The sequence below is a fragment of the Hibiscus syriacus genome, unplaced genomic scaffold, assembly GCF_006381635.1.
Source record: "Hibiscus syriacus cultivar Baekdansim isolate YM2019G1 unplaced genomic scaffold, ASM638163v2 tig00110858_pilon, whole genome shotgun sequence".
Lineage (NCBI taxonomy): Eukaryota > Viridiplantae > Streptophyta > Magnoliopsida > Malvales > Malvaceae > Hibiscus > Hibiscus syriacus.
In genome coordinates, this window is record NW_024062890.1 from 1,805,984 (window position 1) to 1,878,072 (window position 72,089).

Sequence of the window (72,089 nt, forward strand, 5' to 3'; positions counted from 1 at the left end):
ATGAGTCAGAGATATTACATTGACTTTTAAAACACAACTCTTAACCAATAATAGCAAAATATTTGAAATTATATTAAGAAAATACGATAATATACATATTGTAATATAAGTTTACCAAAATATTCAGAGCATACACAACTTAACCCTTTAATTACATGCCAACTGCCATTTACATAACAAAATGACCTACTGATTAAGTTGCTTCTGATCTGGTGGTTGCAGGAGTAATGCTGTCAAGCTGCTTCACCTGTCTCGTCTATTTTCTCGGATCCTACGTGTGAAACACTCACACGCTAAGTCATCGACTTAGTGAGGCAATGTAATAATAATAACAAGGCAATGTAATGAAAATGTCATAATCATATGAAATGAGATGAAAGCATGTACTTAATCAATGTAGTCTACATCATCAATATCCATACCTGTAAGCATATTACTTTAATATTCATGAATTTGTATTAATAAGTTTATTGGCCCATGATATCATATTGAGAACCTAAGGTATCTGAGTAATGTGAGGTTGTGCACTATGTTGTCACCACAGCTCGTATAAATGCACCGAAGTGCCGCGTAGAATTGCACCGTAGTGCCATATAATAATGTCCATAAGGACCACATAGAATTCCTTAAGAATCATATACATATGCTAGGGATCACATATGTGTCTCACCAGACTTCACACATGTTCCAAAGAATATATATATATCCCGAAGGACCGCGTAGAATATTGTCCCGAAGGACCGCGTAGAATATTGTCCCGAAGGACCACGTAGACCCTCTACCCTTGGCATGCCAACTATACCTATAGTTCTCATCTACATAACATGGGCTTTTACATTTCACGTAGTCTATATCGCGTAGACATGTAAATTCTTACCTTTTCACATAGCTCATAACTTTTCCTGCATATTCATGTCATATAATGCATTTTATATGAATTCATGTCATGTCTCATAATACAGAATATGATCATGTACCAAGATATAAAATCTAGACTTATCACAAGTCTAGAATTGAGTATATTTCTATAATTATGCTATGCATATGCACTCACCTATATTTCTTTGTCTTTTCCTCGATCGATCCTACTTGTAGATTGTTCCCGACATAAACATAATTTTCAAGATGATTATCAGATGTCTATGTCTTGAAATTAATCTTTAATAGCCTACCAATTTAAGGAATTAATAGTTTAGTCTTTCTCTTTTTTTTATATGGGGGAATCGGTTCCCCCCTAGGGGGTATCGATTCCCCTCTAGCATTCTGGAAATTCATATACGTTGAGGGGGTATCGATTCCCCTTGAATGGGTACCGATTCCCCTAGCCCAGAAATCCTATTTTGAGCTCGAAAATCATCTCATTTCAGCTCAAACATTCATATTTCACTCCCTTTAATACTCTTAGCTTTCATACACTTACTTAAACTAATTATTATCCATTCAATACCTCTAAAACTAAAAAAAACTAATCATCCATATAGAATTTAAGAATCTTACTCAAATTCCAACTTGTTCTAATTTTAATTCTATTACTTCATACTTCTTAATTAACTTATTGACAAGTCAAAAATCTTATTCAAACTTCAAAAAACTCATCCATATCAAAATTTCATCTAAAAACTCATTTTCCAAATCTATCTCTAAAACACTTATCTTGTTGTCTTAATGTCATATAAGCTTTCCTTTAGCTTATATAACCTCCAAACTTCAATTTCCAAGCTAAAAATCAAAGAAACTACCAAGGTTCAGATTCTTACCTTGAACTTGGTCTTCACGTTTGGAAGAAGAGAAGAGTGAAGAAGATAAGAAAGAAGGAAGAAGAGATGAGAGAAATCTGGAACCTTTGTTTCCTACTCAAGCCCCACGTGGGTTATAATATAACCCCATAAAATTTTTAATTATTATTTTTCCTTGCAAATGACCATTTTGTCCTTAAATTCATTTCATATTTACTAACAATTATTTTTAAACTATATAATTATTCTACTTTAATCACCAAATTCTGAATTTTTACAATTTAGTCACTAACCCGTTACTTAGGATGTTACAGCTAAACTTATTTTAAACATTAAGTAAAGGTAGGTTAGTCAAACCTAATTCTATCATAAGTGTCCAAAATCTCTCTTTATCTAAAGGTTTTGTAAATATATCCGCTAATTGGTGCAAAGTATCAACATATTCTAGAACTATATCTTCTTTAGCGACATAATCTCTAATGAAATGATGTCTAATTTCAATGTGCTTAGTTCTAGAGTGTTGGATGAGATTTTTAGTGAGACAAATAACACTATTATTGTCACACGGTATGGTACCTACTTTAATTCTATAATCAAAAAGTTGTTGTTTCATCCATAAAACTTGTGCACACCAACTACTGGCTGAAATGTATTCCGCTTCAGTGGTAGATAATGCAACATAATTTTGTTTCTTTGAAAACCAACAAATCAACATATTTCCTAGGAAATGGCAAGTATCGAATGTACTTTTCCTATATTTTGCATCCTCCATAATCCACATCAGAGAAGGCATGCAAGCTAAAGCTAGAGTCTCTAGGACACCAAAGTCCTAAACTAGGAGTATCCTTAAGGTATCTAAAGATTCTCTTAACATCTAGTAAATGAGATTCCTTAGGGCATGATTGAAATCTAGCACATAAGCAAACACTAAACATAATGTCGGTCTACTTGCGGTTAGATAGAATAAAGAGCCAATCATTGACCTATACAATTTAACATCCACACATTTACCTCCTTCATCTTTGTCAAGCTTTGTTGATGAGCTCATTAGAGTGGCATAAGGTTTCCCATTTTCCAGTCCAAACTTCTTGAACATATCCTTGACGTACTTACCTTGATAGATGAAGATGTCATCTTTTATTTTCTTGATTTGGAGTCACAAAAAAATGAGAGCTCCCCCATCATACTCATCTCAAATTCACTATGCATTAACTTAGAAAATTCTTGGCAAAGAACATCATCAGTAGAACCAAATATTATATCATCAACATAAATTTGAACTACTAATAAATCTTTACCTTTATGCTTTAAAAACAGCGTAGTGTCAACCTTCCCTTTTGAAAAACCTTTTTCAATTAAAAAGTTTGATAATATTTCATACCAAGCTCTAGGAGTTTGTTTTAAACCATAAAGCGCTTTTGTCAATTTAAAAACATGATCTGGAAATTTTGAATCTTCAAAACCTGGAGGTTGTTCCACATACACTTCTTCTTTTATAAAACCATTTAAAATGCACTTTAACATTCATTTTATATAATTTAAATTCATTAAAACATGCAAATGCTAATAATATTCTAATTGTTTCCATCCTAGTTACGAGAGCGTATATTTCATCATAGTCTATGACTTCTTCTTGAGTATACCCTTGAGCAACAAGTCTAGCATTGTTTCTCACTATATTATCACTTTCATCAAGCTTATTTCTAAATACCCATCTAGTACCTACAGTAGATTTATTACTAGGCCTTTCAACTAATGTTCATACTCTACTTCTCTCAAATTGATTTAACTCTTCTTGCATAGCCATAATCCAATGTTCATCATTTAATGCTTCTTTAATATTCTTAGGCTCTATGCATGAAATAAATGCAACATAATTACATATATTTCTAAGAGAAGAAGGAGTTGTTACTAATTTGGATGGATCACCTATTATTTCACCATCATTGACATAGTTGTATTTCCTTGGGTAAGAGTCTTCCCTTTCATCAATGGATGGATTTTCGAGATGATCTTGAGATTCCTCATCTTTTGTTTCTTCCTTTGATGATGGTTCTCCAACGTCATGTCTAATGTCATTTGTGTTTATAATAACTACATCATCATTCACACAATAATTCTTCCTTGGAAGGGGATTATCATCGAAAACAACATGTATAGACTCTTCTACAAATAAAGTTCTTTTATTAAATACTCGATAAGCTTTAGAATTTAAGGAATAACCCAGAAAAATTCCTTCATCACTTTTAGCATCAAATTTGCCAAGATTTTCTTTACCGTTGTTTAAAACAAAACATTTACATCCAAAAGGATGAAAATAACTAATGTTAGACTTTTTATTTTTGAAAAGTTCATATGAAGTTTTTTTTTAAAATTGGCCTAATCATTACTCGATTAATAACATAACATAACAAGCTACATTTGTGGCTTCTGCCCAAAAGTATTTTGGCAAATTATTTTCACAAAGCATGATTCTAGCCATTTCTTCTAAAGTTCGATTTTTCCTCTCAACAACTCCATTTTGTTGAGGAGTTCTAGGTGCAGAAAAATTATGGCTAATACCATTAGAATTACAAAACTCAGAAAATCCAAGATTTTCAAATTCAGTTCTGTGATCACTCCTAACACTAGTTATAGAGTAACCTTTTTCGTTTTGGATTACTTTTGAAAACATGATGAATTTTTCTAATTCTCCATCTTTAGTATTTAAGAATAGAACCCAAGTTATCTAGAATAATCATCTACTAAGAAAAATGCATATTGTTTCTACCCAAGCTAGTAGTTCTAGTTGGCCCAAAAAGATCTAAATGGATCAATTATAATACTATACTAGTTGATACATCATTGATAGATTTAAAAGAAGCTCTTTGACTTTAGCACATGCATCACATATTTATCTTTATCAAATTTTAGCTTTGGCAACCCTCTTACTAAATCTCCTTGAATTAGTCGTTGTAAAACACTCATGCTAGTATGTCCTCGTCTCCTATGTCATAACCAACTATCATGCTCATCCTTAGCAACTAGACATAAATTAGTTATATTAATAGAATCTATATGCACCATATAATTGTTTCCTATTCTATGACCAACAAGCATAATCCGATTAGAAGCAATGTTAATGACCTTACAACCATTACTTTTAAACAAGACATTGTATCCTTTATCGCATAATTGACTAATACTCAATAGATTATGCTTTAATTCATTCACATACAAAACATTTTTAATTTGTATGGAAGAGGTATTACCTATAGTACATATACCTTCAATGTGACCTTTTGAATTATCACCAAAAGTCATTTCTCCTCCATTTTTGTTGTTAAGTTTAATGAACCGGATCTTGTCTCCGGTCATATGTCTTTAGCATCCACTATCAAGGTACCATGAGTTTGAACTTGTTTCTCGTGCCTTGTAGCAATGCTTATTTCCCTACAAACATAGATTAATTTTTTATTTTTGGTACCCAATTTCTTTTGGGTCCATATTCATTAGTTTCCAAAATTATAGTCCCCTTAGGTATCCATTTATGTATGATATCTTTATCTTTAGTAGTAATGAGTTCTTTAGGAACCCATATACTTCTAACGCTTTTTCTATGAGAGGTTCTTCGGGGACCTCTATGATTGTTGTTTTTAAAACTTTTTCTAACAAAATTGAATTTTGAATTTTCTACATTTTCAAAACGTTTTGTTCCAACTTTATCAAAAGAAGTTTTAAGATCATCAATTTTCTTTTGATGATCGTCATTTACCCTTGAAAGTAAATTATGCAAATCAATATTTTTATTTTCAAATTCATCTAATTTGATTTGCAGTTCTTTGATCTTACTTTCAAGATCATTGTTGGTCTTGGATATGAGATTATTTTCATTTTTCAATTTTGAAATATCATTTTTGTATTTTAAAAATAATTTCTCATAATCCGAAGCCAACCCAGTATATTCCTCTACTAACTCATCAAAAGAATAATCTTCAAAATTAGATGAGTTAAAGATTACCTGAGAGTTTTCCCCGATAGTCATCAAGCAAAAATTTGCTACTTTTTGTTCCTCTTCATCGGAACCTTCATCATCGCTCCGTGTAGCCATATGAGCCTTGTGCTTCTTTTTAGATTAACCATTTTTCTTTAATTGTGGGCAATCGTATTTGACATGCCCTAGCTTTTTGCATTTGTAGCAAATAATAGGATCTTTCTCATTCGGTTCATTTTTTAGGCCTTCATTTCGTTTGAATTTTCTTCCTCGGTTGGGCCTCATTAATTTTCTAAACCGTTTGGCAAATAATGCCATTTACTCGTCATCGTCATCTTCATCCGAATCACTTTCATCTTTTGTAGATTTGAGAGCAACTCCTACATTCTTCTTTTTCTCTTTCTCCTTTGGTGTCTCGTCAATCTTCTCAAGGTCTACCTCATCTTGAAGCATCATTTCATGTGTGAGGAGGGAACCAATCAACTCATCAAGGGTTAAGGACTACATTCTTAGCCTCAATGATTGTCGTCTTCTTTGATTGCCAAGCTTTCAGAAGAGAGTAAACTAACTTCCTTACAAGCTTCTCGTTTGGTATGATCTCTCCATATGATTTGAGACCATTGACAATCGTTGAAAATCTATCCGTCATAACTTAGATATCTTCATCGGGTTTCATCCTGAAATTTTCATAGCTATAAGTTAGAAGACTAATTTTAGATTCTTTTACCTCGTTTGTGCCTTCATGAGTGACTTGTAATTTATTCCATATTTCTTTGGCGGTTGTACATGATGAAACTCTTTCATATTCATCCGGTCCAAGAGCACAAAAATATGATATGGATAGCTTTTGAGTTGAGCTGGAATATTCTTGTCTCTCCTTCACTCCACAATCTTGGATGAGTGGAAGGTTTGATGTATCCGTCTTCTATGACATTTCATGCTCCCATGTCACTTGCTTGAATGAAGTACATCATTCTATTCTTCCAATAAGCGTAATTAGCTCCATTGAAGAAAGGAGGCTTGTTGACGGGCATTGAATCGAGACCGGAGTCGAAGTTTGAAGTAGAGGCCATTGATGACTTGATTATCGATGTAACTCTTTCCGGATCTACTCAAGAGGCGATTAAACCTTCAAATGAGTCAATATCTAGTATCAATTATTGAGTTAATTGATCGATGAATCGGCCAAGAGGGGGTGAATTGGCAATAAAAATTTCGGTGGAAGCTTTTGCAGAAAATGAAAAATACTTGCACAGCGATTTAAAGTGGTTCGACTTTCTCAACCAAAGTCTACGTCCACTACCTTAGCTATCCACACTAAGGATTTTCCACAAATTCACTAATTTGTCTTTTTTTTAGGACAAAGAGTAACCTTGTAACTCCCTCAAGAATTATACCCCAAATTCTTGAGAACACTCTCTCCCAAAGAGAGATATACAAATTTTGCAAACTTACAGAAATTTATCACAAGGCAAAGTGTTTGAACAATTCTAGAACAAGAAAATTACACTCAAAGATGATTACAAATGAGCACAAATTGTGTTCTTGAAAGCAAAGATGAATATTGAAGGAAAATTGGCTTGAATTGTAAAAACTTGGTATTTGATGCTTTCTCTCTTGTTTCTCAATGATCTCTTATTGATTAATGGCTTTGGAGCTTGTTTAAATACACCTTGGCATGATTCTAGCCGTTGGGAACCATTTGGGTAATGTTGGAACCGTTGTAGTGTGAAAATCCACTAAAAATTGTCTGCTGGGAGCGTATGGTATCGGTACCATTCCATAGGGTATCGATAACAGCTGTGTAAAATTCAAATATTTCGACCGTTAAATGACTGGGGTATCGGTACCATCTGGGGGGTATCAGTACCATCTGGTGGGTACCGGTACCATCCGAGCATTCTGTTTTTCTTGTAGCCAAATTTGCCATGGGGGTGTTGGTACCATCCAGGGGGTACTGGTACTATCCAAGCATTCTGGTTTTTCCGTGAATCCCTTCAATTAAAAATAATTTTTGGCTCGATTAAGGATCGAAATACTTTATAATATTTGTTAAAAATATTTTTGAGATTAAAACATAATTTTACACTTTAAGTAAGGATTGAAATTAAACTTTGAAAAACTTGGAGTTATATTCGAATAATTGAATCAAATATACGTTGAAAATGATTTGTAAAATCTTAAAATTTATTTATACTTAATTTGTTATATCGAAACATCAAAATGTTTTCAACATCAAGCATTTCTTGCTTGGAGCAACCTTTCTAAGAAGCATCTTCTTCATTTTGGTGACGGATAGTTGCCTCTTTCTGTCACATGAATACAATCACACATCCCTACTTTACAGTAAGTTCCAAAAGAAAACATTATCCTTAAGCTCAACAAACAATTCATTAGAATATGATTACCCACCATTTTGTGCAATGACAGCCAGTGACGAAACTCAACATTATTTTACAAGGGGCATTTAAATTTCTTTTGAGCAAACCAAGAATATTAATAACGTCCATCACATTTTTCTTGAGAAAATAGATAATTAGATTAATATATTTGATATAGACATGCAGTCAAGTCAAATTTAATCTTGTTTATTAACTGTATATTCTTACATTGACTTACATAACTCGGGATCACATTCTATAAACAAAGATTATTGTTTTCAACCTTAACAACCGGAGACATAGGAAGAGAAAGTGTATGCGCGTGTACGTGCGTGCGTATATGTGTAACTTTTTTTAAAGATTAAAATTCATGAACCCATCTAATAAATATATATATATATATATTTAAAATAAAATCATAAATATTTATTGAATTAAAAAATATTTTCAAAAATTTTATCTTTCAACCGAGATAAATCATTTTATAATTTTACTGAGGTCATCAACTCAAAGATGAACAACCAAAGAGGAAAAAATACATAATTTTTTGTATTTTGAAATAAAAATGACACAAAGGAAATTATTTTATATTACAAATATCGAGATTCGAACCTACACAAGATAAGATAATATGAATATCATTGACTATTCAATTAATTAATATATCTCTAAGACAATCAAATTTAATACTTTATTATACACCTCTCTTGAGGGGCCACGGCCCATTAGTCTTAAAAGAGTTCCGCACCGCAGTATCGCACCCACAATTGGAGGGGTGGAGTCAATAATGAACGAATCGACACTGATGCTCTGCAGCTATTCAACAATGGGAAGAAAACGGTGCAAAAGTTAATATCCTACCATGACTCTGGTTAGACTTTCTCTTTCTTTCTTTCCTTTCCTTTATTGGTTTGTAGCCATTTCCATACAATGCCATGATCCTTGTTTAATATTTTTCAATATGATCCGATTATTATCCTACGATGGTTAGTTTCTCAATTTTTATAAAATAAGAAGGTTAGATTGCGGGTATGTTAGATCCTATTGGAAGCCTATTTGGTTAATTACATTTCATGAAAAATGTCGAATAACACCTGTAATGGGTTAAACAGGGGATATTACCTCATCTCACATCAATGAAGCTTTCGGTGAAAATATTTGGTTCCAAAATAAAATGTTGGGGTTAAAGTGTTTTTTTTAAAAGGAGTCAAAATGATATTATTATCAAACGTTATGAGTATTTTGTTGTATTATGTCCACTAACTAACGTTAATTTTTATTCAACTAATGATTTTCATAAAGTAAATCATTTTGACCTAAAATGAAATATTAAATATTAAAATATTTAAAAATGGGTCAAAGTGATTATTCGGACAAACATTAAGTGTGAATTTTGATATTATATCTTTCTAAAACGTGTGATGATGAAAACAAATTATGAGATAATACTTTAACAAAATTTTAATTTAAAATTTAAGTATTTTAGATATGATATTTTGAATTGAAATATATATTTAAATGATATATATTTTTTAATATTACAGTGTATGATATATATTAATTTAAAATATGATAAAAATATAAGAATAGTTTTTTTAAAAAATAAATTTGTAATGAGTGTACTTATATCACGAAAATATCTAAAATTTGAAATATATTTTATCTAATAAATTGACATATTAAAATTTTAAATAATTTATTAATTATATATTTATATCTTTGATAGAAATTATAAAAAAATATCACAAGATAACAAATGAATGTTGAAAATATAATTTTATTTCTAAAAAAAAATTTAAATGTAAAATTATTTTTTTATATAATAATTGGTACCATATCTATTAATCAACTAATCTAGATCGGGTATTACAGAGGCAATGACAATCCACCCAACCTAGTTTGTTCCATTCTCAAAACATTATGATTTAAGCTCCTAACCTTACTTAAGGGATCCAGTGCTTTATATCACTAGATCATCTGGTTATTGATTATAAAATTAAATTTTTTATATCAATTAAAAATATTTTTAATTATATATTTTTTAAAAGAGTATCTATTTAATACTGTCATTTAAATTAATTGTTGATATTTAATTTATTGATTAATTAATTGAATTTTGTAAAGATATATTACGACAAAGTTCTTCTAACTTAGTTTAAAATTATTTATTAATTAGGGTAAAGTATAATAATGGTCATTGAACTTTTCTAAAGCTTTCATTTAGGTCCCCAAAATTTAAAATTTGTAATACAATCCTCTAACATTTAGTCCATTTCAATATGATCCCCGACCGTTACACTGCTGTTAGTTCGTTTACAATATGGTCACTAAACTTTTCAGGTACTTGCATTTAGGTCCCCCAACTTTTAAAACTTGCAACACATTCCTCAATTTCATTCTAAACCCTAAATTCTAAAATACTTTAATTTAGGGTTTAAAATATAATTAAATTATTTTGGAATTTGGGATTTAGAATGTAATTGAAGTGTTTTGGAATTTTGAACATGAATTTGCTATTTGACAGTGTTTACTTCAATATAAATTTGAGGTTTATTGCATGCACATCCAACAATTATCGCACTTTGAACATGAAAAGTGCATCTATCACATTTATTGTATAAATCGTTGAAGTAAAAGTAACAAGGCCAATTTGTCTTGTTCGTAGCTGTCGCACTTTGGTATGACAATCCAATAGGTTTGGATGAAATTTGAGCATGCACATCCAACAACTGTGAAAATAGTAAAGAGTTTTAGTTCATAGGACTACAACATACTTCCAAGCAATAACTAAAATAAACCAAGAATATCAATTAATAACTCATTCAAAATGAGGACTTAATAAATAAAGGGAAAAATGTTCGGTCATAGTCACTCCAAAAGCTAAGGCGTTAAATGGGTTGTTTAAGATAAACATTGGATACCAAATACAACATTACCAGTTGCAAATGCATTATTGGCCTACCCTTTTAACATATGATTGCTTCTAATGCTCCATGTTTAATGTTCCTCAATAGCCAAACATGATGAGAATCTAAAGCAGATAGCGGAACTAAAATCACAGGACCCCATAATTCTTGTAAATTCATGGCATGTCAGTAATAAAAGACATTGTAAAACATAGAGGACACTACAACAAACATATATATGCCAGAAATGAAGGTGCAAATGTGCAATGACTAGGCAACATATCAAGTAGCTGTTCTAAATATACTACCCTGTCATGATGTCTTTCGAGTTGTGTGCATTCAGAATTGTCTTATAAAACTATAATTCAATACAGATTCAATTGTAAAATTTCCAAAACATGTAAAAAATTCAATTTGTTCACGATATATCAGTCACATAATCAACATGAACTTATTAAAAATCCAATTTGTTCACGATATATTAGTCTCTCGGATTGAGCCTGGCAATTTCACTATGTCGATACTCACAATCAATTCTCTGATTTAAAGAAAAACCGAACAACAAGATCAAAAAAAATTAGCCTAGGAACCTCTTTCACTTATATTCTGATGGACTAAATTTCATAATGAGTACTAAAAGTTTTGATTAAGAAGAATGAAAGAAAATTAGATGGTTTTAGTTCAAAACTAACACTGAATATCCAGATCCTTGACATGCAGTTCCAGAAACATAAAAATTTCAACAAAAAATACACAATGCGAGCTAAAAATAGGAAAGTGCGAAAGAGGAAAAGCTTACTTCTGGATAGCCCAAAAGAAAAAATAAATACCTTCTTGCAAGTGAGGGGAGATGCTAAGAAATAAACGCAATCGGTGTTGCATTCCAGCAATTCTTCCTCTATTTTTTCTTTGTAAATAAAAAGCTGAAAGACAGAGTATTACTTGGGTTTACAATTTTACATGGCGGAAAATTGAAGAACAAAAACCAAACGAGAGTGCATGTGAACGAAAGAGACTGAGAGGTGAATTTGTTGTTTGGGATTTCATTATATTTGATCATCTGTTTGAAAATCTTTAACCGCAAGGATTAAACGAAGAAATTATTATATGCCATTTATACAAAATAATTATAGCTTTGTGGGTGACTTTTAACAAAGATACTTAGTTCATCTTAGTAGTATTTGTCAACCCTACATTTCTAACCACATTTTTTTCTCACAAGCATTTCATCGAACATCTATGCTTCACCTGAGATGATCTGTATCTAACATTACACCTTGAATCGATGATGGTCCCGATAGTCCCTTGGTCGGGTCTTCTCTCAATGGACCCTTATTCAAGTCAACATCTCCAAATAATTCAAAGTTAGATTAGAATTTCTCATGCATCCCCGGCTGAAAAGTTACGCATGAAATGAGAAGAGAGAAGCAAAAAAGGAAATTTGAGATCAAAAAGGAATTTAGGGTTTAGAATGAAATTGATTACTATGTTGCAAGTTTTAAAAGTCAGGGGATCTAAATGCAAGCGCCTGAAAAGTTTAGTGACCATATTGTAAACGTACTAACGATAGTGTAACGGTCGGACCATATTGCAAACGGATAAAGTTGAAGGACTGTATTGCAAGTTTAAAAGTTAAGAGACCTATATGAAAACTTTAGAAATGTTCAGTGATCATTACTATACTTTACCCTATTAATTAAAAAGTGTTTTTAAGTCTTAAAATACTTTTCAAGGCAACAATAAAAATGAGAAGTAGATAAACGTCAACGTAAACGTCAACGTAAACGTCAACCGAAGAATTTCCTCCTTTCCCTTTTATAAACTAATCCTTCTCCATTGAAGCTTTGTTCTCCATTGCCATTTTGAAGTTCACTAATCTTATCATTCTTCATTCAACCTCCCTCGTTTAATTTCCCTCACTCTTCTTCTTCTTCTTTGACTTTTTTTTTAATACTCAGCTGAATGCATCATCAATCCATAGCCTTAAAACCCCTCCAATTCCCTTTCCCGCCCCACCTTCACCCTCCTGACACTATCCCTTATCGCCGCCGTTTTCCCATCATTTCCTTTCCCCTCCATCAAAACACCACCACTTACTCTCCCTGTTCTGCCGCCAGCTTCCGGAGTTTCCATATCCCAGTTTCCAATCACCCCCCTCGCTCTCTCCCATCCTCTAACGCCATCAAACACGCCGCCGTCAAAACCGTCGATGTCGCAACTCTCGGCAACCTCTGTGTTGATATTGTCCTCAATGTTCCCAAATTGCCCCCGTCATCTCCAGGCCCACGCGAAGCCTTCATGGAACAGTTGTCATCTTCTCCTCCCGATAAGGTAAAAAAAGGAACTCTTTTCAAAATGGAATTTTTTCCAATTCATCAAGTTACTTTTATGGAGAAATTACTAATTTTTAATCTATGGGTTTTTCGAGTTCTAGCGATATTGGGAAGCGGGTGGAAACTGTAATACGGCTATAGCAGCTGCGAGGTTGGGACTCAATTGTCTTTCAATAGGTTATGTCGGTAATGACATTTATGGAAAGTTTCTTCTAGATGTGCTTCGTGATGAAGGAATTGGTATGGTTGTAATGAGTGAAGAAACTGATTTTGTCAATAGTCCTGGTCGTTCTTATGAAACTCTCTTATGTTGGGTGCTTGTTGATCCTTTACAAAAACATGATTTTTGCAGGTAAATAGAAGCATGTCTTTTCTCTGTTTAGCTACATAGGTCGTCAATTTTGTTTGAGAAAAGGGTTGCTGAATTTTTTTCTGTTTCTTTCCTTTTCATTAGTCCAGTAGATTTTTGTGAGGAACCTGCTTTTAGCTGGATGAGTACACTTTCTGAAGAAGTAAAGAGGGGTATTAAGCAGTCGAGGATCCTTTTTTGTAATGGTTATGCTTTTGACGAGCTTTCCCCTGCTTTGATATCCTCAGCTGTGGATTGTGCAATTGAAGCTGGTACATCAGTGTTTTTTGATCCCGGGCCGTGTGGGAAGAGTCTTTTAGGTGGAACTGTGGAAGAGCAAAATGCAGTTAGGCATTTGTTGAGGATGAGTGATGTCCTTCTTCTAACATCTGATGAGGTTTGTTGCATTGCTTTTCATAGAATCAATGAACACTTCATTCCATTTTTCCTTCTCTTTTCGAATTGTGCTTCTGTATCAATGCCAGACGCCATTCTATCACATTTTGATGTCATTGTAATTATTTTGATATCCCATGTCGTCCTTCAATATGACTTGCATTGCTACAATTTTATTTTTGTTGTATAGGAGGCACCTCCTTCAATCTGAACCTCTTAGGCCTCCATGCTATTATACGTGTTTTAATTCACGCCTCAATCAATTCAACTCTCTTCTAATCGCTGGGAATGATTAGTCCATTTGTGATCAGTTCCTTAGATGAACCATTAGTTGTGGAATTTGTATCATCTGTCTGAGACAAAAGTATTGAGTTCTTGCTCTCTGCCTCTCTCTCTCTCTATATATGTGTGTGTGTGTATGTTATATATTGTTGATATGTAGTGATATTGTAAACATTGTTTGGCCTTCTATAGCATTTGATGTTTTCCTAATTTCCTATCTCCTAGATCTACCAGCTGTTTACCTAATTACCTATACTTGCATTTAATGAATTTCAGGCCGAATCATTGACTGGCATAGTGAACCCCATACTAGCAGGGGAAGAATTGCTAAGTAAAGGAGTCCGCACCAAATGGGTGGTAGTGAAGATGGGTCCTAAGGGTTCAATTCTGATAACTCAGACAAGTATTTCTTGTGCATCAGCATTTAAGGTGAGTTATAGTCTTAGCTCCATTGTCTATTCAAAAGCATAACGGGTTACTGCACATTATAACTCATGGATACTGTAAGGTATAACTTACAAAAGTTTTAGATACGTATGGAATATCTGTAGTTTTTTCTCAGTAATCTAGACCATGCAATTTTAACATGCCTATTTGTTCTCGAAATATGATGTCGGCTGTCTGGAAGTTTTCATACTATGTTATGTGAAGAAGTTAGAGGTTCTATCTGACTATTCTTTTGAATTTGGTCAATCTAACTTTTCTAGATTATTTCGAAAATTTGATCAGGTGAAAGTCATGGACACCGTTGGCTGTGGAGATAGTTTTGTTGCAGCAATTGCATTTGGTTTTATACATAATTTTCCTTTGGTTACAACATTAGGATTTGCGAATGCTGTGGGTGCTGCTACTGCCATGGGTTGTGGCGCCGGTAGGAATGTAGCAACATTGAAGCAAGTTGTAGAACTCATGGAAGCACATGACCTGAACGAGGATGATGGTTTTTGGAAGGAGCTACTTGGTGAACATTTGGAATCAGAAGAGGTTACTTTTCTGACAAAAATGGTTTTAAATGGAGGCAATGGCAGAATGAATCGTGTTGCATTCCGAAAGGCGGTTTCTGAATTGCTGCCCAAGCTAAAATCTTGTCAATTGGAGGGAACACTGTCACATTGATTGACTTGCAACAGGCGTTCAGCAATGGTGCAAAAAGTACATAGCAAGTCCATATATGAATTCAACAGGCATTTTAGTAGTTACTAGATCTTCAGTGAGTTTATGAACACTTTTTTTGGCGACAGTCGGTCATACTTTGATAGATTCGTGCAGTGGCTGAAAGAAGCTTTTGCATAGCTATATAAAATTAAAAAGATGTTCACTTTGTTTATGTATTTTTATAATTATTTGTTTTGATTTTGTAACTTGAAAGATAGCGTCCCCCAATATGTATCAGAATATCAGTTGTCTCATGCTTTCATGTGATTGTTGTGCAATCTTTAACAAATCTTTAAAAAGAAAAGGATTTTGCAGTATTAGAATCTTTAAAACTTGTGATTTTGCAAATAATCCCATTTCTTCTGATATACCAATAATAATTTCCCTTAACCGTATATGTATTAGTTAGAATTAGAGATGTAGAAGTCAGACAATATTCACAAATTTATCCTAGAATTCAATAAACCAATAAAGGGATGTGGGCCTCCTGGACTGAGGAACAAATTCACTCAACATGATCAAGTGCAAACTGGGACTACAGAACTTACGATCCTAAAGAAATCTGGTGCAACCTCAATAACCATAATCAGTGCCATAGACTGAACCGTAGTCTATGACAGTTACACGGCAGACATGACCACTGGCATCGAACGATGCATATAGAGGAGCATGTACAGGATAAGGACTATACTCCTCACTGATTGATCCGCCTGGTGGGCTCTGCATTGCACTGGCAGCTTCAGCAATAAAGTTCTGAGTCATTCAAGAAAAGAGAGATGCGTAAGATGCATGAATATATCGGTTATCACAACTGAATGTTTTGTAGTCAAATAAAAAATTTCAATGTCCATTGTTAATATTCTAGGGAAAAGTTGAAAAGAGAAAAAAACTTGTGAAGGAATGCAAGTCAACAGTAGAGTTAGTCAAACGAGTACCTGTATCAACTGCTCAGCAGCTTGTACTTCAGAGGAAGAACCAGAAATTTCAAGTCATATCCCCAGGCACGTCTCTTGTTTCGTGTATAGCTATAGCAGCCCCACTGACACGGCGCATATAACTTATATTTGCACCAGATGTCCCAATTCCAGCATTTGCATATGATAAAGGAATTTGCTATCCAGTATACATGATAAGCACAAGTCAGTAATAAAATTCTAGAATTTCTATCATTTGACTACTACATTACGTAAATAAGTAAAAAGAAATATAGGCAACAAATAACTATTAATGTGGAGAGAAAAGCAGCTAAGACTAAGGATTCATATATCAGCAACTTCTGTTAAACAGCATTGAAAGCAAAAAGGTTAAGGGCATTTTCACAAGTTAGCTAATATTTAAGATATTTTTACATCCACAGCAGCAATGAATTGGTGCAAACTTCTATCCGGCCATTTTCAAGGGGCATTGAAAGACACAAGTTGTGTTTGCACTATTAAAAGTTTATAACGTTTAAGCATTTGTAACTTAAAATCATTTCCAATAATGCTAAAGCAAGAGCTTTAGCCCAACAATTGATACAAGTTTCCCACAACTTAAGAAGGATAGACGGTTAAACATGAAGACAGAAGACTGCACCTTTGTCATTACTGACTGTTTGGCCAGCACATTTGATGAATGACCTTCCATAGAAGCATGCTTTCCATATACTAGTGGGCCCTGATAAGAATTCTCGAAATGCAAAAGCAGATCATGAGGTTCATAACCATCGTCAAATGGAGATTCAATTTCCATATATTGTGGCTTAGAACCAACATGAGCTCCATTATCAGCATGTGTTAGAAAACCATGCAGATGGTGCTGGGATTGGAGCATGGCCATATTCTGATTGGCTCTCACATTTTGCATCTGCATCTAACAAGAAGCAGAACTTTAATTAATAATACACACTGTTGATAGCCGTAAATATTGTGCAATTTTATTTCCATGAATCATACATCCATGTATAATAAGTTGAATAACAACTATTCAGAGTAGATTGTTCAACTGGTGCAAGCACAAAGAACTCACATGTAATGCTATATCTCTGAACAAAAAATGGACAAACTGAGGTCATCCACAGCCAAATTTAAGAAAGCTCACGCAGGCACCAATATCTGCAAGGCTGGCTTGCCCAAGCGGGCTTTCCTAAGGGGTTTGCAATGACTAATTTGGGCAATGCTAAAGGCAATACCAACTATTCGAGCCAAAGTATTCTTCATGAGAATAAATTACAGACCCTAGTTCCAAAAACGTGTTGTAAACTTATAATGTCATATAACTTAAGCCCTAGACAAGGATGATATTTGACATTAGAACCTCCAAGACAAATAGGTGGCAGGAACTGGTCAACTAAAGCATCAGGAGCAAAAGGCTTACTTCCACTTCAAATACCCCAAAATGCTGTGGTGAACCAAGAATTTCCGGCGATGGCTTTCAATTAGCTCAACTGCAGCATGTACACATGTGGGCTCACCCACTATCTCCACAACATATCATCTTTCAAAGAAAAAACTGGCAAATGTTCTGTTGGAAATTATTCAACAGCATAAGAGTAGTAACATCCAAGCAGGTATCTAAGCATCTAACATCCTAGAAATCAACATAATTTTCATAAGTACCTCCTCCAAGAACTCAAATAATGCAATTAGAAGCATCTTGAATAGACTTTATAATACAGCCCTGTCTGCCAATCGAGCTTCCTGCCTGAGTATCTGCCACTAGAAGCCGTGTGATAACTCTGACACTTGCATCTGCCGTAGTATGATCATAATTACTGTCTAGACCAAGAATACGTCTATGAATCCTCAACAAGGCATCCATGGATGAAGGAATAGGGGCATCAGGCTCTTCTTTAGCAGAAACCATGACCTTATGCGAACAAAAAGAGTAAACCATTAAGTTACAAATTGACATTCATCCACTAAGTAGAGATAATCCATGGACCTTTAAATTAGAAAACAAAGACTTTATATTGGCAATATTGATTAATCTTCAAAGTCAATCCTTCACAAACAAAATTAAACTAATAACATTGAGAGCTTTAAAATTAAAATAAGCCTATTTTTGTCAATAATAATATAACTGCAACAATTTTTTTTCCTACTGGTTATTGGAATTCAAATCAATAAAATAAGGAAACCAGCATAATCATTGCAACTTATATAGGTGGATGAAAACATGTACAATCCTATCATTCAACTTACAGAAAAGAGCCAAGTAAGAAGAGTATGTCTTAGCAATGAAAGAATGATTGCGGAATCATGGGAAATCAAATAACGAATTCAAACCTACTAAATGTAGAATGTAATCAATAATAGCGAGAAGGAATGCCACATGCAAACGAACTCAATTCAAAGCATTATAAAAGGTTATTTTCATATTTTTATAATAAGTTTCTATCTTATACGTGTAAAATATAACTGAGCCCATCAACATGTTTGTAAGTTAATTTTTTTTGCGTAATTGACATAAATCTCCAAAGCATTAATTACAAATTTACAATTACTAAGTTCTTGACTAAGAACCCTGCTACTAAACAAAACCCTCTGCACAAGCAAACAAAATAGAAAAGGATAAGCATTTTTAAATGCAATTCAAAAGGCGAAAAGGATTGGCACATATTCACAACACCAACCTTTAGCTAACATATTGTAGATGTCAGTCTGTAGAATATAAAATAAATTGAATAGCTTTGACAATTTAGGGGTTTTTCTTCTTGCAAAGAATTTGAAACTGCCTGGCAAGACAACAATTGCTCAAGTTATGAAGTTACCAGAACAGTGCAAATCTTCTTGGAACCAAGGCCTGGAAAAGGCATTTTTATTTGTTAAATCAAATGAACTGTTTAGCACTTGCAAGGCTCAATATCAACCCAGTATATCCCTGCAATCTTGAGCTTCGAACTTCTGGTTTGAAATCACTTTGGTCATTGGTTTGGTTCCTAAGATTTGTGGAGGACCTGCAAACATTCATTTTGGCTATATTAATATGCTTTTAAGCTTCATGTTTTCTTTTGTTTTGAGTTGACAATTTGACATTACTTGGTTATTGTTCTTAAAACTCTTCACGTCTCTTTCAAGAAGTTGCGTTTAGTTCTCAGTAATGTCCCATCTATAAGTGGTCAAACTTCAAACCGTTATCTCGATAATGAGAATGGAAACTGATAATTTATTGTTTGCAAAACATAAGAACGCAAGAAAAATAACTGGAACAATTTATCATGGTGTTGCAATTTAAGTTTGATAATATTAGTTTTTGAATTCCAATAGCTTATAAAGATTCAACAGGTAAAGAGTTATGAGCTACTGGGTCCTTAATACTGAAAAGTGAAAACAACAAGAGAAAGAGAGATAAGCAATGGATTATACACTTTAAGAGACAACACACAAGGTAAAACAACCGAATGAAGCAAATAAAAGCAAAAAAAATCATAATGTAGGATTAAACAATGCGAATGAAGCTTCAAAAAGAGGACTCACAGCTCTTTCAGAGGAAGCAGGAGGGGCATCGAGAATCTTAATCCGAGCCCTTGATTCGTCGGAAAATTTCCTGATGAACTCTCCTTTGCGGCCGATGATACTACCTACCTTCTGGGCGGGAACCAACATTCTGAAAACGATAACACCAGGCCATCCAGGCCACTTCTTTTCACCATCTTCTCCGCCAAATATTCTGGCGCGTCACTTGCATTAGGATATTCATAACTTTCTCCTTCCATTTCCCACTTTTTAATTTTTTTTGGATAAGTTATTTTTTTTATGGGCTAAACAAGCGAGCAAAATACAATTAATTTATATAAACATTAATTCGATAAATTTTAGGGTGTATTTGGAAAACCACCTAATAATTAGATTTAAATATAATTAATTTTTTAATCTATTGGAAACGTACGCATATAATAAATATTTTATCATAAATATTTTACGTAATTATCTAAATATAAAATTAATATCAACATTCTCTTTTATCATTAAAATCAATTGATACATTCAAAAAATAAATTTTTTACAATTATAAAATAGGGTTTAAATAAATATAATTTTATAATAATAAAAAGCCATTATTCTGTAATGTACCAAAAACTATAGTGAATGTTTTTGCACATATGTTAGGAATCGTAAAAGATTTTTTTTTTTTTTACAAACGTATAATTTCAAGAATATGTGTTTAAGTTTTCTATTTATTAATCGATTTACATAACTTGGGCGATTAAGAAGCATACATAAAAAATTTTTCCGCTGAAATTATTTCAATTCAATAAATTGGAAATGTAATAACATTAAATTTACATACATTTCAATATAATACTTTTTATTACTGAAATCGCTCTTTAAATTCTACAATCAATTAAGTTAATATACAAACATTAAGCTTAACCTCGAAACTAACGAGGAAATGTTCGATAGCTATATATCTAGAATAATAAGCATTTATCCCCTATATAATTTTATCATATCTCAATAAGCAAGTTAACATCCAACTCATACGGTTGTCAATTTTTTAACATAAAACGACAAGTATGGAATATATAAATAGTCGAGTGATGATTTTGTAACTTTTAAAAGTTAGAAGACTCAACAAAATACTGTCCTATAATTGGAAGATCATTTTATAACTTTTAATAGTCAAAAGAACTAACAAAGTAACTTGTTATAGTCAGAGAACCATTCATATACTTTACCTTAAATTTAAATTGTTAGTGGAAGAAGTCAAAGCTATGAAAGAAAAGAGTAAGATTATTTTATAACTTTTAATAGTTAAAATATCTAACACAACAACATCTTATAGTCAGAGAATCATTTATGTATTTTACCCTAAATTTAAATTGTTAGCGAAAGAAGTCAAAGCTATGAAAGATGATAGGTTATTTAGACGATGATAATTTGTTGATATATTATTTTCACGATAGTGTTATTAGACCTACTCTGATATGATATAGCAAATTGAGAAAAGAACAAATTAAGTAATAGGTTGATTTGACAAACGTTTTTTGAGACAATATCGGAATGTCATGATAATGGAAGAGAGATGCTATATTCCAAGAGTTTTTGTTTTGACATTTAAGGCTAACATATTTTTATATGGTAAGAAATGAATAATATACATTTATGATAGCTGATACACATTCATATTTTGGAACCTAATGAAAGACAACTTTATTCTGCATACATGGTAGTATTCTTCGGAACAACACAATGGGGTCCCAAAATGACATCAAAATTGTCCACATACACTTAAACTCATAATGGAAGTTTTTCTCCACAGTTACCATATTTCTGGGCCAAGAAGATTCTTCAAATTTTCTTACTGTTTATCTCTTACATTGGAAATTTTGGACACTGACCAATATCCACATGAGTCCTTACATGTATCTCATAATTCTTTTTACTCTTAGATCGCCTTTGCTTTCTTATCTAATTCATCCTCATCCTTGTAGTTCACAGTTCTTTTTGATGTTCCACCGCGTAAGTTATATATATATATATTCTACCTGCCTGCTTCTTCTACTTACCATCTTTGTTTTTTTTATTTCTCTTGGACGTCTATAACATGAACTGTTGTGGGAATGTTGTCTGGATCGAAGCCATTCATCTGAATCATGTCTTTTGAATGATTTCGGACCAGGCTTTATTCCCCTTAACTTGGTTTTAGAGATAATATATATTCTCAGCTTCATTGTCCCAAGGAATCAAATTTGCATATCTCTTCATTTGCTGCAGGCAGTAAGTAGAGTTGGAATCAAGAAATCCTAAGCCAATGGATCAGGGAAGCCAGAATTCAGAAACCTAGAATTATAACAGGTGAAAAGTAAGGGTAGAGTTCGTATCCTGGTTTTCTTCTTGTTTTATTATTTTTTCCTAGACAGCTTTCTCTATTCTATATTTAAAATCGAACGGAATTGTGGTCATAAACAAGGTAAAATTTTATCTGAATCTCTATTTAACAGACATCGAGTTCATTACTTAACATAGATTGAAACTTCAAACTTCAACGTAGAGAGAGTAGAGAAATGCAAAGGAGAAGTGTAGGCAGTTAGGTAAGGTAGGTGTTGTTGGGAAATTAAACGAGTAATTTCCCTATAACTAGATTAGTGAGAATGCGAAATAAAAACGAATAATAATACCCGAAATTGATAACGTAGTTCGGCCAATTATGCCTACATCTGCAGACTGTTGCAGATCTTTTACTAAAGGAAGAAAATTTACAAGTGTCTACAAAAAACACTCACAACTCATAACCCAATTACACCATGAAAATTGCTCTCAAGAAAAACTCTAATTTCTCTAGTATTGGGAGAGAGCTAGAATGATTTGGGATGGTTTTGAAACTAAATGAGTTAGGATATTTATAGTTAAAGTTTTAGGACTAATCGTGCAAATACTCTAAAGTACAGAGACTAAATAAATAATTTTCCCATACCATTTTTTCAACCAAATCATACTGCCAATTTTCAAAATTGTTGCTGCCAACTTATTGGTGTAATTACTGCCAACTATCAATGCAACTTTCGGTGCATTATTCAAAACCAATTTTCAACAATCTCCCACTTAAAGACTGATTTTAATATGTCTTCACACCTCGATCAATGCAGCATATTTCTGGTCTTGTTACTCTAGCATGCCAACTGAAGCTGAACACAACTTCAGTTTGTCCGTAGTCAGCGTCTTTGTTGACATGTCTATCAGATTTTGAGCTCCACTAATCTTTTCAAGTTTCAAAATCCCATCTTCCAGAAGAGACCGGATAAAATGATATCGAAATTGTATGTGCTTTGTCCTGGAATGAAAAGACTGATTCTTCGCTAGATGGATAATACTTTGACTGTCGCAATACAAACATTGTTTTCTTGTTTCTTGCCTAACTCTTCCAAGAAACTTTGGAGCCAAACCATCTCCTTGTTGGCTTCCATAACAACGACATATTCTACTTCAGTTGTGGAGATAACAACTATCTTCTGTAGTTGAGAAACCCAACTCACTGCGGTATCTCCTAGAGTATAGACATACCCTGTAGTGCTTCTTCTGATTTCAACATTTCCGGGTATGTCAGCATCTACATAGCCTGTTAATATCGTTTATCCACCTTTGAAACAAAGTGCTTTGTCTGTGGTACCCCGTAGATATCTGAGGATCTATTTGACTGCTTCCTAGTGTACCTTGCCCGGATTATTCATGTACCTGCTAACAGCTCCCATTGCTTGAGCAATATCTGGTCTAGTACAAACCATGGCATACATCAGACTTCCAATTGATGAGGCATACGACATCTTCACCATGTGTGCACGTTCTTCTTCCGTCTTTGGTGACTGTTCTTTGGAGAGTCTAAAATAAACACCTAAAGGTGTACTTATTGGTTTAGCATCTTGTATGTTGAACCTGAAGAGTACTTTGTTGATATAATCAGCATGTGATAACATCATAGTCCCCAACTTTGTGTCTCTCTTAATCCTCATCCCAAGAATTTGCTTTACAGCTCCCAGATTTTTCATTTCAAACTGCTTCGACAATTTTTGCTTCAAGTTTATAATCTCTTGCATGTCTGAGCCTGCAACGAGCATGCCATCAACGTACAACAATAAAATAATGAAGCTGTTGTCAAACTTCTTGATGTAGCAACAATGATCTGCTTGGCATATGGTAAAACCACTTCTACCCATGAAGCTATCGAACTTCTTGTACCACTGTCTAGGAGCTTGTTTTAAACCATACAAGCTCTTTTTTAACCTGCATACCAGGTTTTTCTTGTCTGCCTCTATGAAGCCTTCTGGCTATTTCATATTGTTGAAAACATTTTTGATATTTCGATATAACAAATTAAGTTAAATGAATTTTAAGATTTTACAAATGATTTTACAAATGATTTTACAAATTTATATTCGATTCAATTAACCGAATATCAAATTATTACTCTAAGTTTTTCAAGATCAATTTTAATCCTTACTAAATGTGTAAAATTGTGATTTGTACTTAAACTATTTTTGAATCATTTTTCACAAAGTATTTTGAACCAAAAACAAGCCTTAAATCAATTATTCAAAGGCATGCACCGATGCATCAGTCCATGCATCGATGCATCAATGAATTAATTGAACATCGAATGCATTCCATGCACCGATGCACTCTCCATGCATCGATGCACTCTGAATACTTTCAAAACATCGAATGCATTTGATGCATCGATGCACAAGCCATGCATCGATGCACCAGGCTATTTTTCAAACATCGAATGCATTTCATGCATCGATGCACACTTGGTGTACCGATGCATCAAGTGTTCCAACGGTCAAAATATTTGAATTTTACACTGATGCACCGATGCATCCTCCATTATGCATCGATGCATGAGACGCTCCACCCAGAAAATTAATTGTTTTCACACAATAACGGCTCTATTGACTCCACTAATTATCACCAACGTTCAGAATTGATTCAAGGAGTATTTAAACAAGTTTAGAAGCCATCGATCAACAACAAGAAACATCAAGCAACTAGAATCAAGAGAGAATCAAAGAGAAAGCATCAAACCTCAAGTTTGAGCATTTCAAGCCTATTTTTCATCCAATATTCATTTGCTTTCAAGAACACTTTTGTACTCAATTGTATTTATCTTTGAGTGTTCTTTTCTTTGTTCTAGAATTGTGCAAACATCTTACCTTGTGAGGTTTTCTTGTAAGTTTGCAAATTTGTAATCTTCTCTTTGGGAAAAAGAGTGTTCTCAAGAGTTGGGGTATACTCTTGAGGGATTTTGTAAGGTTATCTCTTTGGCCTCAAAAGAAAGAACAAATTAGTGAATTTGTTGGAAAATCCTTAGTGTGGATAGCTAAGGTAGTGGACGTAGACTTTGTTTGAGAAAGTCGAACCACTATAAATCGCTGTGCAATTACTTTCAATTTTCTGCAAAAGCTTCCACGAAATTTTTAATTGCCAATTCACCCCCCTCTTGGCCGATTCCGTCGATCGATTAACTCAACAATTGGTATCAGAGCCTCACTCATTTAAAGGTTTAATCACCTCTTGAGTAGATCCGGGAAGAGTTAAATCGATAAAGATGGCGTCCACTTCCGGTTCATTCTCCATGGAAGAATACAGACCAATTGACGTGCCTCCTTACTTCAATGGAACAGATTATCGTCGTTGGAAGAGGTGTATGATGATATTCATCAAATATTTTGATATGGAAGCTTGGATGATAATCAAGAAAGGATATTCCTCTCCTACTAAGAAGGCAAAGAAGTGGAGTGTTCAAGAACGGAATGAAGCTCAACAAAACTCAAAGGCTATGCACATATTGTGTTGTGCAATTGATCCTAATGTATATAAAGGAGTTTCTTCTTGTTCAAGTGCCAAGGAAATGTGGGAAAAGCTTGAGGAGATCTATAGAGACGAGGAAAAAGAAGAACCAATAAAAATGATGTCTCTATTAGCTCTCACAGAGCCAAAGGTATCTTCTAACTCAAATAGATTAAATTCAAAATCCTTTAGTGAGTTACAAGATGCTTATAATAAATTGTTTTCGGAGTTTGAGACCATGAACTCCAAATACAATAAATTGATTTCTAGATTTATAGCTAAAAATGAGTTTATTTTGAAAGCTAAAACAGACTTGGAAAATCAAAATGAAATGTTGAAAAAGGAGTTAGAGCTTTCAAAAATAAAATCTGAAAACTTTGAAAAATAAATTTTCAAATTAAATAACCTTCTTTTAGAAATCAAAATGGATTTTGAAAAACAAAATGAAATGCTGAAGAAGGATTTAGAATTTTCAAAAATGAAGTTTGAAAATATTGAAAGAGAAAATTTCGATTTGAAAGTTAAGCTTGAATGCCTAACAAAAGAAAAAGAAATCATTTCAAATAATTCAATAATGACAATATGCTCACATTGTCATTATCATGGTCATAAGGAACATACTTGTCCTTTAAAGAAAGGAAAACGATTTAAAATTAGACAAGTATGGGTTCCAAAAGGAACAAGAGGGATTGAAACTAATGTTCAAGGATCCAAAGCAATTTGGATACCAAAATCCACCTAAATGTCTTTTTTAGATGTGTGGGAGCAATGGTGATGAAGATGATGATATTCAAGATGCTCTAGCCACATATGAAAAAGGAATGGGTAACCTCTAAACTTAATGTTATTATTTTATTTGGTTGCTCATTTAGTTTGTGCATACATGAGGTTTTAAATGTTGAATAATTTTTGATTTTGCAAAATTGTTTTATTCTCGTGTATGTTGAAAATATTGTTATGATGAACATTTTAAGTTATATTTATTTTTCAGAATTTTAGTTCATCATAATAAAATTTGGTCAAAATTTTAACGTAATTGATATTCATTTTAAACCATTGATATAAATTTTCAAACAATTTGATTTTTGACCTTAAATTTTGTTTTAATGTTTATGCAAGTAATTTCAAAGTTTTAATGATATCTCTCTAAATCGATATCAATCTTTAATGCATAACATCTTTATAAAACTTTATGCATATGCTCTTAATTTTGATAATCAACATTGCATAATGGTTTATATGTGAATGGGTTAAAGCATAATCTTTTGAATAATGAATTTGACAAAAGATACAATGTCTTATTTTCTTTTAAATTAAAAGTTTACAAAATTGATTGACATTGCATCTATTTCGATTATGCTTATTGGTCATAAATAGGAAACATATACATGATGCATTTATATTTTATTTACATGACTATTTTTGTGCCTAGTTGCTAAGGATGAGCATGATAGTTGGTTATGGCATAGGAGACTAGGACATGCTAGTATGAGTGTTTTGCAACGGTTAATTCAAGGAGACTTAGTAAGAGGGTTGCCTAAGCTTAAATTTGATAATGATAAAATCTGTGATGCTTGTGCTAAAGGAAAACAAAAGCGAGTTTCTTTTAAATCTATTAATGATGTATCAACTAGTAGAGTATTACAATTGATCCATTTAGATCTTTTTGGGCCAACTAGAACTACTAGCTTGGGTGGAAAACAATATGCATTTGTCTTGGTAGATGACTATTCTAGATATACTTGGGTTCTATTCTTAAGTACTAAAGATGAAGCATTAGAACATTTCATCACATTTTCAAAAATAATCCAAAATGAAAAAGGTTACTCTATAACTAGTGTTAGGAGTGATCATGGAACTGAATTTGAAAATCTTGGATTTATTGATTTTTGTAATTCTAATGGTATTAGCCACAATTTTTCAGCACCTAGAACTCCTCAACAAAATGGAGTTGTTGAGAGGAAAAATTGAACTTTAGAAGAAATGGCTAGAACCATGCTTTGTGAAAATAATTTGCCAAAATATTTTTGGGCGGAAGCCACAAATACCGCTTGTTATGTTGTAAATCGAGTAATGATTAAGCCAATTTTAAAGAAAACTCCATATGAAATTCTCAAAAAAAAAGCCTAACATTAGCTATTTTCATCCTTTTGGATGTAAATGTTTTGTTTTAAACAACGTAAAGAAAACCTTGGCAAATTTGATGCTAAAAGTGATGAAGGAATTTTTCTGGGTTATTCCTTAAATTCTAAAGCTTATCGTGTATTTAATAAAAGAACTTTAGTTGTAGAAGAGTCTATACATGTTGTTTTCGATGATAATCCCCTTCCGAGGAAGGATTCTTCTGTTAATGATGATGTAGGTATTGTACAAGCAAATGACGTTAGACATGACGTTGGAGAACCATCATCAAAGGAAGAAACGAAAAATGAGGAAACTCATGATCCTCTTGAGAATCCAACCATTGAAGAAAGGGAAGTATCTTATCCAAGAGAGTACAACTATGTCAAGGATGGTAAAATTATAGGTGATCATCAAAAGGGGTAACAACTCGATCTTCTCTTAGAAATATTTGTAATTATGTTGCAGTTATCTCATGCATAGAGCCTAAGAATATTAAAGAAGCATTAAATGATGAACATTGGATTATGGCTATGCAAGAAGAGTTAAATCAATTTGAGAGAAGTAAAGTATGGACATTATTTGAAAGGCCTAGTAATAAATCTACTGTAGGTACTAGATGGGTATTTAGGAATAAGCTTGATGAGAGTGGTAATATAGTGAGAAACAAGGCTAGACTTGTTGCTCAAGGGTATACTCAAGAAGAGGGCATAGACTATGATGAAACATACACTCCCGTTGCTAGGATGGAAGTAATTAGAATGTTATTAGCATTTGCATGTTTCAATGAATTTAAATTATATCAAATGGATGTTAAAAGTGCATTTTTAAATGGTTTTATAAAAGAAGAAGTGTATGTGGAACAACCTCCAGGTTTTGAAGATTCAATTTTTCCGATCATGTTTTGAAATTGACAAAAGCTCTTTATGGTTTAAACAAGCTCCTAGAGCTTGGCATGAAAGATTGTCAAATTTTTTAATTGAAAAGGTTTTTCAAAGGAAAGGTTGACACTACATTGTTTTTAAAGCATAAAGGTAAAGATTTATTAGTAGTTCAAATTTATGTTGATGATATAATATTTGGTTCTACTAATGATGTTCTTTGCCAAGAATTTTCTAAGCTAATGCAAAGTGAGTTTGAGATGAGCATGATGGGGGAGCTCTCATTTTTCTTGGGACTCCAAATCAAGCAAAGAAAAGATGGCATCTTCATTAATCAAGCTAAGTACGTCAAATATATGCTCAAGAAATTTGGATTGGAAAATGGGAAGCCTTATGCCACTCCAATGAGTTCTTCTACAAAGCTTGACTTAGATGAAAGAGGTAAATGTGTTGATGTTAAATTATATAGATCCATGATTGGCTCATTGCTTTATCTAACTGCAAGTAGACCGGACATTATGTTTAGTGTTTGCTTATGTGCTAGATTTCAATCATGTCCTAAGGAATCACATTTACTAACTGTTAAGAGAATCTTTAGATACCTTAAGGACACTCCTAGTTTAGGACTTTGGTATCCTAGAGACTCTAGCTTTAGCTTGCATGCCTTCTCTGATGCGGATTATGGAGGATGCAAAATAGATAGGAAAATCACCTCCGGTACTTGCCAATTCCTTGGAAATATGCTTATTTCTTGGTTTTCAAAGAAACAAAATTGTGTTGCATTATCTACCACTGAAGCGGAATACATTTCAGCCGGTAGTTGTTGTGCACAAGTTTTATGGATGAAATAACAACTTTTTGATTATGGAATTGAAGTAGGAACCATTCCTATCAAGTGTGACAATACTAGTGCTATTTGTCTCACTAAAAATCCCATCCAACACTCTAGAACTAAGCATATTGAAATAAGACATCACTTCATTAGGGACCATGTCACTAAGGAAGATGTAGTTCTAGAATTTGTTGATACTTTGCACCAATTAGCGGATATTTTTACAAAACCCTTAGATAAAGAAAGATTTTGGACACTTAGGAGAGAATTAGGTTTAACTGACCTATCTTCACTTAGTGTTTAAAATATTTTAGCACTTTTAAATAATATTGAAAAATGCTTATAATAATAATTTTTGATTGCATTCTTGCTATTAGTTAGGGGGAGTTTATGATTCTTAATGAAAATTAATTTTATGTTCAATAAAGTTTGAAGATTAATTTGATTGATTGAACATAATAATTTTTGATATATGAGTTGCCATTACCATTAGATCCAAATTATTTAGCATTTTAAGTGTTTAAAACGGATTTTTGACATTTTTGTGCTTCATGCACCGATGCATTTAACAATGCATCGATGCATCCCTTTTAATATGTATCGATGCATCACCATGATGCACCGATGTATGCCTTGAATAGGCATCGATGCATAAGACCATGCACCGATGCATCCGTCGGGTTTTAGGTTTAAAATCCTCATCTTCTTCATTTTTTCTCAAACCCTAAACACTAAAACATACGGCCATTCAACCCCTCTCTCTCCAAAATCTCTATTTTTGCTCAAAATCTTCGGGAAAACATCAGATTCTTCAAGATTTTCATCCTACAAACCTGCTACACTCATTAAATCGCGCAAAACATCTCCTCATTCCCCTCAATCCGAATTTTTCAAGGTATTTTCACAAAAACTCTATTTCATTAAATTTTTGAACTTAGGACTAGTTTAGATTAGTTATAGTTTGAAATAATTATCGGGCATTGGTTATATGATGATTCTAAACTAGTTTTTACAATGAATTTCATCAAAAACGCATAATTTTTCAATTTTTTTTTTGAAATTTCGAATTTAAAAAAAAAATTCGAAAATTACTAATTCAATTGTGTTGTTTTCATGAAAACTATGTGTATTATGATATTAATTTTAAATAGTTTTCAAAACTTTGCCCATTAGGACTTTGTTAGAGAACCTTGAATTATTGAGGACTCATTTGAGTTTTGGGATTAATTGTTGTGCATACATGTGTTTTAAAATTGCAGGTGATATTTCTTTTCCGATTTTCCTTACCATGACTAATCCTAAACGCCCTAGGACATCCTCTAGTCAGTCTCACCAAAATCGTCCTCCCGTTCCTCAACATCCTCCTCCCGATCCTCCGATGGAGTAGACTTACTTGCCATGATTTCTTGTTCTTAAAACTTGGATTTGATTTTTGTGGTTTGATTGATACTTTGAACTTGATTAGTTGTTGGATGCTTGTTTGAGGATGCTTAACCTTATTATATATATTTGGTTTGACATTTTAACGCTTTTTGTTTATTAATTTTGCATCATTAGAAATTTATGACCAAATTATGCCATTTCACATTTTATTATGAATATTGTTTATGAAAACTAATGGCTAATCTCTCTTTTGATTGTGATCTTAGCAGCCTATTATTAATAAATCAATTGGCTAATGTTTTTCAAAATTTTTTTTTAAAAAGTTTTTATAGAGTCTTTTTGATTTAACAAAAAGGGGGAGAAAATTTAAGATGTGCTATAGTAAGGGGGAGTAAGGTTTTCAAAATCGATTTCAAAAATAATTTCTTAAACAAATCTTAAAATTATTCAAATGTTTTGTTATATCAAAAAGGGGGAGATTGTTGAAAACATTTTTGATATTTCGATATAACAAATTAAGTTAAATGAATTTTAAGATTTTACAAATGATTTTACAAATTTATATTCGATTCAATTAACCGAATATCAAATTATTACTCCAAGTTTTTCAAGATCAATTTTAATCCTTACTAAATGTGTAAAATTGTGATTTGTACTTAAACTATTTTTGAATCAATTTTCACAAAGTATTTAGAACCAAAAACAAGCCTTAAATCAATTATTCAAAGGCATGCACCGATGCATCAGTCCATGCATCGATGCATCGATGAATTAATTGAACATCGAATGCATTCCATGCACCGATGCACTCTCCATGCATCAATGCACTCTGAATACTTTCAAAACATCGAATGCATTTGATACATCGATGTACAAGCCATGCATCGATGCACCAAGCTATTTTTCAAACATCGAATGCATTTCATGCATCGATGCACACTTGGTGCACCGATGCATCAAGTGTTCCAACGGTCAAAATATTTGAATTTTACACTGATGCATCCCCCATTATGCATTGATGCATGAGACGCCCCACCCAGAAAATTAATTGTTTTCACACAATAACGGCTCTATTGACTCCACTAATTATCACCAACGTTCAGAATTGATTCAAGGAGTATTTAAACAAGTTTAGAAGCCATTGATCAACAACAAGAAACATCAAGCAACTAGAATCAAGAGAGAATCAAAGAGAAAGCATCAAACCTCAAGTTTGAGCATTTCAAGCCTATTTTTCATCCAATATTCATTTCCTTTCAAGAACACTTTTGTACTCAATTGTATTTATCTTTGAGTGTTCTTTTCTTTGTTCTAGAATTGTGCAAACATCTTACCTTGTGAGGTTTTCTTGTAAGTTTGCAAATTTGTAATCTTCTCTTTGGGTAAAAGAGTGTTCTCAAGAGTTGGGGTATACTCTTGAGGGATTTTGTAAGGTTATCTCTTTGGCCTCAAAAGAAAGAACAAATTAGTGAATTTGTTGGAAAATCCTTAGTGTGGATAGCTAAGGTAGTGGACGTAGACTTTGTTTGAGAAAGTCGAACCACTGTAAATCGCTGTGCAATTACTTTCAATTTTCTGCAAAAGCTTCCACGAAATTTTTAATTGCCAATTCACCCCCCTCTTGGCCGATTCTGTCGATCGATTAACTCAACACATATAGATTTCTTCCTCCAAATCACCATGAAGGAAAGCTATCTTTACATCTAACTGCTCAATATGTATATTTTCTGCAGCTACAATTTTCAACAGTAGTCTGATTGTAGACAACTTCATGACTGGAGAGAAAATTTCATTATAGTCAATACCTTCTTTTTGCTGAAAACCTTTGACAACCAATCTTGCTTTGTAGCGTTTGCTCCCATCGTGCTCTTCTTTGATCCTGTAAACCCACTTGTTATGGAGCGCTTTCTTGTCTGGTGGTAATTCAGCTAATTCTCACGTTTGATTTGACATAAGCGAGTTTATATCATCTTTCATGAAAGACTCCCACTTGATCGAATCCTCCACCTGCATTGTTTCATCATAACACTCTGGTTCACCATTGTCAGTCAGCAACAAGTAGTGAAAAAAAGGTAAATAACGTTGGGTTTGTTTAGGAATTCTGAAGGAGCGTCTCAGTTCTGGTGTACCTGGTTCTTCTTGAACTGATTCAGGACTGATCTGAACATCATTTCCTGAAATCTCCTCAAACTCAGCAAATTCCTTTATTTCAGCTTCGGTATTGGAGCTACTTGATTCTATTGTTGACCTGTCTTTGTACATCACATTCTCATTGAAAATGACATCTCTTCTTCTGATTATCTTTCGATTTTCATAGTCCCAAAACCGGTAACCAAACTCGTCACCACCATAACCAACAAAGATATATTTGTTAGACTTAGCATAAAGTTTACTTCTTTCAACAGAATTTATTTGTACATAAGAAATACAACCAAACACTCTTAAGTGTGAAAGGTTTATTTCTTTTCTGCTCCAAACTTCCTCTGGTATTCTACCATCCAAGGGAACTGAGGGCCCACGGTTGATCGGGTAAGCTGCAGTGTTGATAGCTTCAGCCCATAGCAATTTGGGCAAGCCGACATATATCCTCATGCTTCTGACACGTTAATTCAAAGTTCTGTTCATGCGCTCTGCTACGCCATTCTGTTGCAGTGTCATGAGAACTGTTGTTTCCATCTTGATCCCACTGTTTGTGCAAAATTCTGTGAATCTACTATTTATGTACTCTCCATTATCATACCTCAACCGCTTGACTTTCAAATCAGTCTCATTTTCCACCATGGCCTTTTATTTTCTGAAGGTATCAAAGACTTTGATTTATTCTTCAGAAAATAAACCCATACATTCCTTGTAGAATCATCGATGAAGGAGACATAATATAGTGAGCCTGTAAGAGATAGAACTGTAGATGGTCCCCATACATCAGTATGAACCGACTCTAACTTTTCTGCATTGGGTGTCTTGCCAATCTTTGCAAAACTGACTTTCTTTTGTTTGCCAAAGATGTAATCCTCACATTGTTCGACATCTATACTCTTTAGATCCGGCAGCTTCCTTTTGACAAAAGTGTCTTCATCCCTTTCTCGTTTATATGACTAAGCCTTTGGTGCCATAGGTTTGATTTTCCATCAGCATCTACTACTACAATGATATTCTCCAAGTTTGAGGTTACATAAAGAGTATCAGTTTTCTTACCACGAGTAATGACAAGTGCTCCTTTAGTAATCTCCATTCAAGTTGTCCTACAGAAATCAAATTTCTTTTGAGGTCAGGAATACGTTTAACTCCTTTCAGCTTCCAGGTGGTCTGATTTGGCAACTTTAATCGGATGTCTCCTTTTTCGACGATCTTCAAGGTTTAATCATCAGCTAGATGAACCTTCCCAAAATCACCACTGATATAGTTCTCCATGATTTCTTGGGATGGGATGGCGTAGAAAGATGCCCCTGAATCTAAGATCCATGATTCAATCAGACTGTTGACGCTTAGAATCATGACATCACCTGTTTCCTCTGTCATGTTGGCAGATTCCTGTGCGTCGGTATCTTTCTTCGGTGCTCGGCAATCTCTTTTAAAGTGATCATTCTTGCTGCAATTATAACAGTTAAAATCTTTCTTTCTCGTTATTGATTTTCCCGTTCTAGATTTCAATTTGCCACGATTTGGATTTCTTTCTGAAGTTCTCCCTCTAGACTCCGTGTGCAAGGATGAGGAGCTTGATGTTTCACCTGATTCTCTCTGTTGAATTTCTTCACTTAATACCAGATCACGAACATCGTCGAATTTCAATTTACTGTTTCCCGATGAGCTGGTGACTATTGTGACATTAGCATTCCAAGTGTCTGGTAGAGATGATAAGATAATTAAAGCTCAAACTTCATCATCGAATTCAATTTCCACGAAACTCAACTGGATTGTGATTTTGTTGAGTTCATTTAGGTGTTGAGCCACTGATGCCTCTTCCGCCATCCGCAAATTGAATAATCGCCTCATCAAGTGAACTTTGTTTGAGGCTGATGGCTTCTCATACATACTGGAGAGAGCCGTCATAAGACCCGCCGTGATCTTTTCCTTTGTTATGTTGAAAGCAACATTGCGGGATAACGTCAGTCGGATAACTCCGAGGACTTTTCTATCGAGAAGAGCACAGTCTTCATCCTTCATGCCCTATGGTTGCTTTCCTGAGAGAGGTTGATATAGATTTTTCTGATATAGAAAATCTTTAATCTGCATCTTCCAAAAACCAAAGTTCGCACCATCGAACTTCTCAATTTTCACTTTCCCTTCGTTTACAGTCATCGCTCCCACTCGAATCTGGCTTCTTTTGGATTGTTTCTAACAATTCATGTGAACCACCGTGTATTAGAACACCTCTATCGACAAACTTGTATCGCCGACAAAATTTTACTATTCACGAAATTTACTATTCATGTGAATAGTGACCTCATAGAAAACTGACAAAATTCACCACCAAAAAGGTCTTGATACCAGTTGTTGGGAAATTAAACGAGTAATTTCTCTATAACCATATTAGTGAGAATGTGAAATAAAAAACGGAATAATAATACCCGAAATTGATAACAAAGTTTGGTCAATTATGCTTACGTCTCCAAACTGATGCAGATCTTTTACTAAAGGAAGAAAATTTACAAGTGTTTACAAAAAAACACTAACTACTCACAACCCAATTACACTATGAAAATTGCTCCCAAGAAAAACTCTCTAATTTCTCTAGTATTGGGAGAGGGTTAGAATGATTTGGGATGATTTTGAAACTAAATGAGTTAGGGTATTTATAGTTGAAGCTTAAGGATTAATCTTGTAAATATCTTAAAATACAGGGATTAAATGAACAATTTTCCCATACCAATTTTTCAACCAAATCATGCTGTCAATTTTCAACAATTGTTGCTGTCAACTTATTGGTGTAATTGCTGTCAACTATCAATGCAAGTTTCTATGCATTATTCAAAACCAATTTTCAACAGGTGCACTTGAGATTCTTTTTGAAGATTTTGTTGTCCCAATGGCTTTTTGTAGCCTAGTTCCATCCGTCTGTCACAATACTTCTCCCCCAATGGAATCATTTGGTAATAATGAATGTCATGAAACTCAAATGTTTACATTTGTAAATATAAGTCTATGATTTTGTCGTCACTGAAATCCATAACCATTAACCACTACCTCTATCACTGTACATCAGCAGTGAGCTTGGACAGACCAAAAGAATCAATTGTAAAATCTAACCAAACCATATATTCAAATTGAAGAAAAATCAATGAGCATATTACCAAGGAAGAGGGATGAAGAGCTTTAAATGCTACCGTCTTAAACACCATTAAAGGAACAAACGATAATATCTACGATTGAACTTTAATATATCCATTGGATGAAAATGAGAATGAATAGAGACTTTTCTAATTGTAGGATCGAAATCTTTCTATTATAGATGTGGAATTATTTGTAAGGGAGTCGGATGTTCTTCTGACTGTCGAGTAGAGATCCATTCGTTATAATTATTGTCACAAGTACAATGATAACTGATCATAGGTTCTGTTGTAGATTCATTTGGGGATGACCACTAATTGTAGCATGATTGATCCCTCTAGAAATGAACTGTTGGCGGCAGTTTAATAAACCCTTTCGACTATATATATTTTTTAACGAATGAGATGGATGTTTTCTCAGGGTCATAGATGCCACCGCTCATATATTTTCTCAAAGCATGACACTGCATTGTTGATCCCTCAAACACAAGCTTTGAAAGTAACGTGATAGATCCTTCTAGCGATTAACTGTTGGTTACATTGTAGTAGATTCGTCTGCTAGAAAACCCCATCTGTAAAACTTGACATGTCTACATAGAATTCCACCACTTTAAATACAATGTTATATTGAATCTATCAAGATACCTCTAAGTGAGATACCCTTGTTACTCTAGTGGGATACCTCTTAGTGAGATGCCTCCGCTTTTATAGTGAAAGATGTCTTAACAATATCCCTCTGATAGATCTCTTCGGAGACAATCACTGATGGTAGTGTGGTAGATTCTTGCAAAGATGAACTTCGGCTCATAGAAACGCCTTACAACATCCCTCTGCTAAGTGCTGACTGTGGCGTAAGATGCCTCTGTCTGAACAACATGAAATACCTGATACCTCTATAGCTTTCATCTATTATAAACGTAATGTTGCACGAACCTACGAAGAGGTCTCTAAGTGAGATATTCCCATTCGTACAACATATGAAACCTTCTATGTGAGAGACTTTGCTTGTATAACATGAGGCGTCATGTATTCACCTAAAGCGTGAGATGTTCTACCGTATGTAGTACGAAGACATTATCACTCTAAAAGGCTTTTACGATTACAACGACCCGATAATAATATAGAAGTTCTTCTGTTTTAAAGAATAATAAATAAAAATATGTTTTATAATTTATGTTATAAGACAAAAGGAGGTTAGAGAAATTTCCAGGCTTTGTATGGAACCTTGTGATGCAATTGCAGTGTGGTCGTCGAAGCCACGTTGGTTAGACTTTACATAGTTCACATGCCTGGCCGTGTTGAAAGGCTGACTTCAATAATTCTTCACGGATACCAAACAGACAAGAAAATGGAAGTTGATTGGTTTACCAAACCCACAAAACAATTCTCTCTTTATACATATTATTGAATGCTGTTAAGTCTATCCCTTCTTTGACCGCACCAGTTTCCTACACTTTTATCAGTTGTGATAAAAACTTGGGATTTGAATCCCAAAGCTCTTCCTGAGTTTATTTGATTATGCTTGACTGAACTCTTTTATCTAATAAAAATTGAGTTCGAATTTATGTTCAATCTAACTCGTTTTTTTATGCTTAGAATTCAAATATTGAACTCTTTCCATTAACAATCGAATCAAATTTGAATAACTTCCTAGCACATATCCCTATTCACTAAGGCCCAGTAGGCAGCAGAATTCAGTAGAATATATTCCAACTGAAGGCCCGTTGCAGACAAAGAGATAAATGCAGCCCCACCAGCCCTCAATAGCTCCTATAAGTCATATATAAGTCCAAACTACCCAACAACTTGAGCGACACACAGATTCAGTTCATCAACCCTTTTCAAGCATTGATTGCCATGAAAGATCAAACACTTGTTTCTTACAATTCTACACCAGCACTAGGCTCTAACGCCACCAGCATCAAAACCCTAAAAATGCTAAGAAATCCAACCTAGCCAAACAAAGAAAAAGAAACTGAACATTGAAAAGCCTTGACACCACAATTTCCTATGTTGTAGATTGGGATGGTAATCTTGGGTGATTATGCTCACCTTCATAGGTAACAATAAGCATGGATGGCTCTTCCAAGCACCTCTCCACATGTTTCCTTGCAGGGCAACATCTCATGGTGCTACATTTATAATAACCCCTACACCAGTTAAAAAACAAATTATAACACATTCCACTTGCATGCATGTCAAATTCATATATCAATCAAATCTCAGTCTTTATATAATTATTACCTAGGGTGAGGCGAACCCTTGATCGGCTTCTGCCCGTATTTTCTCCATGAATAATCATCAGGAGGAATGTCTGCAAACTTGTTACTGATGGCAGGCACCTTGATTGACCTCTTCACTCTATGTTTCCTGTCCAATATAGCGCTATCAATTAAGTACAAAGTGGGGGAAACAAAAGTTGATCAAATAAGAGAGAAAACTAGAATCTAACCTCTTTTTAGAGCAATGGCATCTACAACTACTAGTTCCACATTTGACACTCCCATCTTCTTCTACCTTACCATAACATTTCTTCTTGTGCTGGGAATGGAAAGAACTCCCACCAGTACCATTCAAGTTAGCTACCCTTCCATCTATGCTCAAGGAAGAAATGAAAGACCTAGTAGATGACATGGTAGGTGTGTAGCTAGAGCCATCAAAGTTCAAGTTAATCCCACTACTACTGCTCTTCCTAGACATCATCATTTCAGCTTGTTGTTTCATCTGCTGTTGTGTTTGGAGGAAATCACAGTGCCCCGATGGCGCCTGTTGAGTGAGTTGAAGAGGGTTCTTCCCATTCGAACTCGGTTCCAAAGATGGGTACCCTAAACAAAGAGATTTCTTAGCATGTGAACTCAATTGTTGAACATTAGAGTGTGGAGTATCCAAGAGGGTGGTGTGAGGAAAAGGGGTTTGTGATTTCCTTAGCTTCCTCACTCTTGCATGTCCCAGACCATAGTTCAAAAGGGAAACTACTCTTTTGAACCTAAAAACAGCTTCCCCAGTTTCAGCCATTAAATTCCTGTAATTAACCTGGTCTTGGGGCTGAGACAAAATACTCAAAACTCTATGGGAGCTCTCTATTGCTGCTTTGTTAGACGCCTCAACCTCCTCCATGTTACCCCAAAAAAGAAAAACAAATTACCTAAACTAAAACATACACTAAAAACAGAAAAAATGGTAAAACATTAGATCTTTAAGCAATAAAAAGAAACATCATGTAGGAGGATAGGTCAACCCAACAGGGATTTCTTCAACATAGTTTAAACGAAAATTTAGCTTAAAAAGGCCAATTCTTTTGCTTACTTCCAAAACAGAGAAGGTCAATAAGATCAGAGACTGGCCGATGAAAAAGAAAGAAGAAAGGGGAAAGAAAAGAGCAAGCAGACAAGGATGAAAGCATAAAACAGATCCTAAGAGTAGGAGAAAACAAAGAGAAAATTACCAAAAAGAAGAAGAAAAGAACAGACCTTGTTGGACTTGATGTTTGTTAACCCTAAGATTATTCTTTCATGTGTGTAGTTTGAGATTGAGATTGAAAGGTGTGAAAGAGAAGAATATTTATTTCTTTGGGTAGGAGAGACTTCACAAACGGCTATGACGAACCAAAGTTGCCATTTTTTCTTTCCTTTCTACATGTGTATTACTTACTACTACTATTAATTACGAACATATTTTTAAAAGAAAATCAATAGAGAGAGAGAGAAGACGAAAGAGGATGGTTTCAACTTTCAATGAACAACGGAACAAGAGAGAGGTTGAGGAAAATGAAACAGCATCATTGTCATAGATTTGAAGTGGGTCCCAAGCAAAAACCTTGGGTTTATTCGGGTTTCTATTATACCATTTCTGGCTCTTTATTTCTTGAGTGCTTTCATTACAAAATTTACAATAATTAGTGCTTAAGTACTGGTCTTTTCTACAGAAGATCACCATTTTCAGCTACCAGTTTTTACTTCCGTCCGTAACCAGGTATGCTACTGCTTTCACGTTTCTTTCTTTGTCTATTACTCTAAATTTTGGATAATTTTATGCGTAAACTACATAAATAGTCATCAAACTTTTAGGGCACTTACATTTTGATCACACAACTTTTAGTTCGTTCCCGTCGTTACCTATCATTAGTTTTATTTGAGGTGACAATTTACCTCTCGTCTTTCTCCTAGCACGCTGACTCATCTTTCCTGTTTGAGAACAATTTCTCCATCATTAACAATCTTGGGGGTCCATACTTATTCTGAAGCACCACATTTCTCCCCTTTGGACCTAATATAACTCCAATCAACTCTTGCCACTTTATCCACAGCAGCATGCACCATACCAAAACAAAGAAAGAAGAACTAAAACACCATCTGGGTTTAAGCTTAAATATGCTTTAGGGATTTTTTTTTCAATTAACCTGAAGCTTCTTAGTGGCAGAGCCATCACGGTTGAAGTAAACTTCTTTGGCCACTGCTGTGGTTTTGGCCATGGCTGTGGGCTTTTTCAAGGTGGAATAATGTGAAGAAGATGACCTTCTGGGTTTGGACAATGTTGGGTTAGTGAAAGATATCTCAGTTAGTGGAGATGGTGAACATGCCATGATTGAGTTTTTGGGGAGATATTTTCTGTGTAAAAAGAAATGATATTCATGTACACATATATGGATGAAAGAGGAAAAAGAAGAAGAAATCCAAGGTTTGAACGTAGACGATGGGGTGGTTTTCAACGAGCGGGTCACGGTGGTGGTCTTCGTCTGTCTTTGACAACATTTCTCTGTCTCCACTAGAAGCGGCAATGTTGAGGATGGAGAAATATTTTTTTCTCCTTTTTTTTCTGACTTGAACAAACGGCATGATGGATGATGAGAAGAGTCAAAACTTAGAGAAAAAAAGAAGAAGAAAAAAAGTTAACGGAAGGTAACTAGCACGTCAGTACGACCGGAGGTAACGTTAGAAATTTTACTAAAAACAAAAGAAAATTTTAGGGACTGTATTGTAAATTTTAAAAGTTATGTGACAAAATATAAGTACCCTAAACATTCGGTGACTATTTATGTAGTTTACTTTAATTTTATTATGTGACAATTTAATTTAAAATTATTTTAAATTAAAATATTATTTTGTTCAACCTATATATTTTAGATTTTTGATATATTATTTTATTTAAAATATGTGATTGTAATATTATTTTTAAAATTAAAATGTATAATTATATCCTGATTTATGTACTATATTTAAAGTTTAAACGGTTTGAATTTATTTAATGATGTCAGTAATAAAAAGTAATATTTTATCCTTAAAAGTTAAAACTATGCCTGTAAATGAACCGAACGATCAAGAACGAGGTATATTCATGTTCGTTCGTTTAACTTTAACCGAACAAATGGACGAACACGAACATAAACGAACAAAAAATTTCTTGTTTGTGTTCGTTCGTTAAAAAATGTAGTTTGTTCGTGTTCGTTCATGTTCGTTCATTAAAAAATGTAGCTTGTTCGTGTTCGTTCATTTAAATGATAAACGAACACAAATAAATTAACATAAACGAACGGACGTAAATGGACATAAACGAATAGAATAAACGAACGTAAATAAACACAAACAAACGAACATAAAATAATACAATAAACGAGCGTAAGCGAACATAAATGAAAATGGATTTTTTTTCTTTCCTAACAATTTTAGAATTATATTTTATTTAATTATTTTCAGATTTTTTTTATTTGTATTTAAAATTAATTGAATTTTAAAATATTTATGGGTATCAAATTAAAATTTATTGAATTTTAATATTTTAAATAGGTCTAGAGAGATTGAGCTAAACATAAATGAACGCACATAAACGAACATAAATGAACGAACATATTATCGAACGTTCACGAACGTAAATGAACGAAGTTCATTTAATTAAACGAACACAAAATCTTGTTCACGTTCGTTCGTTTAATAAATAAACGAACACAAATAAACTTCCCGTCAAACGATTCACGAACGATTCACTGAACGTTCGATTCATTTACAAGTCTAGTTAAAACTATTTTAAATGTAAATTATGTCCCTTAAGAGTCAGCCACGCGGACTATTACATTAAACAATTTATTTTTCTCAATTAATAAATAAATGATTATATTTGATGTAATAAGAAGGTATATAAAATTTATGATGTATTAATGAATTAGATGGTGACATATCATTATATTATCATCTAATTCATTAATACATCATAAATTTTATATACCTTCTTATTACATCAAATATAATCATTTATTTATTAATTGAGAAAAAAATTGTCCGTCCAGCTCAGTTGGTAGAGTGCAAGGCTTTTAACGTTGTGGTCGTGGGATCGAGTCCCAAGGTGGGTAATTCATAATTCTTACTGCTAGAAGTCTTCCACAGAAGATGCTCTCAACCTGGTGTTGGGTCAGCTAATTTTATATCATTATTGTTGAAAAATTTTTGATATTTCGATATAACAAATTAAGTTAAATGAATTTTAAGATTTTCCAAAATGATTTTCTAAGTATATTCGATATAATTATTCGAATATCAAAACATTACTCAAAATATTTCAAAAATCATTTTTAATCCTTACTTAAGTGTAAAATTAAGTTTTAATCTTAAAACAATTTCAAAATAATCTTTCAAAGTATTTCGAACCATTTCAAAGCCAAAAATTCTAGATTGCTCAGAGGGAACCGATTCCCCCCCAAGGGGGTACCGATTCCCCCCTGTTCAACGGTCGAAATATTTGAATTTTACACTTAGGGAACCGATTCCCCATAGGGGGTACCGATTCCCCCCACGCTCCAAACTGTTTTATTAATTGTTTTCACACTAAAACGGCTATATGATCTTCACTAATCACCCCCAACGTTCAGAAGAGATTCAAGGTGTATTTAAACAAGTTCTGAAGCCCTTGATCAACAAGAAATCATAGAGAAACAAGAGAGAAAGCATCAAACACCAAGTTTGTGCAAATCAAGCCAATTTTCCTTTCAATATTCATTTTGCTTTCAAGAACACCATTTGTGCTCATTTGTAATTATCTTTGAGTGTTCTTTTCTTATTCTAGAATTGTGCAAACATCTTACCTTGTGAGGTTTTCTTGTAAGTTTACAAATTTGTAATCTTCTCTTTGGGAAAAAGAGTGTTCTCAAGAGTTGAGGTATACTCTTGAGGGATTTTGTAAGGTTATCTCTTTGGCCTCAAAAGAAAGAACAAATTAGTGAATTTGTTGGAAAATCCTTAGTATGGATAGCTAAGGTAGTGGACGTAGACTTTGTTTGAGAAAGTCGAACCACTGTAAATCGTTGTGCAATTACTTTCAATTTTTCTGCAAAAGCTTCCACGAAATTTTTAATTGCCAATTCACCCCCCCTCTTGGCCGATTCCGTCGATCGATTAACTCAACAATTGGTATCAGAGCCTAACTCATTTGAAGGTTTAATCGCCTCTTGAGTCGATTCGGGAAGAGTTATATCGATTATTAAAGTCATCAATGGCCTCCGCTTCAAACTTCGACTCCGGTCTCGATTCGATGCCCGTCAACAAGCTTCCTTTCTTCAATGGAGCTAACTATGCCTATTGGAAGAATAGAATGATGTACTTCATTCAAGCAAGTGACATGGGAGCATGGAATGCTGTAGAAGAAGGATACATCAAACCTCTCACTCATCCAAGGTTGTGGAGTGAAGGAGAGACAAGAATGTTCCAGCTCAACTCCAAAGCCATTCATATTATTTTTTGTGCTCTTGGACCAGATGAATACGGAAGAGTTTCATCGTGTACAACCGCCAAAGAAATATGGAACAAGCTTCAAGTCACACATGAAGGTACAAATGAGGTAAAGAAATCAAAAATTAGTATTCTAACGCATAGCTATGAAAATTTCAGGATGAAACCAAATGAAGACATCAAAGCTATGACGGATAGATTTTCAACGATTGTCAATGGTCTCAAATCATATGGAGAGATCATCTCAAATGAAAAGCTTGTGAGGAAGTTAGTCTACTCCCTCCCAAAATCATGGCAATCAAAGAAGACGGCAATCATCGAGTCTAAGGACCTATCGTCCTTAACTCTTGAAGAACTTATCGGTTCACTCCTCACTCATGAGATGATGCTTGAAGATGAGGTGGACCTTGATAAAGTTGAAGAGACACCAAAGGAAAAGGAGAAGAAGAAAAATATTGGAGTTGCTCTCAAATCCACAAAAGATGAGAGTGATTCTAATAATGATGATGATGACGAGGAAATGGCATTGTTTGTCAAACGGTTCAGAAAAATGATGAGACCTTACCAAGGAAGAAAATTCAAACGAAACGAAGGCCTCAAAAATGAACCAAAAGAGAAGGACCCAATCATTTGCTATGAATGCAAAAAGCCGGGGCATGTCAAATATGATTGCCCATAATTGAAGAAAAAGGGTCAATCAAAGAATAAGCACAAGGCTCATGTGGCTACATGGAGCGATGAAGAAAGTTTCGATGAAGAGGAACAAGAAGTAGCAAACTTGTGTTTGATGGCATTCGGGGAAGATTCTAAGGTAACCTCTAACTCATCCGATTTTGATGATTTATCTTATGATGAGTTATTTGAGGAGTACAATGGGTTGGCTTCGGATTATGAGAAATTGTTTTTAAAATATAAAAATGATGTTTCAAAATTGAAAAATGAAAACAAACTCATATCCAAAACCAACAACGATCTTGAAAGTAAAATCAAAGATTTGCAAATCAAACTAGAAGAGTTTGAAAAGAAAAATTTAGATTTGCAAAATTTACTTTCAAAGATCAATGATGATCATCAAAAGAAAATTGATGATCTTAAAACTTCTTTTGATAAAGTTGGAACAAAACATTTTGAAAAAGGTGGAAATTCAAAATCCAACTTTGTTAGAAAAAGTTTTAGAAACTACAATCATAGAGGTCCCCAAAGAACCTCTAATGGAAAAATCATTAGAAGTATGTGGGTTCCTAAAGAACTCATTACTACTAAAGATAAAAATATCCTACACAAATGGATACCTAAGGGGACTAGGATTTTGGAAACTAATGAATATGGACCCAAAAGAATTTGGGTACCAAAAATCAAAAATTAATCTATGTTTGTAGGGAAAGGAGCATTGCTACAAGGCACGGGAAACAAATTCAAATTCATGGTACCTTGATAGTGGATGCTCAAGACATATGACCGGAGACAAAAGCCGGTTCATTGAGCTTAACGCCAAAAATGGAGGAGAAGTGACTTTTGGAGACAATTCAAAAGGTCACATTGAAGGTATTGGTACAATAGGTAATACCTCTTCCATACAAATTAAGAATGTTTTATATGTGAATGGATTAAAGCATAATCTATTGAGTATTAGTCAATTATGCGATAAAGGATTCAATGTCTTATTTGAAATTAATGGTTGTAAAGTCATTGACATTGCATCTAATCGGATTATGCTTGTTGGTCATAGAATAGGAAACACTTACATGGTGCATTTAGATTCTATTGATATGACTAATTTATGCCTAGTTGCTAAGGATGAGCATGATAGTTGGTTATGGCATAGGAGACTAGGTCATGCTAGTATGAGTGTTTTGCAACGGTTAATTCAAGGAGACTTAGTAAGAGGGTTGCCTAAGCTTAAATTTGATAATGATAAAATGTGATGCTTGTGCTAAAGGAAAACAAAAACGAGTTTCTTTTAAATCTATTAATGATGTATCAACTAGTAGAGTATTACAATTGATCCATTTAGATCTTTTTGGGCCAACTAGAACTACTAGCTTGGGAGGAAAACAATATGCATTTGTCTTGGTAGATGACTATTCTAGATACACTTGGGTTCTATTCTTAAGTACTAAAGATGAAGCATTAGAAAATTTCATCACATTTTCAAAAATAATCCAAAATGAAAAAGGTTACTCTATCACTAGTGTTAGAAGTGATCATGGAACTGAATTTGAAAATCTTGGATTTATTGAGTTTTGTAATTCTAATGGTATTAGCTATAATTTTTCAGCACCTAGAACCCCTCAACAAAATGGAGTTGTTGAGAGGAAAAATCGAACTTTAGAAGAAATGGCTAGAACCATGCTTTGTGAAAATAATTTGCCAAAATATTTTTGGGCGGAAGCCACAAATACCGCTTGTTATGTTGTAAATCGAGTAATGATTAGGCCAATTTTAAAGAAAACTCCATATGAAATTCTCAAAAATAAAAAGCCTAACATTAGCTATTTTCATCCTTTTGGATGTAAATGTTTTGTTTTAAACAACGGTAAAGAAAACCTTGGCAAATTTGATGCTAAAAGTGATGAAGGAATTTTTCTGGGTTATTCCTTAAATTCTAAAGCTTATCGTGTATTTAATAAAAGAACTTTAGTTGTAGAAGAGTCTATACATGTTGTTTTCGATGATAATCCCCTTCCGAGGAAGGATTCTTCTGTTAATGATGATGTAGGTATTGTACAAGCAAATGACGTTAGACATGACGTTGGAGAATCATCATCAAAGGAAGAAACAAAAGATGAGGAAACTCATGATCCCCTCGAGAATCCAACCAGTGAAGAAAGGGAAGTATCTTTTCCAAGAGAGTACAACTATGTCAAGGATGGTGAAATTATAGGTGATCCATCAAAAGGGGTAACTACTCGATCTTCTCTTAGAAATATCTATAATTATGTTGCATTTATTTCATGCATAGAGCCTAAGAACATCAAAGAAGCATTAAAAGATGAACATTGGATTATGGCTATGCAAGAAGAATTAAATCAATTTGAGAGAAGTAAAATATGGACATTAGTTGAAAGGCCTAGTAATAAATCTACTGTAGGTACTAGATGGGTTTTTAGAAATAAACTTGATGAAAGTGGTAATATAGTGAGGAACAAGGCTAGACTTGTTGCTCAAGGCTATACTCAAGAAGAAGGCATAGACTATGATGAAACATACGCTCCCGTAGCTAGGATGGAAGCAATTAGAATGTTATTAGCATTTGCATGTTTCAATGAATTTAAATTATATCAAATGGATGTTAAAAGTGCATTTTTAAATGGCTTTATAAAGGAAGAAGTGTACGTGGAACAACCTCCAGGTTTTGAAGATTCAAATTTTCCGGATCATGTTTTAAAATTGACAAAAGCTCTTTATGGTTTAAAACAAGCTCCTAGAGCTTGGAATGAAAGATTGTCAAATTTTTTAAGTGAAAAAGGTTTTTCAAAAGGAAAGGTTGACACTACATTGTTTTTAAAGAGAAAAGGTAAAGATTTATTAGTAGTTCAAATTTATGTTGATGATATAATATTTGGTTCTACTAATGATGTTCTTTGCTAAGAATTTTCTAAGCTAATGCAAAGTGAGTTTGAGATGAGCATGATGGGGGAGCTCTCATTTTTCTTGGGACTCCAAATCAAGCAAAGAAAATATGGCATCTTCATTAATCAAGCGAAGTACGTCAAAGATATGCTCAAGAAGTTTGGACTGGAAAATGGGAAACCTCATGACACTCCAATGAGCTCTTCAACAAAGCTTGACTTAGATGAAGGAGGTAAATGTGTAGATGTTAAATTATATAGGTCAATGATTGGCTCATTGTTTTATCTAACCGCAAGTAGACCGGATATTATGTTTAGTGTTTGCTTGTGTGCTAGGTTTCAATCATGTCCTAAGGAATCACATTTACTAGCTGTTAAGAGAATCTTTAGATACCTTAAGACACTCCTAGTTTAGGACTTTGGTATCCTAGAGACTCTAGCTTTAGCTTGCATGCCTTTTCTGATGCGGATTATGGAGGATGCAAATTAGATAGGAAAAGCACCTCCGGTACTTGTCAATTCCTTGGAAATATGTTGATTTCTTGGTTTTCAAAGAAGCAAAATTGTGTTACATTATCTACCACTGAAGCGGAATACATTTCAGCCGGTAGTTGTTGTGCACAAGTTTTATGGATGAAACAACAACTTTTTGATTATGGAATTGAAGTAGGTACCATTCCTATCAAGTGTGACAATACTAGTGCTATTTGTCTCACTAAAAATCCCATCCAACACTCTAGAACTAAACACATTGAAATTAGACATCACTTCATTAGAGATCATGTCACTAAGGAAGATGTAGTTCTAGAATTTGTTGATACTTTGCATCAATTAGCGGATATTTTTACAAAACCCTTAGATAAGGAAATGTTTTGGACACTTAGGAGAGAATTAGGTTTAACTGACCTATCTTCACTTAGTGTTTAAAATAATTCAGCACTTTTAATAAATACTGAAAAATGCTCATAATAGTAATTTTTGATTGCATTCATTGCTATTAGTTAGGGGGAGTTTATGATTCTTAATGAAAAATTAATTTTATGTTCAAATATCGTTTAAAGATTAGTTTAATTATTTGAACATATTAATTTTCAATATATGAGTTGCCAATACCACTAGAGGAAATTAATTTAGCATTTTGAGTGTTTAAAATCGGATTTTAGCATTTTGGTGCAGAGGGAATCGATCCCCCCATGAGGGAACCGATTCCCCCTTTGAAGGGGAACCGATTCCCCCTACAGGGGAATCGATACCCCCTGGGGTTCTGTTAAAATTGGGCAAAACCACCCAAAACCCCAAAACCTATTCCGCCGTTTCTCTCCCTCAAACACTCAAATCTCTATTCTTGCATCAAATCATTGATTTTAATCGGAAATCACTTCAAATATCATCTCCTAAACTTGCAATCATCATTAAAATCGTGCAAACAACATCTAAATCCCCTCAATCTTCATCTTTCAAGGTAAATTTTTCTAAACTCTCTATTTCATTGATTTTGAACATAGGATTAGTTTTAATTAGTTCTAGGTTGAAATAGTGATCGGTCATTGATTGTTTAGTGATTAGAAACTAGATGTTACAACTAATTTCATCAAAAACACAAAAATTTTCCAAAAATTTTAAATTTTCGAAATTAAAAAAAAATTGTTGTTTTTCAAATCATTGTGTTTTGATTAAATTATGTTATTGTTATGAAAACTATACATATATTGTTTCTCAAAACCATATTTTTTCAAAAGTTTTTCAAAAACTTTGCCCATTAGGATTGATTTAGAGAACCTTGAAATATTGAGGACTCAATTGAGTTTTGGGATTAATTGAATTGCATACATTTGTTTTTAAAATTGTAGGTTATCCAATCTATTCTGATTTCCTTCACCATGTCTAATCCTAAACGTGCTAGGTCTTCATCTAGTCGTTCACACCGACAACCAAATCCACCTCCAAATCCTCCACCTATTCCAATTTCTAATCCTAATCCTATTGATCCTAATTTGACTATCCAAAATTCGTGTTTCAATCATCCTGGCCCTAGAAATCATCGTTTTTGGTATTATCAATATTTCGACTCTTACAAAATCCGGGAAGAACGTATTCCTTCTCGTCAAGCTATATTAGCTATCAATTTTAAATATCTTCCTCTTTTACAAGAGTGAAATTTGATAAACTCTTTGACCTTGAACCCATCGTTTACCATCAACTTGTTCGTATTTTCTATTCTAATGCCGTTTGTGTTAAAGACCAAACTGAAATCGAAACCATAGGAATTCGTTCCTACCTTCTAGGACAATTCTTATATATTGACTCGGCTTACATAGCCAATACATTCGGATTAGATAATGAAGGGATTTCAAATGAAAAACAGGTTTTAGGATCTCGTTATAAAAGAAGGGATAGTGCAAGTGTCCTAGACCTTCATGAACGTTTTCTTCATCTAATGATTTCTTGGTGGTTTCGACCATCTGGAGGTCATTATTCTACTCTTAGAGCCTTAGATCTTTGGTGGTTATATTGTTTCGAAAACAATATTAAAATCAACCTACCTCAGATTATTTTTGCTAAAATTGTTGAAACCGTAAATCTTGTTCCTAATAAAAAACTTTGTTCATCTCTTGTTTACGGTTGTATTTTGAGTAATATGTTTTCCAAAGCTGGGCTTAGAGTCGGTCTAGATGTTGTTTTTCCTCTTAAGAAACAAATTAACCTTCTTTCCTTAACGAGAGCGGGATGGATTAAGGATAAGGAAACCGGGGAATGGGTTCGATCTTCTGCAACTACTCCGGGAGCTAGTTCTTCACAAGCTCCACCCGAAGCTGACGAAGATCTCGAGCTTGAGCAACTAATGCGAGACATCGATGGAGCTGAAGATGAACCTGAGCAGGCCGAGGAGCAGCCCGAAGAGCAAGCACAACAATCGACTCAAATGCCTCCATATTTTCAATCTTTTATGGAGACATTTGATTACCGATATGCGACCATGGATTCGCGCTTTAATTCTATAGAGTCCCATTTATCCATAATGGGAGCTCAACAATTAGAAATTCTTCGGGAAATGCGTGCAAATAATGAAGCAACCAACGCACGTATTAATGACCTCACTAACGAAATGGCTGCTATGCGAGCTCGTTTTCCTCCTCCTAATCTAGATATATGATTAAATGTTTTACTTTGTTTTCCAAACTTATTGTTTTAACATTTTGAATATTTTGGAATGTTTGAATTTATGGATGGTGTGAACTTATATGTTTGGTGTGATTTATTCATTATTGCATCATTTACATCATTATTAGCAAATATGATCAATTTTACCATATCACATTGTTTATGAATATTGATTATGGAACTAATGGCTAACGGTTCTCTTGATTGTGATCTTAGCAGCTTATGCATACATATACCTAATCAATTGGCTTAATATTTTTTCACGTTTATTTGAATCTTTTTGATTTAACAAAAAGGGGGAGAAGTGTGTTTTAAGTGTGTTTTTAAAATGATAAATGGGAGAAGTGTTAAAGTAAGGGGGAGTAATTTCATAACTTGATTTCAAAATCTTAAAATTACTAAAATGTTTTGTTATATCAAAAAGGGGGAGATTGTTGAAAACTTTTTGATATTTCGATATAACAAATTAAGTTAAATGAATTTTAAGATTTTCCAAAATGATTTTCTAAGTATATTCGATATAATTATTTGAATATCAAAACATTACTCAAAATATTTCAAAAATCATTTTTAATCCTTACTTAAGTGTAAAATTAAGTTTTAATCTTAAAATAATTTCAAAATAATCTTTCAAAGTATTTCGAACCATTTCAAAGCCAAAAATTCCAGATTGCTCAGAGGGAACCGATTTCCCCCCAATGGGGTACCGATTCCCCCCTGAATGGTTTGGCTCCGAGATTTCCAGAATGCTCGGAGGGAACCGATTCCCCCATAGGGGGTACCGATTCCCCCCTGTTCAACGGTCGAAATATTTGAATTTTACACTTAGGGAACCGATTCCCCATAGGGGGTACCGATTCCCCCCACGCTCCAAACTGTTTTATTAATTGTTTTCACACTAAAACGGCTATATGATCTTCACTAATCATCCTCAACGTTCAGAAGAGATTCAAGGTGTATTTAAACAAGTTCTGAAGCCCTTGATCAACAAGAAATCATAGAGAAACAAGAGAGAAAGCATCAAACACCAAGTTTGTGCAAATCAAGCCAATTTTCCTTTCAATATTCATTTTGCTTTCAAGAACACCATTTGTGCTCATTTGTAATTATCTTTGAGTGTTCTTTTCTTTTTCTAGAATTGTGCAAACATCTTACCTTGTGAGGTTTTCTTGTAAGTTTGCATATTTGTAATCTTCTCTTTGGGAAAAAGAGTGTTCTCAAGAGTTGGGGTATACTCTTGAGGGATTTTGTAAGGTTATCTCTTTGGCCTCAAAAGAAAGAACAAATTAGTGAATTTGTTGGAAAATCCTTAGTGTGGATAGCTAAGGTAGTGGACGTAGACTTTGTTTGAGAAAGTCGAACCACTGTAAATCGCTGTGCAATTACTTTCAATTTTTCTGCAAAAACTTCCACGAAATTTTTAATTGTCAATTCACCCCCTCTTGGCCGATTCCGTCGATCGATTAACTCAACAATTATTATTATATATTATAAATTTTAAAATTAAATCTTCTTAATGATGTACGATAATTGTATTCACTCATGATGTATAAAATTATATATTTTATTAGATTAAATATAAACTCAGTTAAAAATATGAATTATCTTCCCCCAGTATGTTCTTACCAATGTTCTGAAACTATTCACTTTTAATTTTCATTTAATTTTTGTTCAAACAATTTTTACATTATATATATATATATATATATATATATATATATATATATATATTGAAATTCAAATTATATATTCCATTCATTATAACAACATGTTTTATATAATAGTTAAAATAATTACTATAATTTGAAAAACAAATATTCCTATAATTAATAAGGTTTTAGATAATATTGTTATTTTACTATCATACTCAAAAGAAAATGAAGCATATATAATTACTGGCAAACAGGCAGTAAAGTTGGTAAAGCAGCAAAGCACGAAGTACTCCACAAAAAGAAGGAATGAATGCAACCATCCCTAATCCCACTTTTATTACAAAGTTTTAACCCCAAAAAAGTAAAGCATGGTTATAAAAGAAGCATGGACTTTTTTATATCTTTCGATCGCAGAAGTGCAATACTATGTATCTTGATCCTTTTTTTTTAATCATATTTTAGAATAATTTTCGTATTTTTCAAGATATAATATAAAGAACCGTATGTTAGTTAAGGAGAGTATTGTTCTTCCTAGAGGTCATGAGTTTGAACAGTTATGTTTGTAGGATGTATGTCCGTTGTTAATTATTTTTTTTAATAGATACTACCTTATAATCGTCTTAGATTGTTTTTTTAGAAAATTATAATACTTTATACACCAGTAATGATCTATATTACTAAATTAATGGTAAACGCATGAGAATCATATTATCATCTTATAACCTATTTGAGAGCTATTGCATGGTGAAATGGTCTTTTTTTCTTCCTTTTAATGCACGTTAGGTTATCTTTAATGAAATAATATTGTTAAACTCGACTCGATTCAAAAAAGTATAAAATTGAGTTTGATTCGATTAGAAATTCACTAGCTTAATATTGTCAATCTCTATTCAAAGTCGAAATAAAAATTTGAAACTCAACTCCACTCGAAAGCTTGTGAGCTTAAAATTTTCAAGCTCGAATTGAAATCAAAATTGAAGCTTGACTCGATCTTGAAAAACCTTAAACTCAAAATATTATCAGACTTAGCTCGATTGAATCTCAAACTTGAATTCAAACCTGATCCTTAAGTACATGAAAGTCTTATATTATTTTTCTAAAAAAAAATATATAAATGTTAATATTATTAATAATTTAATTTTAAAATCTAAAAATTTATTATATTATTTTTCGAGTTGTTCGCAAGTTTTTTATTCTAGTATAAAGTAATTCGCTTCGGCTCATTAAGAATTCGAGTTAAGTCCATGAAATTCAAAATTTTACCAAACTTTGACTGAATTATATCGAGTAGCTCACGACCTATCCATCTCATTTATGACCCAAATTAGAGAGTTGGTAATCATAGCCATTGATTGACACATAATTTTGATGTTAAGAGAGCAAACTTCTAAAATTTTAGGGGATCGAATATTTAAAATTTAAGAGAGAAAAATATATTTCCAATAAAAAATACATTGAAAAAATAAAATCTATAATCATTTTAAATTTTTAAAGGAAAATACTAACCTACCTATCCCGATCCGTCTATAGATGTCCATAACCATAATCAAACAAAACACGAACTTCTCTCTTAAGCATACCATCTTCCTTAATAAAGGAAAAAAGCAGCACTTTGTCTCAGCTTATACTCACTAAAAGCATCCAGTCCATATGTTCCCTTTATCTGTCGAATATTTTCCCACTGACAGTCTGACACCTTGGCTTTTTCAAATAGTTAATAGTGAGGTAAAGCAAAGAAAAAATAGTATTAATGAGATTTCACAAGCTTTTTTTTACTCGGCACATGGATTTTTTTAGAAGAAAATTAAAAGTAAGATAAAGCAACCAAGTGTCTTGGGATCTGAGATGATCGACGAAGTGAGACTTGTTGTACTTGCTCTTCACCACATGGTTTTAAAATAAATGGTTAGATTTGACGGACCTTTAGCATTAAAGGTTCTTGGGAATATTGTTTCCACATCGCATACTTGTGATATTACATAGTTTCCTCATTTTAGGTCTATCTATACTATAAACCTTTAGCATTAAAGATTTTTACAAGTATTGTTTCGGTATCATGTGCCTATGACACTACATAGTCTAGTATTACAAGCCTCCAACACTACATACCGCCGGTGTTACAAGCCTCTAGCGTCAAGTCATACGCCTTCGACTCAACATGCCTCTAAAAACACTATTATTGTTTAACATATCCTCCGACTTACATCCACATGCACACTTGTTTGATAGAATAACTATTGAATTCATACTATTTGATCATTTCACCGTTAAACAAGTATACTAGACAAGTGAATCAAACAAATACGATAGACTTTATGTTAACTTTAAATTATTTATAAGTAGCTGATTCTTAAAACAATGATAGTGAAGGGTTGGCTTCTCCTGCCAATAGTGTAGTTCTCTAACTAAAAAGTCTCTCTCTAATTCTCTCATTTTTGATAATTCAGCTTAATAATTTTCCGCTCAAATCAACAACTTCTAAGGCAGAGAATGATTAATTTCTCTTTTCGCATGGGGTTTGGCTTTTGGCCTCTTTGCATTTAACTGTGCTCCTTTTTAATTAATAAAATTCTCCACTGAAAAGAGACGAAAATCCGTGCGTGAGGAAAGCGTTGTATGTCTCCCACCAAATAAAAAAAAAATCAAAGAAGAGCATCCGTTTCTCTTTTAAAACGTAATAGTGACTAAGATTTGATGGGTTATTCAAATATTTTGTCTATTTGTTAATAATAATGTTTGCATGAAAGGTGTGATTAGAAATAAATTTGAACAGTGCTGTTCTCATTCAACCTCCTCTTATTTTCCTTCTGCGAATTTGTGATAAAGCTTTTTTCAAAACAAATCAATGTCTTAGAGGTGATTAATGAGTTGAACACAGGTGAGTTATTCGAGTTCAATTTAGATTAATGTTTAACTTAAGTTAATTCAGGAAAAATTTAGACGAGTTTAACAAACAATAAGTTAAATTGAATAACAAATTCTTTTAACGAGTATGAGTCTAATAAAATTTTATTAAACTTAAAAAATAACGAGTCAAGTCGAATAACAATTCTTTTAATGAATATAAATCAAATATTACTTAACTGATCAACTCGTAATTTAAATTCCGAGTCTGAAATATCTTAGCAGTGGCTGAGAGAAAAACCCACCTCACAACTTAGTGGAGGCTGTGTACGTCACTTGTGCCTCGAGGTTCTACACCTTCAATCAGCAAAGGGATTGATACATAATTATTAAAGACAGGACGTTTAAAAGAGGTTTATCAATATGAACAGAGAGTTCGGTAGAGAACCCAAGCCGCAATGAAATTGAATACACATTCACACACTTTGTACAGCGAATATGCAGTTGTGTGCAGTGGGGACTGGGGAACGAGGTGTTTCCTAGGGGTTGGCAATAACTCCATGCCACGCTTCCATTAATGAAATTATCAAATGATTCAGATGGAGAATCGTGTAGCACTCAACTTCAATGGGTCTACACTCTAATCAGAGATATGGTCCACCGCCCAGTCTGCTTTCCACAGATTTTATCCAAATTGATTGAGGCAAAGGGAAAACATAATTCTACTTGCACCCTTGTAAACTTAACCCATAGAATGTGAATCAGAAAATAATGAATGCTGTCATCTTCAATTTTTCCAGGAAAATTTCAAAAATCCGAGCACTTTCAAATCATAGGTTACAAATTTTTTCTAAAAGTTCATCGTGTACCATCACGTTTGATCAAAGGCAACCTCCAAATCAAGCTATTGTTTCCTTCCCCTTCCTTTCTTCGCTGGCTGTGCTTCCATCTGTTCTTTCCCAGTAATTTCTGACATGTCCACTGCATCAGACTGAAGAATGCTAATTAGTTAAAACTCTAGATACATGCACAGGCAAATAGTAAAGGATGTGTAACAAAAATGTAAATAAACTAAGTCGGACCGTCACTGCGATTTTCAAAATCTTATCCAGTTAGATTCTTGATTATTGATTTTCTGTCAATGGAACTCCAAGCCATTTTTCTACCGTTTTATCCTGGCAAGTCATTTGCCACACACAAAATATCATGTTTCTTTCCTCACCGAGTTCTTAGAGAGATTTAAGTTTGAATAGCATGCATTTAGTTGCCACATGATCTTCATAAATAATGATGATTTGTACATGCGTATGGATGAGTTATTCTTGTTTCTAAGACATGAAAAACAATACCATCAGGTCCCCGAGCCATCAAAGTGAAGAATATGTTGTACAGATTCTCCATCTTCTTTGCGTCTTGTGCTTGATCTGTCTTGAACTTGAGGCGCTGATAACATGTAAAACAGTCCACATGAGCAAACCCCATAGCATATAGCATAAAAGTCGAGACATCATACACCACATTTAAAAGTCTCAAACAACCAGTCAGTTCTTTTCCTTTATAATCCAAAGGCAAAAAAGAAGAAGAAGGTTAAAACAGTAAACCTCAACTGATTTTCACGTACACTAGTTATAAGTATTGTATTTCCAGAGATGATATATGATTGGAAAGACAGAGAAAGACAGAAGCAAGAGTCGAGATATAATTGTCACTGTCTGATATATAACATTAGCCCAATAAGAGGACTATCCTACTTTTATAAGTGATCTCACAACTAATTTAAGCCTTTAAAATAGGTCACAAGCTATTAGCTGATAGGTGCAAGCTCCAATTAGGCTCTAAAACATTCAACTCGAGATACCAAAGCAACATGGGATTCTTATGTACTGCATCTACCATGTGTCCATACTCCATATCCAACCATAGCCCTCACAGCGCATTGGACATTAGGACTACAATTATGCTCTAGCTTCATTTAAGCTTTGACATATTCGGGTCAAAATGAACAATTGACCCTTTTCTGCCATGTGCCCTCATATCCTCAATCCTCAAATTCTAACGCTAACTTTTCAATGTTGTGATGATGTATGTGATACATGCACCACATGCCCTAAAGCTAAGGATGATGAATTTACTATACCACTTGGCCCTATCACACGAGGCCGGACAAAACTTCTTAAAGATAAGCTTCAAATCGCAGTTCAAGCATTCATTCGTAAGGGTCTAATAGCAGCAGATTTGCAACAACGTTTTGAAGGGGATCCCGGTCGACATGTCTTATGGAGATACAACCGTCTATCTCTTATCTTTCCAACGGTTCTTGAATCGCATCAATCCGATATCGGGAACTCAAGATATGACCATTTTACTGAAGACGGTGTATGCAGTAAATCCTATACGGGATTAATACGTTATTTTGTAAATATTACGAATTTTCAATATTTATATTGATTATTTGTAATATAATTTAATATAGGATGATTAATTATCTTTTAGGATCAGAATTATTATTTTATTAGGAATTAAGGTTGGGTTAAAACAATATTTTTAGTTATTATCATTTTATTAGGAATTAGAGTTAAAACATGTTTAGTTTATTAATATTTTATTCTTTAGTTATTTAGGACCTTTAGAATTCAGCCCCTATATAAAGGAGGCTTCATTCAACTTTGTAAATCAGATTTCTTTGATCAATAATACAACGAGAGTTTGTTTTTGCAAGTGCTGATTGCCTTGTGCCTTCGAAGCTTCTTCTCTCGGAGTTCTTTCAAGTTCTTGTGAGGGAGATTAATCTTCACACTCCAATTTGCCTTTTCATCGCGACTAGGAGGGTTGGTTAGAGTCATTTATCGAGTTTTCCTTTTCATTGCGACTAGGAGGGTTCGATAGGACACTTATCCATCTATTTTTCCACAAATCCATCTGCACCATCAATCATCTTTACTGTCCACCTTCGTAAGGGAGATCTTTTGATTTCTTTATTATCTTATCTTATTTTATTTTCAATTTCTTTATCTTTTGTTTATTTTGTTATAATCTTATTGCCTTGAAGAAACCCTAAAGAATCCTAGTTACTGCCGCCATCTTCCCCTATTCATCCCCTTTGTTCTTAATCGAGTCTAGAGCTTTCTAGGTTTGATTTTTCAACAAGAGCAACGTTCATTAATCCGCCACCGCTTCCCTATCAATTGGTATCAGAGTTGGTCCGATTCTTGGAAAGAAGCAAGCAATCTTGCTTGTTATTGTACACAAAACCGTCAAGGTACCCCAACGGAGCTAGTCCAGAGAAGATTCATCGTTTCAGGTTCTTTTTATTTAATTTTAATTTAGATTCAAATCATTCTTGTTAGTTTGCTATTTTTTAAAAAAAAACAAAAAAATGCAAAAAAAAAAGCCAAAATTTCAAAAAAATTGCAAACGAAGGTATTTAGGGCTTATTTTCTCCAGATATAATATTCATCATAATATAAATATGAAGTCCGAAATTCACCCAAATCAGAGTTCATTAGAGCCTTCAAATACGTTCTTCAAGTTTCATCTGCAGATTCGGTCTAGGATCTTGTCGAATTTCTTGAAAATTCTACAGGAGGAATTTTGTGGTGAAAATTTCCAGATTGAAACTTCATATATTTAAGATTATTTACACAAAAAATCAGAATATTTGGAGATCAATAACACCTTCGAACAAAGCGCTCAAGAAAAATAGATTGTTTGAGGACTCACCGTTCAACAGAGTCCACTGGATACTACTGAAGGTATTTGGTTCTGAAATTTTACAGGTGGTTTCTTGACGCATTGAAAGACAATCAAGAATTTTACCAAAATTTTTAGACACCGGTAACCCCCTCAAAAACGTTGCTCAAATTGATCCAGCGTTTTCCAGGTTTCTAGGTTGGTTCTTTTTTTTTCCTTTGACTCTTAGTGCTTTAAGTTCTTTTGTTTTTTCTTTTTATTGTTCTTGTGCATTATCTAACACATTATCTTTCTTGTGTTAGTAGGACTAAAGAGTTTGCATACTTCTTCCTTCTTTGCATTCTCGTTCTCTTGGAGTCTAACCATTGTTTGTCCTCTTAGAACTTTTAAGTTTTTTCTTATCGCCTTTGCTAGTAATCAAACTCCGATACGAACTGTGGAAGACTACTTGGTAAAGTGAGTTTTAAAGAGTACAAGATCGGCTTACTTGCCTCTCGTTGTGTTACTTTCTTGGAGTGACTTGTGAGGTTTCTTGCTTTGTTGAATTTATTTTCTTTTATTTTTATTCTACTTTAAAATCTTCTTTTGAGTGTTATAATTGCAGGATGGGCGACAATAACAATGAGACACTTACGGCTATCTTAGATGCACTTGAACGACTCAACTCAATTTGATCAACTTAACAATGCCTTGAGAGAACGACAAGAACTACAACTGGATCTACCAAACCAGAATCCAATGCCAAACAATGCTGAACTTTTGGCCCCCAGGCGATCACAACCACGTTTTCAAACACATGAACTCTTTGCAAAACCAAAGTTCACGATCCCGTCTTTTAAAGGAGACTACGATCCAGACAAGTACATCAATTGGGAAGGAAAAGTTGATCTCTTGTTCGCATACCATGACTGCCCCCAAGCTGAACAAGTTCCCCTCATCACCTTGGAATTCGAAGGATATGCTCACACTTGGTGGATACAAACAAGGAAAAAGATCGACAGCTACCAAATTCAACCAATCACTTCTTCGATCTAACTCAAACATGCCATGAGGAATCGATTCCTACCGACACATTATACACGAGAAGTTAAACAACGACTACACCGACTTCGACAAGGTAGAAGTTCAGTTGAAGATTACTACAAGGAGATGCAGTCCTTACTCAATATGGCTAACATAACTGAAGAAGAAGAAGACACCATGTCAAGATTCGTCGTCGGCTTGAAATCAAACATCATTGATCTTCTTGACCTCCATGGGTACGAAAACCTCGAAGATACACTAAAGAAAGCAATGACAATCGAAGCACAACTACAAAGGAGATTCCGATTAAGAGAACATTACCAAGGTACTTCATTCTCTTACCAAGGCAATCCTTCAAATCCTTCCTCATCTTCTACTCCATCTTCTCAAAAAAAGTAGAGAGATGACAAACTCGACAAAGAGAAACAACGACCAGCAAAGAATGAGACACTTCCAGCCCCTTAAGACGACACCCAAGCAAGAGACATCAAGTGTTTTAAATGCTTAGAAAGATGCCATATCAATCGCAATTATCCAAACACGAGGACCTTAACCATACTAGGTGATGGATCTTACAATTCTGACTCCGATGACGACATCTCCGACATTCCAGCACATGCCGAAGCCAAAGAAGATAGTGATGACTATGGAAGCGATGAGTACAATGGCACAGTCTTGGTGATCCGTCATACATTGAACATCCAAGCATCCGACGAGTCTGACATACAACGTTCCAACATCTTCCACACACGCTGCCTAATCAAGGAACAACCATTCTCCATCATCATTGACAATGGTAGTTGTGTCAACATCATTAGCTCCAACGTTGTTGAATCACTCAAACTTCCTTGCCAACGACATCCGAAACCTTATTTCTTACAATGGCTTAATGAGAGTGCCGAGATGAAGGTGGTTAAACAATGCCTCGTTAATATCAAGATGGAAAAGTATTGTGACGACGTATGGTGTGATGTAATTCCGATGCAAGCATCCTACATTCTCCTAGGACGGCCTTGGCAATACGACAACGACGCCACATATTATGGTCGAAAGAACACTTACACAATTCCAATAAAAGGTAAACCGTTCCGACTTAACCTCCTACCCCCCAAAGAGATTCTCATAGATCAACAACGAATTCTCAAGGAAATAGGGAATTTGAAACAAAAGGAAAAAGAGGTCACAACCGATAAAAGCCAAACAAATGACCCACGGGTGGTGAGTGAACCTCAATGTGAAAATAAAAGAGTGTCTTAAAACATTTATGCGAGTGTAAAAGACATGAGAGAGACCATTTTTCAAAATAGGCCGTGCATTCTAGTCCGTTTCAAGGACTCCATTTTATCAACTATCACTAACATCACATATTTGCCTAGTGTGTTTTCTTCTCTATTACAGGAGTTTCAAGATGTCTTAAGCAACCCACCGGATGGTTTACCACCTACAAGAGGAATCGAACATCAAATCGACTTCATCCCTGGATCATCCATACCAAACCGCCCCGTTTACCGATGCAATCCTGAGGAAACGAAGGAATTGGAACGACAAATAGATTCATTATTACAAAAAGGACACATCCGTGAGAGTCTTAGTCCTTGTGCAGTTCCCGTCATTCTAGTTCCAAAGAAAGATGGCACATTCCGAATGTGTGTAGATTGTCGACCTATCAATCGGATAATAATCAAGTATAGGCATCCTATTCCACGCCTAGATGATATGTTGGATGAACTACATGGTGCAAGTATCTTCACCAAAATTGACTTAAAGAGTGGTTACCATCAAATTCGAATGAAAGAAGGTGACGAATGGAAAACAGTATTCAAGACAAAGTTCGGCTTGTATGAATGGCTTGTTATGCCCTTTGGACTCACAAACGCTCCAAGCACCTTCATGAGATTAATGAATCACGTTCTTAAGGAGTTTATAGGTAAATTTGTTGTCGTTTACTTTGATGACATTCTTATATACTCATATTCTCTTGATTCTCATGTCATTCATGTTTGAATGGTTCTCGAAGTTCTTCGACGAGAACATTTATATGCTAACATGGATAAGTGTGTGTTTTGCAGTGATAAGCTTATGTTTTTAGGCTTTATAGTTAGTGTACATGATATTCATGTAGATAAAGAGAAGGTCAAGGCAATTCAAGAATGGCCCACGCCTACTTTCATCACCGAGGTAAGATCTTTTCATGGTTTGGCAAGTTTCTACCGTCGCTTTGTCAAAGATTTCTCAACCATTGCTGCACCATTAACCAAGATCATCAAAAAGTCAGTTGAATTCAAATGGGGACCACTACAACAAAAAGCTTTTGAACTTCTTAAAGATAAGTTATACTCTTAAATATTAAAAAAACTAAACCCAAAATTATACTCTTAAATATTAGATCCAAACCTAAAATCCATACTCCCAAACCCTAAACCTCATATTCATACCCCTAAACCCTAAACTCAAATTCATAATATCTCCTCCCCTAGTTTCTGTGCCTTCAGCCACCCTACCTCCCACCACTCCTTCATCGGCTTCTCCACCTCCCACAATTCCACCACTTGCTTCTCCTTATTTCTTAAATCATATCCTAAACCTCTAATTCATTCCCGATACCCTAAAATTTAAATATATATGTATATACATTCTCTTCCTCGATTTATCTACCTCCTGTCACTCCTCCACATCCCATAGTTTCACACCCGCTTTTCCTCCTAGAACTACCCTTTCATAGCTCCTTTGACTTCTCCACCAATCACAGTTTTAGCACGGGCACCTAGAAAGCCGAAAGCCAAGCCTCTACATTATCACAGTTAACCTCGAGCACAACGTCTTCATCAACTAAGGCCCTTATTCCTAGCCTCGACGCTTCTTCACTAGGCCCAACTGTAATCGATGTGGTATATTGACCAATAATGTGACGATATCCTCTACTCCTTTGATCGTGAGGTATTCGTCCACTGAAACCACCTCATGTGGAGCAAGTCGACAATTGAAGAAAGTCAGACATTGCTTCAAGATAAATCAATGGCGCTAGATTGTGATGTTGGTAGGTTTAGATTAAGGGTTGAGGTTTGAATTGAGATTTATGGTTTAAAATTAAAAAATCAATTATTTTAATTTTAATTTTTGGCATTTAATATTAATAAATTTTTTATGTCATAATAAAAAATAATAAAATAATACATGTCATTTGAGAGTGATAAAGATGTGAGTAATTTGAAAATTTAGTGATTAAATTTAAAAAAAAATTAACTTTTAATGATCAAAATAGGAGTGACAATATATTTGAATGATGAATTGTGTAATTTATCCTTGTATATTAAGTATTGACAACATAGGTATACCATGTAGACATAACTATATAAACTCGAAATATCTAAAAAGAACCATACTCATTTTAATCATTAAAATTCACTTGATGAATTTAAATATTATGGTTTTTTTTATATCTGCGTGATTGTGCATGAGACACAATTTTAGAAATATATTTTTAATGAATTTTAAACATTACACACTTGAATTAATATTATTGAAAAGTTAATCAAAAAATAATATTATTGAAGAGGAAGAAAAAGAAAATTAATAAGAAAAATTAAAAGAATTTTGTATAAAAAATGAGGAATATATTTATACATTTTTAAAAGAGAAAATAAACTCAGTGACAAAAAATATAAGATAATATACGATTTTGACCAACTTTTTTTGGATTTGCGAAAATGACCAACAAAATCGCAATGCGATCTCTAATTCGCATTGCGATCTCCACTATCGCAAATTCGCTTTGCGATAGTCTACAGTCGCGTTGCGATTTTCCATTTCGCGTTGCGATAGTCTACAGTCGCGTTGCGATTTTCCATTTCGCGTTGCGATAGTCTACAGTCGCGTTGCGATTTTCCATTTCGCGTTGCGATAGTCTACAGTCGCGTTGCGATTTTCCATTTCGCGTTGCGATAGTCTACAGTCGCGTTGCGATTTTCCATTTCGCGTTGTGATAGTCTACAGTTGTCGTTGCGATTTTCCAAATTCGTTGTGATAGTTAAAAAAAAAGATTTTGTTTCTTAAGAATTTTCTCTAAAAAGATAGTATCCGCGCGGACGTGTCGAAGACACGTATGACCACGACCACGACCACGACCACGTCCACGACCACGACCACGACCACGACCACGACCCGAGACGAGACGAGACGAGACGAGACGGACGGCGGCGGCGGCGCGCGAGAGTCCCCTTGTTCTCTATCACTCAACAAGGAAGTGGGAAAGCCAAGCCTTAAATACCATTCCCAATAATGTTTCCAATACTATGTGGGATTTGAGCATTACCAACACTTGTTCCCAATACTATGTGGGATTGAGCCTTAAATAGTGATATTATTTTTGAATGTTTTGCTTAAAATTGCAATAATCGCGATTGATTGTAGATTGACTTTTAATTATGACATATTTAATCGTATAATACTAATGTAATTGGTTGTTGATTCAGTTGTTTTAAGGTGCATGATTGTTAATTGTTTCCTGAATAATCACATTATATTGGAAACAAGTGTTGGTAATGCTCAATCCCACATTGTATTGGAAACACTTTTGGGAATGGTATTTAAGGCTTGGCTTTCCCACTTCCTTGTTGAGTGATAGAGAACAAGGGGGACTCTCGCGCACCGCCGCCGCCGTCCGTCTCGGGTCGTGGTCGTGGTCGTGGTCGTGGTCGTGGTCGTGGTCGTGGTCATACGTGTCTTCGACACGTCCGCGCGGATACTATCTTTTTAGAGAAAATTCTTAAGAAACAAAATCTTTTTTTTAACTATCACAACGAATTTGAAAAATCACAACGACAACTGTAGACTATCGCAACGAATTTGGAAAATCGCAACGACAACTGTAGACTATCGCAACGCGAAATGGAAAATCGCAACGCGAAATGGAAAATCGCAACGCGATTTTCAACTATCGCAACGCGAAATGGAAAATCACAACGCGATTTTCAACTATCGCAACGCGAAATGCAACACGAATTTGCGATGATAGAGATCGCGTTGCGATTTCAACTATCGCAACGCGAAATGGAAAATCGCAATGCGATCTCCAACTATCGCAACGCGAAATGGAAAAACGCAACGCGATTTTCAACTATCGCAATGCGAAATGCAACGTGAATTTGCGATAGTGGAGATCGCAATGCGAATTAGAGATCGCATTGCGATTTTGTTGGTCATTTTCGCAAATCCAAAAAAAGTTGGTCAAAATCGTATATTATCTAAGATTTTTGGTCACTGAGGTTATTTTCTCTTTTTAAAATGCATAGTAGCAAAAGTTGAGTAAGGTAATGACATATATAAGAGTCTTGTTTTTAATCACTTAAATCTAAATTTAAAATATAATATTTGAAAAGGGTGAAAAATTAATATCTAACTAAAATAGAATCTATCATAAGTTTTGTATCGGTTAGATATGATTAAATTATTTGATATATATATATATATATATATATATATATATATTCAAATCAAATCATTAAAAATATTAATTTGAACTGATTCTACTATCCATTAAATTTCATTTCTTAATCATTGCATATTCCACAATAACAACATCAATTCATTTGTTCCTTTTGAGCCATTTGACGCTTCATCTTTTTTTTCTTCAATTATTATTAATATAATTTTCGGTTTTATACCATCAATTTCATTGGTCACGGCGTGTTGATGTTGGACACTGAAGCTGGAAGAACTGATAAATAATCTTGGACGCTTGTGCTTAAGCTATCCTCCATTTCTAGTTGACGTGGCAATTTAGAAGGACATAATTGTCAAATTTGAAAAAAATGCACGGTTAACAAACCGTTTCTTCTGCATTTCGCATTAGCTCTCCCACTCTTTATCCACCGTCTTATTTCCCTCTATTAATATCGTAAACCCCAAATCTTTCGCCACAAAAGAAATCCTACGAACCCTCTCATTCTATTCAATGGAGTTGTTTTCATTTCAAGGTCCGATCAAATTGTTTCACACTGCTTCTCATTTGTATATATATGCTTTCAATTGTTTTGCCTTTTTTCATTTGGACGTGGATATTAGGTGATTAACTGCTGATTGTATTACTATTTACGTTGATCCGCAGAGGAAAGAGGTGAAATCTACCATATGTTCGATGCAGCTTTTAAAGGAAACTTGAATCTGTTCAAAAGTAGTGATTTATCATTTGTTTTTAAAATGAGATTTTAGAGTTTCTTAGATTGTTTCATACATCACTCTTTTTTGTTGTATATGAACCTCGAGTTGGCGTACGAGCTTGAAGTGGAAGGCGATTTGGCTGAAAAAATTGCTTCCGGTAAGGATCATAGTGGCCTCAATGCTCTGCATGTGGTGGCGTCGGGTGGACGAACGCATGTACTGAAATATCTTAATTTTGAGCAACAGGATGCCGGCTGTGTGGCGGCACTTGTTCTTAATTTTGAGGATATATATTTTATACAAATTCATTATTTATTAACGGATCAAAATATTATGTTTCTTCTCTTCTTATTTTGTTTTTATATTTTTTCTCCTTTCATATAACTATACCCTTCAACAACAAATTGTTGATAGGAGATATAGTGTTGGGGTGGTTTTTAACCATTTTGGTTTAGATGGAAAATCATAGTCCGTATTTAAGCAGTGTTGGTTATAGGGATGATTTAAGGTGTTCGTGTCAGTCATAGGGATGATGGCTATTGATGAATTTGATAGATAAATAATTTCGACTGTCGTATAATAAATTTAGCTGATGATGTGATTGACAGTATCATGTCGAAGTAATGTGACCAAGTGGGAGGAATGATGAGTTGCCTTCGTTTGAACCTTGAGATATCTTACGGAAAATTCCGGAAATCTTGAATTCTTATGCGAAAGAACTTTAGGATATCTTATAGAAAATTCCAGAAATCCTGAGTTCTTACGAGAGAGAATGACATCAGAGATATAATTTATACGGAGAAGTACAACACAAAAGAATAATTTTCTATCTTGATGAGGTGATCACATCGTAGGAATATGTGAAGGTAATTTGGTCATGACAATGGATTAATATCGCTAGTAGAATTACCTAATCAATATATCAAATAATAACCCATATATAAAAACACCAATAGTCATCATTGAAATTTTAACTTTGTTCCATAATGACAGTTCAGATAAGACGCAACTTTGGATCGATCTTTGTCTGCAGGCGGAGGATGTGACACGTGGAAGAACTTGATTGGATCTATGTGGATAGGGGATATCAAACGAAGGGCTACTAATCAGCAACGGTATTAATCTGTGAACTGTTTGTTAATGAAATGAAAGTGTTAGATTTTGGACATCCAACAGCCCCAAGTGTAGCAAAATCTGCAATCTTTCACCCAATTGTAGGAATATGGCAACCATATCTGCTACCACCCTCACCTCATCAATCGCCCCTGCCCTCAAAACATTAACAAGGCTTGCATCCCCACTTGCCATTGGTAAGTGTGTGTGTGTATGTATTTGGTTTTCATTGTGTCTAAAAGTAAAACATCATTTGCATCTTCAGTTTTATCTCAACTGCAAAGATTTTCTTCCAGGGTTGCCCACAATTGCAATGAAGGGAAAAGTGATGTGTTCCACGGAGAAGAAGGGTTCGATGGAGGGGAATGTGTCGACGACCATGGGCATGAGTGCATCATTGCTGGCAGCAGCAGCCATGTCAAGTCTCCCGGCCATTGCTTTGGTGGACGACAGAATGTCGACCGAAGGGACCGGACTTCCATTCGGTCTGAGCAACAACCTTCTCGGGTGGATCCTGTTTGGTGTTTTCGGCTTGATTTGGGCACTTTATTTTGTTTACACTTCTTCCCTTGACGAGGATGAAGATTCTGGGTTGTCGCTCTAAGCTAAAATGACTCCTTTCATTTAGTTGTATGTTGTTCATTGTGATTATCATGTTCAAAGGGATCATGTTGTAAAACTCCACCTGAATTGCCCCATGTGTAATATAGTTCTATATTGTTTCTTCATTGATGACTTGATGGGATATAGGAGAGAATGGTTGGCAACGTGTTTATATTTGGCATCGTTCATCCATTGGTGCCTCTGTTTTTTAACAACTAAAGTCAAATTCTTTAGGCAAAAAAAGAAGATTTGTATTTTCTTCCTCGTGGATTAAGAGGTGCTTAAAATTTTTAAATTCTTATATAATCTAAATATTTTTTAATTAAAATTTTAATAAAACTCCCTAAATTTACATTCGTGACATCAAATTCTACTTGGGATCTTTCTCTTAATTTATAAAATGGAATTGGATCTTTGCTAACGTGTCTTGGAGTGCTAACTCAACTTTAGACATGTAAATACACGATTATTCCAGTTCCTCTGTTTACCAACCAACACTACATTCGGAACTACTTTCTGGCATTCATTGGGTCCAACTATGCTTTCAGTCCCTGCAACATTTGCATATTCGAAATTTAGTCCCTTTAATTCCTAAGATTAAAAGTAAATGGGCTGAATTTCAAACATACGGAGAGGAAAGGAACTGAATGTACAATTAGACCTATTTTCTCAAGCAAATAATCTTAAATGTACGCCTTTATATCAACCGCATTGAACCGATGCATCGAACCATCGGTTCATAATATTTTCTTCACTTTTGACGATTAAAAATCGAATTTTGATGTAAAGTGTTCAGTTCTCATACATTTATAAATTATTATGAACTTTTGATTAGAAATACAAATTATTTCTTAAAAAGTCAATTGAAGAAGATGAAATGAACATTATTTATTTTCCTTTTCATCATCGAGAGGCAGCTAGAAATTGAATCATAAAGGTCGACCATGTTCATAGTTTCTTCGTAACGCAGCCTAAATTATATCTTTTATGAAAAGCTTCCGATAAACCCGCATCAGCAGTGATTTCAACCTTGCATCAACCTTCAGAGCCGCCATATACGGCCGACGTGTGCTCGGAGATTAATTTGCTCCACTCAACAATAAAAAGCAAAGTTAACATCTGGTATATGTTATATTGGACCTTTGTTTTCTGTTGAGTAGTAAAAGGCATTTTCTTTTATTCGTTACAGGTGGATATGATTAGTCTGCGAAATAAAGGCAAAGAAAAAAGGATAAATTATTTATTTAGTCATATTGATTATTTAATTATTTTTTTTTAAATCATACATAATATTACGTTTTGATTATATTTTAATTACCCGTTGTTAAAAAATAAATAAAATTATTGTTGTGGTAACTTTTTTCTCTCAATAATTATATGATATTATGTGACATACTATCATCACTATTACTTCTTTAATAATGATTGACTAAAACATAATTAAAATATAACATTAAATCTTTAAAAAAATATTTAAATGACTAAAATTAAACAATAAAAATAAATATATGCCTAAATACATATTTTACCTTGTTATTATTAGCAATGGAACGAAAGAAGGCAGACCACAAATGCGAGAGTTGAAAGAGCCCAAAAGCCGACACCTGCCTCCATCGCAAAGCATATCCACCGGTAGAATTTTTGATAGGAGGCGGACCCCACCCGGCCACCATCGTCGCCCTCGAAATATCCACGTTCGAACCATATAAATATTTACTCTCCACCCAGAGAAAACAGATTTCACCCAAGGAAAAACCACATATGGCCACTTCTTTTACAGCTCCCAAGCTTTCTTCCCCGACTTTCCAGACCCTTTGCCGAAATCTTCCCGTTTTTGTCCCCATACCCAACACCCTTTATTCTGTTTCGCGCCACCATCAACGCCACCACCATCGTTTGCAGCTTCAGCAGCAGCGGCAGCGGCGGCTCCTTTTTGTTGTTCGTGCAGAATCCAATAATGGGTCTGAGCCGTTGCGGCACTACGATTTCGATCTCTTTACTATCGGTGCCGGAAGTGGTGGTGTTCGTGCTTCCCGTTTCGCTGCCAATTTTGGTGCTTCCGTTGCTGTCTGTGAGCTTCCATTTTCGACTATTTCTTCAGAGACCACCGGCGGCGTTGGCGGAACGTAAGTCTCCATGTGTTAAGAAATTTTTTTATTCAACTATGTATATCTATAAATTATTTATTTTTGTGTAAAGAAATTTTTGGAGCTAATTGCTCATTGAATTATATAAACTGGAATTGCGTGTGGGTGTTTAGCAGTTTTGCCATTTGGGTTCCGAGGCTTTTACTTGAAATTGACAATTTCATGAACAAAACAAAAGTTATGTTCTTAAACTTTACTTGCATGAACAAAGCTTTTGCCAGCCTAAAAGCTAAAGTGTATTGACAAAAATCCTACTTGAATTTAGTTTCACCATTATATCAATCACCTCTTTTTGTCTATGTTTGCTTCAAGTTGTAACAAAAAAATGTGACTATGATTGCAGATGCGTTCTTAGAGGATGCGTGCCAAAGAAACTAATGGTTTACGCATCAAAATATTCTCATGAATTTGATGAGAGTAATGGTTTTGGATGGAAATATGACACGGAACCGAAGCATGATTGGAGCACCTTGATGGCTAATAAAAATGCCGAGTTACGGCGTCTTACCGGTATTTACAAGAACATTCTCGGTAATGCTGGTGTCACATTGATCGAAGGTCGTGGGAAGGTAGAATGATCTGTCCACATTGTCTCTTTATGGAATGTTTAAAATCATTTGTGTGTTTTAGGATTCTCGGTTGTGAATCCATTTTGATGATATGTGTTGCAGATTGTGGATCCGCATACTGTTGATGTAGATGGAAAACTTTACACTGCTAGACATATACTGATTTCAGTTGGTGGACGTCCATTTATTCCTGATATTCCAGGAAGTGAGTATGCGATAGATTCTGATGCCGCCCTTGATTTGCCCTCAAAACCAGAGAAGATTGCTATAGTTGGTGGGGGATATATAGCTTTGGAATTCGCTGGCATTTTCAATGGTTTGCAAAGTGAGGTCCATGTATTTATACGTCAGAAAAAAGTTTTGCGAGGTTTCGATGAAGAGGTGAAGATTTGAGCAAAATGATAGCTTCTTTACTTGTTATGTTAATTTGCATTATACTTGTTTTAGAAATTACATTATTTAGTGATAAAAGTATCATCTGTTTAACAGATCAGGGATTTTGTTGGTGAACAAGTGTCTCTACGAGGAATTAAATTTCATATAGAGGAGTCTCCTCAGGCAATTGTTAAGTCAGCCGATGGTTCACTGTCTCTGAAGACCAACAAAGGAACAATTAAAGGATTTTCACATATAATGTTTGCAACTGGTCGAAGGCCTAATACAAAGGTTTGGAGTAACTTTTGTGACTTGATTCTCTCTAGTAAATGGCCTTTTGTAGCCAAATTGCCAGCAAAAGGGTACCAAATTAAAACATAAGTTTTACCAACATAAAGCTTTCACCAGAGAAATAGGTCATAAAAAGCCAAGAGAAAGGAGAAAATTTATGAGCTGCATATTATAAACCCTCATTTTCAAATGTGGTCGGGTTTCTTGCTTTTCATCATTATCTTCTCATTGTGACTTAAGAAACCTATGGCATTATGCATGCAGTGGATATTGATTCTCTCCTTTTAATTGCAACTTCATTTTTAATATAAGTCAAGGTAGATTTGATGGAAGTTGTATTGATTGTACTTTAACTTGTACTGCATTGCAGAACTTGGGATTGGAGTCTGTGGGGGTCAAAATGAGCAGTAATGGATCAATAGAGGTAATTGCTCTTCTTACCCTGGAAGTTTTTCTTGCTTTGTTGTCTCTATTTTCATATATGGTACTATTTTAGTTATTTTGTGTAACTTTTTGCTTTTTTGTTTCTCTAGGTTGATGAATACTCGCGTACTACAGTACCTTCCATTTGGGCTGTTGGGGATGCCACAGACAGAATTAATTTGACACCCGTTGCTTTGATGGAAGGAGGAGCCTTAGCAAAAACTATTTTTCAGAATGAACCAACCAAACCTGATTACAGGTAATCTCTACACTGGAGGTTGATTGATTGAACAAATTTAAAGGATTCGGTACATTTGGAAAGGGGCTATGGCTCTTTATTAGCCTCTAGTAACAACAGTTGAGGCAGTTTTCACCACTTCCTATTGGAACCAATTTTAGTTCCAGATACAGTCTAGCTATTTCCATTGTACTGTTAGATGATTTCCCTGTGGCATATTACAATTTGCAGTTTCAATGGTATAGGATCT

The 72,089-nt window shown here is 34.2% G+C and overlaps 4 protein-coding genes and 1 pseudogene across 5 annotated transcripts in view; 3 read left to right on the forward strand and 2 right to left on the reverse strand.

Annotated features, from left to right (window-relative positions):
• Positions 1 to 12,901: 12,901 nt before the first annotated feature.
• On the forward strand, positions 12,902 to 15,778 carry LOC120143569 (fructokinase-1-like). Its single transcript, XM_039157876.1, has 5 exons — positions 12,902 to 13,327; positions 13,431 to 13,681; positions 13,784 to 14,075; positions 14,633 to 14,785; positions 15,086 to 15,778. The coding sequence occupies exons 1-5, from the start codon at positions 12,959 to 12,961 to the stop codon at positions 15,470 to 15,472; spliced, it is 1,452 nt and encodes a 483-aa protein (XP_039013807.1). The 5' UTR covers positions 12,902 to 12,958; the 3' UTR covers positions 15,473 to 15,778.
• Positions 15,779 to 15,918: 140 nt separating this feature from the next.
• On the reverse strand, positions 15,919 to 20,133 carry LOC120143625 (annotated as a pseudogene).
• Positions 20,134 to 37,967: 17,834 nt separating this feature from the next.
• Positions 37,968 to 39,979, reverse strand: LOC120143508 (probable WRKY transcription factor 21). Its single transcript, XM_039157815.1, has 3 exons — positions 38,716 to 39,979; positions 38,508 to 38,633; positions 37,968 to 38,413 (listed from the first exon to the last, which is right to left on the reverse strand). The coding sequence occupies exons 1-3, from the start codon at positions 39,378 to 39,380 to the stop codon at positions 38,272 to 38,274; spliced, it is 933 nt and encodes a 310-aa protein (XP_039013746.1). The 5' UTR covers positions 39,381 to 39,979; the 3' UTR covers positions 37,968 to 38,271.
• Positions 39,980 to 67,220: 27,241 nt separating this feature from the next.
• On the forward strand, positions 67,221 to 67,921 carry LOC120143479 (photosystem II reaction center W protein, chloroplastic-like). The gene is made up of 2 exons (XM_039157788.1): positions 67,221 to 67,390; positions 67,490 to 67,921. Exons 1-2 carry the CDS (start codon positions 67,303 to 67,305, stop codon positions 67,795 to 67,797), a joined length of 396 nt encoding a protein of 131 aa, XP_039013719.1. The 5' UTR covers positions 67,221 to 67,302; the 3' UTR covers positions 67,798 to 67,921.
• A 1,411-nt stretch (positions 67,922 to 69,332) lies between these two features.
• LOC120143563 (glutathione reductase, chloroplastic-like) overlaps positions 69,333 to 72,089 on the forward strand; it is a 5,162-nt gene continuing 2,405 nt past the window's right edge. For both annotated transcript variants that reach the window (XM_039157871.1, XM_039157870.1), the window contains exons 1-7: positions 69,333 to 69,407; positions 69,439 to 69,922; positions 70,287 to 70,512; positions 70,615 to 70,893; positions 71,002 to 71,178; positions 71,549 to 71,602; positions 71,712 to 71,860. In XM_039157871.1, the coding sequence (XP_039013802.1) occupies positions 69,368 to 69,407; positions 69,439 to 69,922; positions 70,287 to 70,512; positions 70,615 to 70,893; positions 71,002 to 71,178; positions 71,549 to 71,602; positions 71,712 to 71,860 (1,409 nt within the window). In that variant the 5' untranslated portion in view covers positions 69,333 to 69,367. The remainder of the gene's footprint in view (positions 69,408 to 69,438; positions 69,923 to 70,286; positions 70,513 to 70,614; positions 70,894 to 71,001; positions 71,179 to 71,548; positions 71,603 to 71,711; positions 71,861 to 72,089) is intronic.

Bases quoted from the DNA above. Each gene is read 5' to 3' on its own strand.
- LOC120143479 (XM_039157788.1), top strand. From the start codon at position 67,303: ATGGCAACCATATCTGCTACCACCCTCACCTCATCAATCGCCCCTGCC. The intron at 67,391-67,489 runs GTAAGTGTGTGT...ATTTTCTTCCAG, and splicing joins TGCATCCCCACTTGCCATTG to GGTTGCCCACAATTGCAATG.
- LOC120143569 (XM_039157876.1), top strand. From the start codon at position 12,959: ATGCATCATCAATCCATAGCCTTAAAACCCCTCCAATTCCCTTTCCCG. The intron at 14,076-14,632 runs GTTTGTTGCATT...AATGAATTTCAG, and splicing joins TTCTTCTAACATCTGATGAG to GCCGAATCATTGACTGGCAT. The intron at 14,786-15,085 runs GTGAGTTATAGT...AAATTTGATCAG, and splicing joins CTTGTGCATCAGCATTTAAG to GTGAAAGTCATGGACACCGT.
- LOC120143508 (XM_039157815.1), bottom strand. From the start codon at position 39,380: ATGGAGGAGGTTGAGGCGTCTAACAAAGCAGCAATAGAGAGCTCCCAT. The intron at 38,634-38,715 runs GTTAGATTCTAG...TATATTGGACAG, and splicing joins TGCCATTGCTCTAAAAAGAG to GAAACATAGAGTGAAGAGGT. The intron at 38,414-38,507 runs GTAATAATTATA...TAACTGGTGTAG, and splicing joins AAGGGTTCGCCTCACCCTAG to GGGTTATTATAAATGTAGCA.